At 42.7% G+C, this 72,089-nt stretch overlaps 1 protein-coding gene and 2 long non-coding RNA genes across 3 annotated transcripts; 1 reads left to right on the top strand and 2 right to left on the bottom strand.

Annotated features, from left to right (window-relative positions):
- The first annotated feature begins 9,897 nt into the window (after window positions 1-9,897).
- Window positions 9,898-12,868, top strand: LOC116197716. Its single transcript, XR_004155088.1, has 3 exons — window positions 9,898-10,048; window positions 11,298-11,400; window positions 12,557-12,868. It is a non-coding gene; the product is annotated as an uncharacterized LOC116197716 (long non-coding RNA).
- A 6,977-nt stretch (window positions 12,869-19,845) lies between these two features.
- LOC116192272 lies at window positions 19,846-21,364 on the bottom strand. The gene is made up of 3 exons (XR_004154035.1): window positions 20,523-21,364; window positions 20,331-20,420; window positions 19,846-20,020 (listed from the first exon to the last, which is right to left on the bottom strand). It is a non-coding gene; the product is annotated as an uncharacterized LOC116192272 (long non-coding RNA).
- A 13,552-nt stretch (window positions 21,365-34,916) lies between these two features.
- LOC116206004 lies at window positions 34,917-46,352 on the bottom strand. Its single transcript, XM_031538730.1, has 10 exons — window positions 46,239-46,352; window positions 45,805-45,855; window positions 42,238-42,590; window positions 41,464-41,982; window positions 39,955-41,152; window positions 39,480-39,833; window positions 39,019-39,334; window positions 35,730-38,383; window positions 35,482-35,648; window positions 34,917-35,344 (listed from the first exon to the last, which is right to left on the bottom strand). Exons 1-10 carry the CDS (start codon window positions 46,350-46,352, stop codon window positions 35,104-35,106), a joined length of 5,967 nt encoding a protein of 1,988 aa, XP_031394590.1. The 3' UTR covers window positions 34,917-35,103.
- Between the last annotated feature and the right edge of the window lie 25,737 nt (window positions 46,353-72,089).

The raw sequence follows: 72,089 nt of genomic DNA, 5'->3' as shown, positions 1-72,089 counted from the left end.
TGAGCCGCCTTGGTTGATAGCTAGTGTCGACCGATCCCCTGAATCCGCTAGGGTTGTGTGCAAACCCTAAAGGAATCGGAAGACCGGTCGGTCTGCCCGAAAGTGGTCTAGGAAGAACTCCCATATTCCGACTTGAGCCACCTCAAATTGGGTCTAGACTCGAGTCAGGACAAGAGGTCCTCCCCAGATACCCATGCTAACGGACCACGCATCTCGGTGTTTGTAAAAGATTGAGGGTTTGGAAAAGGCACAATTATTGGTTCCTGATTTATCGACTCAATTACAGATTATTTGCCGATTCGTGCAATTCATTTAAAAGTCGAGTGGACTAATTAGTCGAGTGGATCGTCCCAATTACTACATGTGTGGAATCAATTAAATTAAGTGAATCGCTGAATGTTTTTGTTTGAGGGTTTCGAGCCGTCAAGTTGGCCATTGACGGATTGTTCGATAAAAGCTTCAATTCCTGACCGTTCCGAAATTAAATCCGATTTTAAATTGACTTTGCGTGATTAATCAAGCATGAGGCTTTTTATTAAATTGACAATGAACACTTCAAATCACACAAATCATGGGCAATTTAATCCCTTAAAGCCGAATATGCATGGAATCCATTTCGTGTGAATTCATTCTTGTTTCATGCAACCAATTTTAATCCAGATTGAGGTGAGGGTGGGCGCGCCAGCTTCAATAGCAGGCTGTAGAGAATGGTCCAGACCGCCTAGAACAAATCGAAGATCAAAGAAGAAGAAGCAGAAGATTGATGGATGGAATCGTGAAGTGATACGGGTTGGTTGTTGTCTTGAAATTGCAGACTCTCGTGCAGGAAGCAGAACTGAAGAAGAGGGAAAAAAAAAAAGAAAGAAAAAGAAATCTGTAGAAGAAGAAGGTAGGAAGGGATGGGGGAAGGTGCCCATCTGCCACCTTCTCTCTTTGTTTTTGTTTTTTTAATATATTTGCTCGTATGGGCGTCTCTTGGGTGAAATTCGATTTCCCGAGATCCGTCAACAATATCAAAATGGATACTTCGAAATTGAGAAATTCGAAAAATAGTCTACACTATGGGAATTCTAATTTGCAACAACAGAGATCGAATCTCGATAAAATCGACATTGAACATCTGACACGTGTCGATCGTAATTGCTCGATTATTTTTGAAATTCAATCTTTTCAATTGTATATCCAAAAAATATTTCAGGACCATTGTTGTGTTTAAAAAAAATTCGAGAACCGACATTATGCATAAAAACATTTTTCAATCACGAGTTTCGTCTTGAATTTTGAAAAAAAAAATGGAATTGATGCACATATGACCTGAAATTTTCCTCTTTTCAACTGGACATCCGAAAAATAATCCGGGATCACCACTGCGTTCATAAAAATTCGAGAATCAATATACTTCAGAAAATATTTTTCGGCCTCGAGTTTTGTTCTAGATTTTGAAAATCAAACTTGATGCTCGTGAAAGCCGAAAACGTTCCGAAGAATATATTTTTTAAAAAATATAAAATTAAAGTTAAATTAAGGAAGTGTCCCGACTTCAAAAGCCGTGAATGTGCGTGCAATTATTCAAAAATGCTTCCCTTCGATGGATCACGAAAATGACAATTTTGCCCTTACCCTCGTGATCACGCTAGCTTGTTTGTTTCGAATTCTTATCGTGCTGTGATCTCCTTCCGGATTTCTCAAGTGCCAATAGACCAAAACGGGGTGCTGACACACACTACTACTTTCGGGATTTCTTACCTAAGATTCACACCCACTTTCACTACTTTCAGGGTCTCATACCCAACTCACCATTTACTATTTTCGAGATTTGACACCCATTTATTGTTTTTGAGTTCAATTCTCACTCTTCACAACTTCCATTTTCCACTCCTACCATATATTGCTCTTTTCCATTCTTCTCCACTTAGCTTTAGGGGCATCCCTGACCCGCAAGATATAGGTCCGTGCATTTGTACAGTCTTCCCCCACATATCCAAAGATGAGAAGAGAAAATGGCTAGTGGAGGTACCGTAATGGTTCCCGGGACCAAATCGGGGTTCTTCTCGTGGTCTTTGCCTGGATCCTCTACTTGAGCACGCAGCTGAAAAAAGATAAGCTTTCAGCACCCCGTTTCAGTCCACCGGCACCTGAAGAGAACAACAATAGTGATCTTGACCATAACCTAAGCTCCGATGGAAGATAGCCCGGCAAACTTTCTGGCGGGACTCGAGGAAAAATCAAGGACTCCCGAGGACATGTCTATGCAAACCTAGGGGTTATCAAGACTATGGAATAGGCTTCAAACTGTTCTCTGGAAATCATTCAGGCCTCCAGAGTAGGTCCACGGCCTGAAAAAGGACTCATTTCTTCGGGAATCTCTAACCAGAGACTTGTCCGGCGAAATGTCAGTAACCGAAATCAGGCCCGACCAATTCCAAGGACTTTAATGGCTAGGGAGGTTGTGCCTTATCACACTGCACAAGTTGTTCAGGTCTCCCGAGTGCCTTTCAAGCGGATTCAGTCCATTTGGCGAACTGTTAACGCCTAGAGTCTACACTAGCCTATCCTAGCAATCCCAAGGGCCAGGGAGATCATCTCAATTCGGACTGCACAAATCATCCAGGTTTCCCGAGTAGATCCAAAAGGGTCTCAAACGTCGCCCGAAAAATCATCGGGATCTGTTTTCAACGAATGGAGAACACAGTGGTCTGCGGGCACATCATGACACTTGGGAAACTGTGAGAAAACTTCGACTGTGGATTCCCGGGACGTCTCTAGTTCCCGATTTGTGGCAAAGGTCATGGAGTCAACTGTTGTGCCCAAGCAACAAAGTACCTTAACACGACCAGTACAGCACGCATACACACGAACGGGCAACAGAAACAGTTAACTTTGCTCCAATCACCCGAATCTAGCAAAACTGACTTCTGAGCCTCCGGGCCACTTAGTCATTCACTCAAGCAAAACATGACAATATTGCGCTCATCGGAGTCCTTTCTTCGCGTACATCGATAATGCGCCGTCCATTTGAGTCACAAAACTTGAAACGCAACCGACCTAGAACCTTTACTTCCCCGACCTTCCAAGACAACCCACAAGTCCCACTTGCTCCTCCTTTGGCCGGTCCCCTCTCACTCATTTTTTTATTTGCAAATCTCTCCCATACAAAATATTTTATTCAATCTAGCCCCATAGTTTATTATTTAATTACAAATCACATCCATCTAGTCAACAAGCTTCCACCTTTCATGGATCTAGGTCTCCCCCTCCCCGTAAGCTAATCCAACCGATCACCCCCTAATCATGCTTAATTTTCACTAATCTTGCTTAGTTTGGCTCATTATGGCATCTATATAACCTTAAGTTCAAGACTACTTAATCACTTTCACTCTTCCATTATCTCTCAAGCCTTTCTCACTCTAAAAACTCTCTCAACTCTCCATCAACTTCCTCAATTCGTCCAGCCCTTAGCAGCTCTGATTTTTTTGGGAAAAGCCACCCATTTTCCGGCGATCACCCTCGACTTATCCCGAGCCTCAAACAAACTACATAGCACCCTTGTTTTCGACCTCTCGAGTTCTTTGGTGGTGTTAGTTTCTCCATTTGAGGTCCCCTACTACGCATTTCAGCCAGCACCAGAATCGAGTCCTCTAGGTTCTCTAGGTTTCCCGGTGACGTTCCCAACTCCCACGACTTAGGCGAGTCGTGCCAACATCCTTGGACGAGCCACACACGACCCTCACTCTTCCCGACACAAGGAGATCATGTTCCAAGAGCTGTTCCACTAAGCAAACCACCTGAACCTTCTCCCTCTTCTCGGTTTCCTCACTATTTCACGATTTTCTTCTTTTTTTCCTCTAAGCGGGTCAGCTGCAGGATCAACCACCCTTGAGCCATCTACAACCACGTCCAAGCCTCCCTTAAGAGTCGTGACCCGCCGTGCCAGGCCGCTGATTCTATCCTTAGCCACCCTCTCTAGTCGATGCAACCTCTCAGGTCTTCTCCATTCCTCTCGGGTCTTCTAGTAGCTTGAGTGCCCAACAGCCTCTCTTGGGGTTATTCTTTGACTTTGAGTGAGTTCCTTCTCGCCCCGAGGCGTAGGTATAACCCTCTTTGACCTAGAGAAGTTAGGACTTTTAGTTTCTTAAGTTTTGTGGGGAGATAAGGCTGTCCCAGATCGATTTCATGCATGTTTTCGTTCAATATCTTGTTAGTTTGTTTATTTACTCTTATAATGATGTATTATTTGTTAGCAAGACAGGAAGTGGCTAAGATCGGGATTGCGAAGACTGCCATGGCTTGAGTGAGCTATTGGAGCTCACAGCTGCACCTCAAGAGGAGGTGGCCGAGAGCCCCTTTGGCTCTCTCGTGCCTATGGTGGCCACCTCCTCCCCGACTTTAGTCGTTTCCAATATTTTACGTTTTCTAGTTTCATGAGTCGGTGCCGTTTTATCGATTCCAACATCATGTTTTTATGCATGTTTGAGTGTTTGCATGTATTTCCCGAGAACATGACAGCACTGCTTTCGTATATGTTTGTTATTATCGTGTTTGATATTTGATACAAACGAGAAACGACCAAAATCTGGACGAGAAGACCACCAGGGACCCGAGCCGGGTTAAGACACCTCTTGGCCATTCGTCAAGGGAGTGGCTGAGAGCCCTTGACCCATCTCGGATCAATGGTGGCCTCCTTATGCTTATTTAAACTGTTTTCTCGGATTGTATGTAATTATGTTTCCCATGCCGACATTAATCCAACGATTAATCATACTTTAAACACGTTGATTCTAAGTAATTTGCATAGATTTGTGTATCAGCAACTATCTCGACCCCACGAGGGTCCAAGAGTATCTCGGCCATCATTGACCAGGTTCCTTTTGCCTTCGAGGACCCATCTCGGTCCCCGTGTCGCAGGTCTTTTTCGTTAATTAAAATGATAGGGGATTAAGATCCTATTCAAGCCATCAATTTATGATCTGTCTGACGGTCTAAAACCCACAACCTTAGGTTGTGTTTGGTTTTAGAATTGAGTTTTGATTTTAATTGGTTTGTAATGATAGTGTTGTTAAATTATGAGAAAATGTGTGAAAAAATAATGAATAGTTGAGATAAAGTAATGATTGTGTTGTTGAATTGTAAAAAAAAAGTAATCAATAGTTGAGAGAAGTTAGTATTAAAAATTGAATTGAATTATTAAAAAATTGAAGAAAAAGGGAAAAATATAATTGTGTTGTTGAATTGAAGATAAGTGGAGTTAGAGTGGAGTAAAGTTAGAAAATTTTCTAATACCAAACGGGCTAAAGCATTCGACAAAATCTAACTTTGATCTAGTAATTCCACGCACTGGGGAATCGGGACGAATCACTCGGCTAATTAGTCCACTTGGTTTTCTAATAAATTGCACGAATTGGCCAATAATCTGTAATTGCATCGATGGGTCATAAACTGTTGGTTATGCCCTTTAAAAACTCACAATTTTAAAACACTGAGATATGTGACACGCGTAGCATGGACATCTACTCATGTATCTTGACTCGAGCTTGGACCTAATTTGATGCGGCTCGAGTCGGGATGCACGATTCTTCCTAGACCACTTTCGGCGGAGCGACCCATTTTTCTACTCTTTTAGGGTCCTCAAGGCCCCCGATGGGTCCAAGAGATCAGTCGACACCGGTTACCGACTTTTGATAGTTCGTATCACGTAGTCTCGACCTTTTATACATGCACACACATTGCTTCGGTTCAAGGTCATTACCACCGATTCGTGATCTGTCGATTCCCTAGGCATTAGGATTATTGAAACATACTGGATAAGGAAAAAGGCAGGCGTCTGTCAAGATGCGATTGTCACTCTTTTACCCTTCCTTTCCTGTCTACATGTTTCTGTCACCCCAGCGTAGATTCGGGCGCTTAGGGAATTGGACAGCCTGCGAAAGGTTGTCCGGTCCCCCATGGGACAAAAGTAGATACCTTGGCACTCTCGTGACGTTTGGTGCTCCCATTTCCCCAAGTTCGTGCTTAGAATGGGTTAAAACGTGAAAAACAGATTAACTTTGCACTTGACATAATCAAACATGGGATAATGGTTAGGCAAAACATCAGGTTTCAGGTTTTAGGCGAAAACATACTTCTATCATAATCAGTTGAGCCCTCAGCGTCACGAAACAGAAGAACTTAAGAGCAACCCACACATTCGAGACTTGACTATAGGCATCGTGTATGTTAAGTCCTTTCAAGCAATACTGAATGCAACATACCCTCCTAGGGTCCATGACCAATTCGCATAGCGTACATCACCCCCCGCTTTGTCTGTTTAAGGTAGGAATTTGTTTGCCAATTAACCATGGTTCATAACTTGATAAATCTCGTAAATCAGGCAATAACATACGAATTGTCTGTTTTTATTTGTCTTATCTGTTTTCCCTATTTTCTTGCGAGTCAAGCCCGACTCTATAGGATACAACATGCACGGGGTCCAACAACCCAACTATCGATCACGGGGTCCAACGTCCCTGCACACAAATGGAGTGCGTGCGACCCACTTCGCCTTAATTTCTATTTCGGTCGTTCAAATCATACGATGAGATTGAGTGGAATATTGACCAAACGCAAGCTAATCGGGATCCTTTCATTGTAATTTGTATTTTATTCGAGAGTACATTTGTAAGGACATTTATTTGTACATTTAATCTTGTAATGATTCCGATCGGCGAGTGAATGGTTTGAGTGTCGAAATCGGTTGGATCGATTTACGTGGTCCTTGAGATGAGTGGGACCACACAAGTCACGGGACTTGTCTTCACGGTGAACCGACCATCTTGGTCTATTCAATTGAGACGTGAGGACAGTGGAACGATCCCTTGACTCGAGGATTCGCTCCTCTTTCGGTCCTTTAACCCGAATAGATGGTTTCCCTAAATTTACGGTGTCAAAACGGGTGATACGAGTGTATCTTAAACAAGCGGTAAACGAATAAAAAGGCAAACCCTAAGCAAAGTAGAGTATTGAAAGGGTTTGTGGGATATAGACCCGCAAGTAACAGAACTCCGAATTTGAAACTTTAGGTTCCACGGACCATATGTCTTAGCAACTAAGTGTACTCATATCCCTGGACTTGGGCAACTCATCGACCCTCGACCTCCGGGTCGTAAACAGGTATTGGCGACTCCTTCTCACTTGTGTCCATCACACGTCCTTCCCGAGAAGGTGGACACTTCCAAGCAGTGCGATCGGTCGCACGCTTGCGGGCCCCGACGAGACGAAATTCGGGTCCAAACGGTGTTTTTTGGACAATGGTGTGATTGTTCGTATTGATCGCAAATTGAACCCACACAAATTGGATGAATCACGTACATTTAACTTAAATCACCTAATTAATAATAATCGGGCCCGAACCCTTAGGTTGCAATTTGGAGGCATGACTTGAATGGGAATTGGATATTGGGCTTGAATAAACCCGAATTGACTCATTACGACCCTATTAGATATATTTGAGTCGGTTCGGTTCTATTTTAGTTCGACGACTTCTGGTACAAACTGGATAGGCCCATTGGCCTTCCATGGGCTATAAGCCCATGTGGGATCCATTAGGTTGATCCGAGCCGGTCCCTGACTTCCAACAAGTCCAAGTGGATATTCATTGCGATGTTTATGAGGTCTAAATTTAAAAGACAAGGTGAGGGAGGGAAACGGACTCATGTGCATTAGCCCCGGGATTCGACCTTTGGGAATGTAATTAATATTTTTGAGAGGTCATATATGAGGATTATTATTGTACATTAATTCAATCAATTGATATAAGGATCCCGAGTTTAATGCATATGACTCCTATGAGACCTGAATGTCAAGAAATGGAATGGATTATGGGCTCATGGGAAGGGTGGCCATAAGGGAAGAAATTGGGCCTTTACTAGGCCTAATGGACGGTCACATAGTGGACTGGGCCTCAAGCCCATTAGTCATGTGGGGCCACCTCTTCGTTGATCTCAAAGTCCAATTCATATGATCTGTCCAAATTTACGATTTTAAAACAAGCGAGTCGTGCGAGACCATTAGTCACTCGACAAATAATTAAAATACAGCAAGGCCTAAACAAGTAGAGTACCGAAATGGCACACGACTTGAAGATGGTGTGTAATAGAACCGCCGAACATGTTCTTTGGTTCATAGACTTTCACTTTAAATATATATGTGGTAAAGTTTGATATAAATCCTTTGTCTTTGGGCAACTCACTAGCCCGGGGTTTCAACGACTCCAAATAGGTAATGGCAACTCCGTTCACTCTAATTAATGCGGTTGGAGTATGACCCAAGTTCATTTCTATGTGCGGATCCAAAGTTTGCACATGTTTAGACCAGAAGATGCTCAAAAAAAATTTTTTTGGGTAAATGGTATAACTTCATTGATAACAAAAGGAATTTACATCAGAGATCAGTGCCAATTACCCCTGTACAGAGCAGTAAGCTAAAATACTCAAAATCACCCCCCCAAAATCAACTAAGGGCAGTATCAAAATGGCGAAACATATGCCCCACTAGAGTAGAGTGTACAATTTTGCATGAGAAGCGGGGAAGAACGGACAACTTCGCTTGCACATCCGAGAGGATCTTTCGAATTATGACTGCTGAAGACGAGACCTGCTTTTGGTAGGTCCTGGAATTCCTCTCCCTCCAAATGCAATAAATATAATGAGTCCAAAGTAGCTTTAGGCAAATAACGTCAAGCTTCTTTCCACGGAGAGAGGAGATCCAGCTAAGTTCCGTATTCCAATCAATATTGGGTCTGTTCAAGATGCTCAAAATTGAGGTTGAAGTGGAGCTGAAATTGAGATACAGAATTGCAAGTATTAGTGCCAATGTCTTCAGCTCACTACCTTTGCTTATATTACCCAAGTCTGTACCGACTATCCAGTCGTGAGGTGTACTCATTCCTTCTTCCTTTTTCGTGTTAATCGCATGACAATTGAATTCGTGTAGCAAATTACATATACAAGTCAAGACGCGCACAATGTTGTTTCGCGCGACTAGACATGCAAGGGGCATCATTTACACTTATTTTCCGTAATTCGTGAACATTGTCGAGTCATGATGTGTAATCCGTAATTTGAAAGATTTTCTCGAGTTTTAGGACATATTGGTTCGAGCAGTGGAAGCGGGCTGAGATCATTCTTGCTTTGGGTCGGATTTATTTGAGGCTAAAGTGGATGGAGAGCCCAAGAATCTATGAAGATTAACCCATTTATGAAGAGCTCAATGAAGAGTCAATGGGAGTCTATCAACACGAAGACATATACATATATGGCATATATATGGACGTCCATCTCATGGCTAGAGGCGGTGGAGGAAATATTTATGGCAACCAGTATTCTGGTGGCACAAGCACACTGTGCGGACTCGAATTTAGTCTTGTTAGAGCCTGCATCCATGCTCATGACCACACGGTTTGGGAATGTCCACCTTCCCGAAGGACGCATGACAGACACACGTGAGAAGAAGTAGCCATTACTTATTTACGACCCGAAGGTCAAGGGTCGTGAGTCGCTCGGGTAGGGGTATGAATACACCTAGTTTACTAAGGCATATGGTCTGCGGAACCGAGGGTTCCGAATTCAAGGATTCTGTTACATGCGGGCTTATATCCCGCACGCCCTATCGATACTCTGGTTTGTTTAGGGTTTGCTGTGAGACCCGGTATTTGCACACACACAAATATATATATATATATACATATGCTTATATATATATATATTATGTGGAAGTTGCTGGAGAGGAAAAAAAAAAAGGAATGGAGCCATGGGCTCCACGTCTCCCCAAGCTATTCCTCTCACCTTCCACCGCCTTATCATTCTTTCATTCATTTATTTATTTTTCTTTCTTTTCTCCTATGTTCTGTTTCGGGGGGGGGGGGGGGGGGGGGGGGGGGAAGGGAAGAAAAAGAAGAAACAGAGAGTGAGGAGAGGCAGATAGGGAGAGAGAGGGATCTGAGCAAACTCGAGGAAGACGACCGAGTCGAACCAATTTTGAAAGGGAAAATGACTAAACTTGGGATTCTTGATTAGTAAGTTGATTCTCCTAACCCTAGACACTCTTATTCATTGAGTTTAGGTGCGAATTCAGCCATTTTCTTCTTCGTTTCAGTTCGGTTTCGGGTTCTAACTATTGATATGGATTTTGCTAATTGATGTTTCGTGATTTATGATTTACTATTAAGCATCTCTAGAGTCGATTGGTCTTGTTTTTAAACCGATTAGGTTATGGATGTTGAGGGAGCAAAAAGATTAATAAAGTTAATGGGTTATACAGTTATATAAGAATTGAAATGTTCGGCTTATCTAATTGCTATTGAGTGTATAGACTTGACTGATTGGGTTCATATTTTGATTTTATGAGATTGTTTAAATGAAAGCGTGATAGGGTTCAATGTAGGATTGAGTTCATGTTTTCATCTTATGTATGATGATTCCAATTGACGTAATTGGTTGGGTAAAAGATAGATATGTCTATGGATTTAGCTATGATTAATTTGTCTTGAGCTGAAGGAATTAGAATAAATGAGATTATTATGCTTTGTAAGGGTCAATGGAGGAGTTTGAGTAGTATTATTGGTGTTAGTTTATGGCCAAAATATCCAATTGGGTCTTGAACCTTGCTATTGGGTGTAAGAATAAATTTTCTTGAGAATGTACTCTGATGATTCTAATTTATTCTTGTGTTGAGCTTCTTGTGTTTGATTCGATATATCTTGTTGTAAATTAATCGATAATGAATTGCCTAAAGTACTAAATTGGAAAATGAATTGGTTAATTAGCTAGAGTTAGAAGTAATAGTTGAATCAATATTTTCTTTTGAGTGGAAAGCTAGGAAGCAGGGGAAATGCTCGTATGGAGTTATTGTCGATATATCAACTGATTTGCAAATTTTTCACGTTCATTTGCTTAGACAAATTTTGGGTAGGAAGCTATATAATTGATGATTTGAGAAAGACCAGAAGCTAGCCACTGATTATCTTTCATTCTTTGATTGTTTTCATTTTTGCTTTTCTTTCAGATATATATGGGTTCATTCCCTTGATGGTATAACTTATTTTAGAGTCAGTACCTTCAAGCTATATTTCCACCTGTTCTCTTTTCAAATAATATTGTTGGTTTTGTTGGATTCCTATGTCTTGGTTACCATTTCAGCTTGGTAAATTTGTAAATTTGAATATAATAGATTATGGAATAGGACCGTTTATTTGTTAAAGGAAAGCTAGTTGCTGCCCAAGTTATCTTTTATTTGAATAACTTATTCATTACTTATGATAAAAGATTGAAGTTGGTTAATTCTCGAGATTCTCAAGGGCAAAAGTTGACGAGACTGAAAGCAAGCATTCTGAAGGCTCAATTCAGTGGACCATACGTTGGGTGTTCGGTGAGTACCTTATTCCATTGTGAAATGATTTATATATATATGTTAAGTGAATACTATATTCCTTTGTAAAATGATGTATAATAGTTATATAAATTATTCAACAAGAATGTTATGATAGTTAGATTAAGGAATCGGTCTTGCTATGTTGTGGGAAAGAATTTGAGAGAGATTGCCCTTTATGTTTCACTTTGACTTGAGATATGCAGTGTGATTGTATACGTTGATTGTGTATGAGATATGTACTGATAATGTGGTACTATTGTAATGTGATTGATATTGTGCTTGTGTATGATGATATATGAGGTGCGATGGCATGGTTGCATTTGTTTATGCTTGTGATTGTTGTTTGATTATAGCCATGGGACCGCTGATCCGACGGGATAAAAAAGGGACGCCTAGACCGCTGATCCGGCGGGATACAAAGATGGAAGTCTAGACCGCTGATCCGGCGGGATACAAAAAGGGACGCCTAGACCGCTGATCCGGCGGGATATAAAATGGACGCCTAGACCGCTGATCCGGCGGGATACAAAAGGGACGCCTAGACCGCTGAACCGGCGGGATATAAAATGGACGCCTAGACTCCTACTGCCGGAGGATAATGGGCAGCCCCCGCTTATGAGAAATGAAATGAGGAATTTGTGGATGAGTGCGGGGTCACGGTACCGTCATAACTCTGTTGCGAGGAAATGCAACCCTATGGCTATATTGATTGGTTGTGTTGTTTACTGTTTGTCTGGTATGATTGTTGGAGATGTGATGATTGTTGAAACTGTCTACGGATGTTCTGTGAAAGCCGTGTGGTTGCTAGAGTTCGATATGTCAAGTGGTTGTGTTGTGAAGTGGAATGCTAATGAATGGAAATTTGATATTTATGGGCTATTGGATATTAGCGAAATGGTTGGAAGAGTTGTGTGTATTTGTTGGTAGGATTTAAATTTAGTTACCCTATTGAATAAAATTATTTTTGTATAATATGTATAAAATATACCGTATATCTGTGCGAGGGAGCGAATAGTTGGATTAGATGTGATTGTACTGTTTATTTGAATATTCGGTTGTTAGCAGTTAAATATTTATTTAATAAATAGTTCATTTTGCTTTGGAATATAATACTCACTAAGATGCAGCTCACACCCTGCATATATTTTTCCAGATAAACTTCTAGCTGCGCGGAAGGACTACTTTTTGATATCGGGGATCAGCTCGGAGAATTAGGTAGGGACTTTAGTTATATGATAAGTATTCTTTTTGCATAGAACGTATTTGTATATGTTACGACCTGAAATTTTTGTATAGTTGGTTTAGTGATGTGGTTGAAGAGAAAATACTCTCTTTGAGATGCATATACATATTAGAGCTTGCTGGATTGGATATATATATTTAGGCCTTATGGAATGTAGGTTTAGATGTGAATAGTTTGTGTGATAATGGATATCGACCAAATTTAGGGGAAGTTCTGTCGAAATTTCGGGTCGTGACATTTGCCGTTTTTAATTTATTTGCCGCGTGAATTAAGTTTCGCTCGTCATGCTCGATTTGACGCCATAAATTCAATTAAGCAATCGACTCAAGTTAAGAGCCCCGAAAGAAGAACAAATCCTCGTGTTAGGGGATCGTTTCGCCGTCCTCGCGTTTTGGTTAACTAGGCCATGATGGCCACTTCGCCGCGTGGACCAGGCCCATGACTAATGTGGTCCCGCTCTTCACATGGACCCGTGCGCAGACTCAATTGATTCTAACTCTCGGACCTCGCGCTTACCGACCAAGATCGTTACATGAATGAATGTACAAATAAGTATCTCACAATGTACTCTCAAATAAATACAAATACAACAATTTGATACCCGTCGGTTTGCGTTCGGTCAATATTTTGATCGTGCTCACTGTGAGGTTGGAAAGATCGGAATTAAAATTAATGCGACACGGGCTCAAGAGAGCTGGAGGTCGGGTCCGACCGAACCCTTGGATCCCAAGAGGACCAAATGGTTCTCGAGATAGCCGTGGGACCGGTCAAGCTCCCGAGTGATTGTCTGACCTTTTTTCACGTGTCCCAATCCGAGTCGTCCTCTGCTTGAACCCTACTTGGATTAAAATAGTGAGTCGATGTCGGACCCCATACCACACTCGAATCGCTCGCACTCATTGTGTTGGGGGGGCATCGGACCCCATGGTCAATGATTGGGGCATTGGACCTCGTGCTCGATAATTGGGGCGTTAGACCCTGTATTATTCATATCATATAGCTTCGAGCCTGAACCGCCACAAAACAAATAAAAACAAACAAAAACAGAGGAAACAGACGAGTGGTCTAAATTAAGTGTCATGTTTATCTAATTATCATATTATGAGTCGGGGTCACTTAACAAACACATCTCTATCCTAAATATATGAAAACAGATATGACGTGTGCAGTGATTGGCTATGCGCCACCTTGAAAGGGCATGTAGCATTCGCCATTATTTGAAAAAAGGACCCGACATACATTATGTTTATTGTCAAGTCCTGAATATGTGGGTTTATTTTAAGTTCTTTTGTTTTGTGACACTAAGGGATTAACAGATTATGACAGGGTGGTGCTTTACCAAAATCCTAAAATCTAGGGTTTTACCCCACTCGTTTCCTTGTGTTTCATTATGTCGTGTGTGTGACTAGTCTGGTTTTGATGATGGATAAACCTGATCTAAACACAAACATAGGAAAAAGAGGAACGCGAAATACCACGGAGGTGCCAAGGTCTCTACTTATGTCCTATGAAGGACCAAACAACTTTCATGGGCCTTTCCCACTCGTGCCTGTGATCCACATTCCTAACCGCCCAAGTCTATGCTAGAATGACAGAAACATTTCAGTCGGGTAAAAAAGGCTATGTAGATAAGACCTGCACCTACACGGGCTGCCTGTCTTTACCCGTGGCTCGAGATGTTTCGATCACCCTAACCATAGGGTTGCCAATAAATCATGAAAGTCACGCCCTTGAGTCAAGAAAAATGTGTTTGTGTGAAGGTAAATCGAGACTGTGCGATACGGACCATTAAGGTCGGTAGCCGGTGTCAACCGATTCTTTGGACACGTCAAGGTCATGTGAACCTTGAAGGAGCCGGAGGACCGGTTGCACCGCCCGAAAGTGGTCTAAGGAGAATACCAACATTCCAACTCGAGCCGCTTCAAATCGGGCCTATACTCGAGTCAAGACACACAAGTCCTCCCTATATGTCCATGCTACGCGTACCGCGTGTCTCAGTATTTTATCAAAATGTGTGATTTGAAAAGTGCATGGCTACCGGTTCATAATCCGTCGGCGCGATTATAGATCATTGGCCCGTTCGTGCAATTTTATTAAAGAAACGAGTGAGTTAATTAGTCGAATGATTCGTCCCAATTACTACATTTGTATGGTTGGTTAAATTGAGTGAATTTTCTGAATGCTTTGAATTTGTGGGTTGTGGATCGTTGGATCGATCATGGATGGACCGCCCGAATGGAATCCTAATCCTTGATTATTTTAATTTTTTAAAACAACTCGCAACACGAGGACTATGACGGGTCCTCGTGAGCCAAGGAGATTCGGCCAAAGGTGGCCGAGAGCCCCTTGGGCCCTCGTGGGCCCGCGACGGTCTTCATGACTGAGTCCATGCATATTTTGTATTTAACGCGTTAAATAGAGTGATTAACCGTCAAATTAAGGTTGGCATGGGAAGCAAGATTACATAAAAAACGGGAAATGGGATCTAATCAAGGGGGAGACCACCACATGATCCGAGGTAAGTCATGAGGCTCTCGGCCACCTCTCCAAGGGAGATATGGCCGAGGGGCCTCATGGCTCTACTCGGGCTGAGAACGGTCTCCTTGTCCCAATTCGAACCGTTTCCTGTATGTATCACCCATCAAATACGATAATAAGCAAACATATATGAGGCCGATACCGCCATGATAGCAAGAAATACATGCAACAACACAAAAAATGCATAAATCATGATATTAAACAGAATCGATAAAACGGCATTGACACGGGAAACAATGAAACGTAAAACATAGGAGACCATTGAAATCGGAGAGGAGGAGCCTACCAAGGGCCCAAGAGAGTCCAGGGGAGCTCTCAGCCTCGTCCAAGAGGAAGTGGCCGAGAGGCCCCCATGGGCCGCCATGAGTCGAGCTAGCCTCCTTAGCTTTGATTCTAAACCTCTCTCGTCATGCTAACACATAATACATCATTAAACAGTCATGCAAGTAAACTTACGACATTTTAAACAAGAGCATACATTAAGTCGGTCGAGGACCACCTTATCTCCCTACAAAGTTCGGAAACTAAAAGTCCTAACTTCTCTAAATTTTTAGAGAGGTTATACCATCTCCGAGGAAGGGTGAAACAAATTGAAAATAGGTTAAAAGCATGCTAGATAGTTCAGCATAGAATCTTACAGGGGGTTGAGGTAGAAAGGGACTTTCAGGTTCCCCGGGCAGCTGGTGTGGATGCGGCTGGAGAAGCTATTCCGGGAAGCTCTCGTGCTGCAAAATAGAGTAAAAGAGAGGGAGAAAGGAAGAGAGAGGAGTGCTAGAGGATTGAAACCGTTCACCACAAAAGCAAGCAAAAAAGCAGAGCCGAGATGGAGTCTTTAGACTCTTCGAGTTGTTGGTGAGCTGCGGCTGTTCAGGGGACTCCGGGGGGTTCCCGACCTATAAAAAAAGGTAAAAGAAAGATGAAAAAAGTAGAGGGAAGGCGTTATCCCTTGTTAGAGTCAGGTGACCCGAGAAGTGCAAGAAGAGGAGCCACGGGTAAGGGAGCTGAAAGGGTGAAGGGAGGAGGCTCCTGTGTGCGTGCTTGGTGGCTTAGGACAGGCGAGAAACCCTTGAATACTAGCTGAGGTGGCGCTCGAGCTACTGGTCCCTGTGCTAACCTTAAAAGAAAGAAAAGGAAAACCGAGAAAATGAGAAACCCCGAGAGGAGAGGAAGCTCGGGAGGTGGTTGTGCTCGGTGGAACAGCTCTTAGATTCCTTGCCACGGGGAAGAGAGAGAGCCGTGTGTGGTCCGTCCAAGGATGTTGGCACGACTCGCCTTAGTCGTGGAGGAAGAAAACTCGTTGGAAAAATAGAAAACTCGAGGGGGCGCTACTGTGTTGTAGCTATACAAGCTATAGGAAGCTTCAAATGGAAAAATGGATGTTGCCAATGGACTCGAGAGGTCAAATATGTGTGGGATAAGTATTTGTTTGATGTTCGGGTCGGGTCGAGAAGCGATTGTTGGGAAACCGGGATGGTTTGCTGGTAAACGAAAGTCAAGGCACCTTGCTGCTATTGCCGAACGAATTTGGAGGAAGACAAGAGAGCTTGAGAGGATTTTAGAGAGCTAAGGACTTAGAGAGAGAGGGAGTTGTGTATAGTGATTAACTTGTCTTGCAATTAGGCATATATAGGTGTGTAAATGATGCAAGCTAATGAAGATTAGAGAGGATTAGGGTGACTGGCCGAAGTTTTAATGGGGAGTGGGGGGAGTAGATCAACATTTAATGGGAAAGAAGAGAAGAGATGGATGTGAAGGTCCTTGTGTGGTCTTGATATGGGGCAAGCTCCCTTAAATTGGGAAAAAGCAAAGAGAGGTTGGCCGGCCATGGGTTGGAGTCGAGGAAGCTTGGGTCTTGATCGGTTGCGCATTCGAGTTTTGTGTCCCGAATGGATAGCGCATTATTGATGTTGGCAAGGAAGGGATTCCAACGAGCCTAATATCGACATATTTCGCTCAGACTGACAACTTGAGGGCTCGGAGGCTCGGGAGTCATTTCTTGCTCGATTCGAGTAATATGAGCAAAGTTAACCATTTCTGTCGACCTTTTGTGTGTCTGCGTTCTGCACTTGTCGTTTTGATATGTTTTATCTTTGGGGCGAAATAGTTAACTCCATGGCCTCCGCTAAATAAGGCAAAGCGGAGACGTCCCGGGAATCTGCAGTTGGACTTCTCTGATTGTTTCCTGAGGGTCTCGAGGTGCCCAAAGATCGATGTGTTCTCTGTTAGTCGAAAACGAATCCCGAAGGCTTGCTGGACGGCGTTTGAGACCCTTTTAGTGCTACTCAGGAAACCTGAATGATTTATGCAGTTAGATCTGAAATGATCTCTTTGGCCCTTGGGGTCATTAGGACTGGCATGGCTTGATCTCGGGTGTTAACGTTTCGCCTAATAGGCCACCAGGTCGAGGACTTAGCTAAAAGGGACACTTTCTTGACTCAAGATTAACTTGTGAAGCTAAGACGATTTTCAGATAACGGTCTGAAACATGCTTCAGAGTTGTGAGAACCCATGAGGATGGCTAGAACTATCCTCAAACGTTCATGATTCACCTAACGAATTGGTGACTCGGGAGCCTAGTTGGAAGGGCCATCTACGGGTACTCAGGAGTGCCCCGACTCAAGCAAGTGACTTGCGAAATGCGCTCGAAGGTGTTTTTCATCAGTTTGGCATCATGAAGAATTTTTAGAGCCCCATATTAAATACCTTTTGATGGCCCGGTGAGCCAACTATGAACAGTGTTGTCAGAGTCGGTTTCTACTGGCCCGAGATCAGGCGTTGTCTGAACTCTCTTGTTGCTCTTTAAGATATTTAGGGAAAACCTGAGGTGTTCTCTACCATCATGCCCCAAGGTCATTTGGATGACCCCGTTGACCTAGCTATGAAATGTAACTCGGGGTTTGCTAGGTCATTTTTTATTAGAGTTCCGGGAGTTATTGTCAGGAGCCCTGTTGATGTCCTCCCCTAGAGCCAGTGGACCAAAATGGGATGCTGACACAAGGGATTTTACTCCTCCGATTTTAAGAAGTCGAATAAGTTGGATATTCCTCCTATTGTATTTGATTTATTATCTTTTGGTAATTTGGGTAGTCTAGATGGGTATTTCCTATATGATTTTATCTCGATATCTTGTAATCCATTTAGAGATATTTTTTAGGATTTCATGTACTATAAATACGTGAATCGAAGTTCGTTGTAAGGGTCCCAACCAACACATCAAATACATACCTTTTATGTATCTTTTCTTTTCCTGCACTTTACTTTTACCTATCTTTACCTTACCTTGCACCTTTACCTTTCCTTGCACCTTTACATTCCCGAACTTTTATCTGTCCTTTCTTTTCCTTTTCCGCATCTATTCCACTTTTCGGAGTTAAACCACCCAATTGACCTTACGGGGTTATTCGGTGCCGATTTACTCAGCCTCTACCTATCTTGGCTTCCAAACCGAGGTAGTATTCCAGAGTCTAGGTTCCAACCTAGATTCGCTCCTTTCGGCCATTCAAGATCGGGACCCGCTCTCAACACGCCTTATTAGCCGTGGCTTGTTACTCTTAATCGAGGAAGCACGAAGTAATAGTGGAGAATCCATGGCGGTTAAATTCTCAATCCGTGAGATTGTTTGAGGCGCACTTCACTTCCTTAAAATCCAGCCGCCGTTCAATCCCTCGAACTCTCGAAGTTGCAGTATAACGCTTTGAATCGGTGGGACCGATTAGTGTCGCGTCGGTGTCTATTTTTTTGAGACAGCACCCTGGCACGTCTAGTTTTCTAGTTATCTATCCATCGGCAATTTTCGACGTGAAAAACACCTTATTAATCCACACACGAACCTCTCACCAAATCATAGAATGGAACCCCTCCTTATGGATTCTGACGCAGACCCGAAATGATTCCATATGGTCACATTTGCGTCCGTTTTGCCAACGATGATATGTGGTGGGGCCAGGCGGTCGGTGTACGTGTTCTGCCAGGCCAACCCGTGGTTCCGGATCACTTCGAGGAACGTCCCCAGCTTCTGAAAAAGAGATCCTCGGAGAGTGTTTCTCCTCTCTCTGTATATATACAGTACAAAGTCGTTGGCAGGTAGGCTCCGATTGGGGGAAGATTAATACAACATGAATATAACACTTGAAATTCCGCCTATTTGGGGAAGATTAATACAACAAGAATATTACACTTGAAATTCCTCGTTCCCTCAAAACCCTCAACACATTGCACATACCTCCTAATTTAGATCCAATTTAGCCAATAAACTGATAAGATAATGTGATCTTACCGAAAAAATATAAATATCTATTAGTTTTTCTAAAAATATTTCATCAAAACCTGTCAAAAATTAGGGATGTACACTGCAAAGCATCTTGGAGGATTTGCTAGCGGAAGTAATAATGTCTAGTCTTGATGGATCTCAATCGGCTTAACATACATAGCTGCTTTGGATGCACAGTGACATCTTATTGTCACAGAAAACAATCTCTCATTCTGTAGAATTTACAAATCAGGATGAACTTCTCATCTCTGCCCAACTTCCTCTTGAAACAAAACTTCCAAATGATCCAATAGAAATCGAACTCACGACCACTAGGGTACGCGAATTTTCAAGAGATCAAGATCCGAGAATGAACCCCCCCCCCCCCCCCCCCCCCCCCCCCCCCCCCCAACCTACTTCGATTGCCATAGGCCATTCCGGACATCCCTTGAAATGGGAGGCTGGGTAGCTCGTAAGTTTCCACCAAGCTCGATGGGTACAAGTGGGATAAGAGAATGCATAACATCGGTTATTAGTGGGCGGTAGCTCGGTTCAGGTTGCAAGCATAATGCTGCCACCGCAGCAACCTAAAAAGAGGTTTATCACAATTATACTATCATCAATCACACAATGAGATTGAAAGTAGTATTTTCAGAAGACACCGATACGCAGTTATTCCTTGACTGCAAGACCAAAAAGATCCAAACCAAAAGAATTGAGGGAAAACTCGGACTGCATTACTTTCAGTGGTCTGGCAAAGTATAGGATTATCTTTTCATATTATTACCAATTTAGCAGAATCTTTTTAAAGACAAGGGACCACTTACTACTTGGAATCTGTAATTTTCTTCTAAAACAGAACAGAAAGTCAAGGCAGAAAATTCGAAATGAGAGAACCTGATATAAGTGTTTGAAATCCATGGCATCTTTAATTGTGGGGTCTACTATGTTTGGAAGCTTTGATCTTTCAGTAAGGTGTGGCATGGTCTGCAGCATCAAGAAGACAGCTCTTAGACAATATTCGATTTGTATCGAATAAAACCGTAACGAAAAGGCAGAAGATTAAGAGTGATCCTGAGAATGGCATACCCAGGTGACAATAGATAGGCACTGAGCTGGTGCCAATTTCTCGACCGGCTTCCTTCCCAAGAAAAGTTCCAGCAGCACAACCCCAAACGCATGAATCGCTCTTGTCAGTCAATTTACCTGAAGAAAGAAATACCGATAATGAAAAAAAAAATCTCTTCAATAATGGTAGCAACTCTTCTCAGTAAGCCAACAGATCGTGATGGAGCACACTCATAAGAACTAAGAAGTTTCCAGCTTGCTTCGATGTACTTCTGCAATCCTAAAGACTACTGGTTCTAGTCTCGGGCAGCTACATTCCAAACTACCGGCATTTTAAGGGTTAATCGGATTCCCCAACTCCAGACTGAGACATCAACTAAATTACTAGGCTGGATCATATTGTGTTCAATCAAGGCCACCTTTTGGCAAACAGAAGCAACAGATGTTTCAACTGATCGATTCCAGATAACCTGGGAGCTGATGGTATGGAGGAAGAAGGAGGAGGAGGAGGCATGGGCGGTGAGTTACTGACAGCAGAAATCAAGATGGGTGCTTCAAGAATCAATAACAAGGAGGAGAGTGGAAACGCGAAGAAGAAGAAGAAGAAGAAGAAGAAGAAGAAGAAGAAGAAGAAGAAGAAGAAGATCCATATGTGTTGTTTTCTTGCTAAGAACACATGACATGAAGATAGAGAAATTGTGTTGTTTCTGTTTGCGGGTTGGTTCTAGCAGGGGACACCACACTCACCACCCTCCCTCTAGTTCAAAATAGAACAGGGCGGAAGAAAGCTCCATAGACTCTGAAGAGAGAGAGTGTGTGTGGTTTTATTCACATTTCACAGTCTCACTCTGGCGGTGGCATCTCTCTCTTGCTTTCTCTTTCCATTTTTTAAATCTCTCTCTCTCTCTCTCTCTCTCTCTCTCTGACCACTTTGCTTAAATAGCTTTTTCTACAAATAAATAAATACAAAATATCAATATATATTAATATATAGATAAATAAATTTACAAAAAAAAAACAAAGGGACAGAAGGGGAGAGTCAGGAAAAGCAGCTTATTCAGTTGGGGAGTTTTTACCCAAACTAAACTTCTTTTTAAAACTATTTTTCACAATAGACTTCTCCAAAATTATTTTTCAAAATAGATTTATATTTTTCTTTCGATTAGTCTTCTAGTCCTACAACTTTTGATTTGTTTTATCTAGATCCCCTTAAAAAAATCTGTTTTATTATTATGATCCTTCCTCATATAAACTTTTTCGGTAATTATTTCTCAAATAAAATATTTTTAGTAAATTTCTCTCATCAATTTAAATTTATATTTATATAAGAAATTTCTGAAGATTGCTCATGAAATTTTTAAGAATTATGTTAATTCGAGTATGTGAGCTAGAAAATATATTTGATTAATATTAATATTGGAGAAATTCTAGTTATAATTGTTTAAAATACTATTGAGAATTTTACGTAGAAAATCTAATATTTTAGAAATAATTTTAAACTTTGGGAATAAAACAATAGGGAATAGTTTAAGTTAGTACATACAATGCATGCCTTATGACATATTTATTGTAAATTTGGTGTTTTTTCACTATGTATAACGATTATATGAAGATTATACATCTTAATTATGATAATTTTGTATATTGTTATGACTGTTTTTAAGGGGAAGAATTTTAATTTCCTTGAGCATATTCTAGATTTATTATATTCATACTTCCTATCAACTAATTTGCAGTTGTCAATATATATTCTCGTAAATCTAGAAAAAAAAAGAAATATATATGTTCTCGTAATTCTTTTTATTCTACATAAAGACATTCTGACTACCTAGTTTCCTATACTTTTAATTTAACAAAACTCTAACAAAATTCTAACGTTGATTTTGTAGTTTCATCCATAAACCTTAAAGATTGATTTACGGAAAATTTATATTAAGATATGTTTAAAACAAATTTGTGGATAATTCATTCATGATGATAACTAAATTAGGCTTTTTGTAAATGGATTTAAAAGAAACAAATTAATAAGTTATAGGGACTAGAAAGATAATAAAGAAACTGACATAAATCTATTTTGAAAAATAGTTTTTGAGGAAGTCTATTATGAGAATTATTTTTAAAAAGAAGTATAGTATGGGCAAAAATCTTCAGAAGAGAGGGCAAGCCTACAAACAACTATGTGGCAGTTATGAACATTGAACCCATGTAGATTGATAATTTTCTAGGAAGGAGAATCAGGGTCAAAGTAAATGGATTTTCTTCTTTGGAAACTCTAACAAGACATCAATATTAGAATGACACATTTAGTATTTTAAATTCAAATATTTAGTATTTTTCGGCTTGGGTACTCAGTACTTTTATTATTTATGATAAATGACTGCACAAACTATAAAAATTTTCAATTGAATTAATAAGGAAAAATGTTATTTTTGGTCCTCAACCTTGCATCGCTTTTTAGTTTTCATCCTAAACCTTTACTTTTGTCAAAATTCGCACTTAACATTGCACCGTTTGTTTACGTTGATCCTCCATTATTAACTTTTCTGTCAAAAAGATATTGTCAAATAATAATTTTTTAAAAAAATTGAAAACAAAAAAAAACATAAAAAGGGGAAGTCGAACAGAAAGGAACGGAGAAGGGGGAGAGAGGATGGCCAGATCTTCGCCGGCGAGGCCCCCTCCCCAAGAATTGAGGGATCCCAGTCGAAACTAGAACCCCATGATTCTTGGGGGAAGGGACCCCTCCGATAGCCACCCTTCCCTCGGCAAGGTCGCCGGTGGCCTCTGGGTTCACTGGCGACCTCTTTATGGGAAGGGTAGCTGCTAGTGGAGCCCCCTCCCCTGAGAATCAAGGTTGCTAGTGACCCCAAAACCCACTGGCGACCTTGCCACGGGAGGGGTGGCCGCCGGCAAGGCTTCGACCGCCCCCTCCCCCTTCTCCTTTCCTTAAAGTTCGATTTTCCTTCACTTTTTTTTAAAAAAATTATTAGTCTTTTAAATATATTAAATAAAATTATAATTTTTAAATCTTTTTTGATGGAAAATTATTTTTTTAACTGAAAAGTAGATGGTAAGACTGGAAGAAACAAAACGAACTACGTTAAACACGAATTTTAACAAAAATAAAGGTTTAGGACGAAAACGAAAAAGAGATGTAAGGTTGATGACAAAAAATGACTTTTTTCTCAATTAATAAATACTTGAACTGAAAGTAGAAGTAAAAGATATTTATACTAATCACGAGACTAAAAGTATTACACATTTGAATTGAAATATTAAATGTTTGAAATGAAAGTATTAAAGGCATTACTATAATTTGCTGTCATATTAGATTTTTTTTTTGTCTGATTCTTGCTATGGCTAATCATCATCTCAAGGAAAATTCTAGGGACTGTTTTGCTAGGGGAAGTTGGGATATTCTCAGTATTCTCCAAACTTTCCCTTGTTATCAAAAACGGGTTGGATACTGAACCAGTGAAGATATGAATTCATGAGTTCACGTATTTAATAAAGAATTTGATGGATCAGATCACATGTTTAATTAAAATTAAATAAATAATTATATTATTAAGAAAGGGATAAAATGTAATGATAAATAGAGTTAATTACCTATAAGAGCACAATTTTTGCTCAAATTTCTAATCCTAACACAAATTTTAAAAATTACACATAAATGTACAAACTGCTATTTTAATTGCGCGTCTAACACAACAAGATTTCTTCCATTAATTTTGGCGAAACTCACCAACGTGGCATTTAATGGTGCCACGTTGCACATAGAAGATGACCATGTAGGCTTGATTAAATTTTTTAATAAATTTCATAAAATATTTTAAAAATTAATATAAAGAATTCATAACATAAGAGAGGGTTGCTAGTAAGTTCACCGCTGTCGACGCTATGCTACCATAAGAAGAAAAATAAAATATAGAAAGAGAGGGACTCAGCGGTGGTGGGACCCTTGGCATTGATCGGAATCGAAAGACCCCAAGATTTGAAATTCTTTCGATTCCGATCAGCGAGCCCTTGACGGCCGTTGACCTTTACCCCTCCAGCACGCCGGCAGCTCTGGTGAGGTACCATTGCCGCCTCTCCAACCCCACTTTGAATTTTAATTTTTTGGGTAAATATAAATGTCACTCCCTAAGCTATTTTTTATTAATAGATGTCATCCTCCGAACTTTCGAAAGTGAAGTTTTACATTCCGAAAATTGAATGGAGATGTTACTCCCCAAATTTCATCAAGAGATGTCTTAGTGAATGACCCAACATGCATTCCTTTTATTTCCCCCTTTTAAAGTTGAAAGAAAAATTAGATAACGCAATTTCAAATATACAATTGTTAAATATGCTCTTAATGTCGTGATTTAAGATTTAACATGTAATAAGAGTACATCCCTGAAAAGAATAAATATTAAATACTTTTTTATCGGAAAAACGAATATAAACATAATCACTTTCAATATAACGAAGTTGCGGTGTTTGATCGCAGGTTTTTTACCTTTTTTGGAATCTATGATTGCCATACATATTGCTCTTGTAAATGTTGCATCTATTTATTCACCGATATCGCTATTTTTTCAACCCGATTTTTTTTCCTTGACAAAATTAATAATTCCTACTAGGCCTTATTACATTTTCTATCTCATTTGTTTTTTTTCAAGTGTAATTCATGGAATAAAATTAATAGACACTAAAAGTTGGGATATTCATTGGTTAAAAATTTACCGTGAAAATTATCTCCTATTTTCTTTTCTCTTATTTCTTACCTGGGCATATCAATGATATACTTATATAATCTCTTTTATTATAATCTTAAGTAGCAAGAATATGTTTTTTTTTAACCTTTTAATCTTCATTCTGTATATAATTTTATTTTTAGTTATAAATCGATGATACTTTTTTCAGTGAAACAATTGTAGATCTTTATAATAAGAGTGGATGAACAATAAATAGGTTCTTTACATTTAAAAATAATCAATAACACTAAGATGACTTTTGGATTTAATATTCTGGGTTCAACTTGGTTCATTAGCATTAACTTATTTAAAATGCGTTTTTTCCTTTTAGATGCCCGTGATATGGGAAAGAAGCAAAAGTTGGGAAGGGCATTTCGGTATTTTAAGGAGACATCTCTTTACTTTTGAATCTACTGGGAGTAACATTTTTCATTCATGTTAATTCGGGGAAAAATTTGGGGAGTGATTGTAACAGGTGAGGAAAGCTTAGGGAGTGCATATGATATTTACTTTTTTTTTTATTCTTTTCCAAATTTTTATATATTTCTAGTATAAAATTTTAACCAGCCCACTTGATCAACTTCCATGTGCCATGTTGGCAAACTCTGTCAAATGACATTGTGTTAAACGCGCAACTAAAATTGTAGTTGTACAACTTTTAAAACCTCGTATTAAAATTTCAACTAGACTTGAGACCCCAGCATTGCGTGAGCGCTTGTAATATTATTTTGTTAATTTATCATAAATAAATAACTAAATCTTTTTGTTTCTATGATTTATTATGTTTATGGTTTATATGTAATATTATATATTAGTAGATGTAATATTGATTGAGAGTATAGATTTATTATTATTATGTTGTTACTCTTTTTTAATTGAAGTTTTTATAGTTATTTGAAATATATTTATTAGATTGTTTTATTTATTTTTCATAGAAATTTATTCATAAATAGTATACGGTATAATGCTAAATTTAATACAACTTTCCACATGAATAGTTATATTTAATAATACATATTTCGCTTATTGATATTGGAAAGATATGATAATTCGTACATTTTGTAGTAACGGGAGCTACAAATTTGCAACTCTAAGTTTTAAAAGTTCAATAATATATTGGACACATGATATGTGTGCCACTTTGCTAGGGGCCCGAAAGGGCGAGTCCCTAATCCAATCCCCTCTCTTGGTGATCACCCAGCCCCTCAGGGTTGGTTTTTTTTTTAATGTAATTAATTTATTTAATTTTAATTTCTCATTTTTCTTTTAATTTTTAAATGATTTTAATTTGCAACCAATAACAAATTACCACGTGGGCAAAATTAACGGCGTCAATTTCACATTAGCAACTCCATAATGCCCCTTCATGGAACGGACCAAAATTATCTAGTGGACCAAATATATAGGATTTATTATGCTTTTTTTGAAATTTATAAGAGCGAAATTGATTGAGACCAAAATTATAGTACCAAAAATGTCTGTTTTTCAAAAATAAAATAATAATAATAATAAGAAAAGTTGAATGTCAAGTTTTGAACACAAGATAATGTGCACAATTAAACATATCTTTACCGCTACAATACCAATAAATCTACGCTCACCTCTCACTTTCATTAAGTTTTTTTATGAATTAGTTTCGGTACATTATTAAATTAAAGAAGGTCACTGAAGAGACACTCAACCAGGAGTTGAGGAATTACTTGAAAATCCTATATGGCAGACTCAAATTACACGAACGGAGATTTCTCGTCGCACGGGATTGAGAAACCTACTTTAAATACCTATGATAATAATAGATTCTGCGAAAAAGTTGATATTTTTTAATAATAAATCCTATTTGTTGCAATAAATATGATGCAGTCCTGGTTTTACCCTTGAATCCATGATCTTGAAATTTGGAATGTCAACTGAGCTACCAACTTATTAGGGTGTAAAGGATTAACTCCAACCCCGTATCAGTGCTTTCTAAGCCATCCATCTCGAAAGTAATAGTCTTATGTCGGCCTATGCCTTTTAGCTTGCCATTGTATAGTATGTAGTTAACCTTTACAAGCAAGACTCTCTATGGCTTTGTTCGGATTAGTGAGTTAACTTTTCGAAAAGCATACATTACAGGAGAAATGACTCACCTGGAATGCACATGTTTTACCACTAGCTTAATGAAAGTGCCAAGACAAGAATCTCAACACAGTGTTGAACTTTGTTCCATAATATGGTCTAACATATATATATATTAGTTGATCATGTATCATGCGTTATCCTATTAATTGGCCCGATTAAGTGATCGATCAAGTTTTTTAAATTATGGGGCTATGGACATCTTAGTAGAGTGTGGGATTTAATGCGCAGATACCGTAAGTGTTTTCTAGTCCCATGACGAGCGGAATTAGGTATTACACTAATCTCATGCTTAAATGCAATTGAGGGGGTTATAGTTTCCGGGTTGCACGTCACACGTAATACACGCGTTAAGTCGCGGAATTAGGTATTACACTAATCTCATGCTTAAATGCAATTGAGGGGTTACAGTTTCCGGATAGCACGTCACACCTAATACACGCGTTAAGTCTCAAATTCGATCCTTAGAGACTTAAAGGACACTTTGTCCTTCATTCAATTTCCCTCCTTAATGGAAATTGTCTCTCACAAAAAGAGACTGAAGACACTTTATCCTTCATATAATTTCCCTTCTTAATGGAAATTCTCTCTCACAAAAACCACTGTGCTTAAGACGAAGCCAGAGAGAAAAGAGAAATAGAAAAAGGTGGTGTCGATTGTGTAGACTCGGAATCAGGTACGCATTTAAATTGATTGTATTCTCGACCCGATGACATCGGCATGTAATATTGTTGTTCTTTCAATTGGTATCAGCGCCAATTACATGTCGAATCATTGGGTCGATTAAGGAAATACAGTTTAGATTTCGAATTTTGGTTTGGTGATGAATGCGTTCAGATGATTGCCATTTCAGTTCGCTTATTGCATGTGGTGATGAAACTGTGGAATCGTATGGGTTGATTGAGGTTGACGAGGAACTAATCTTTGCAAGTCCAGTTTGATATTTTCGCACTTTGGTTTTCTGTTCTCCTTTGTCTCTGTGTGCTGGGTTTTCATGGGTCGGATTAAGGTTGAGTGACCGAATCTCTCCTTTCCTAAGGCTTACGAAAGAAAGAAGAGTAACTGAACTGACTGAGTCCGCTACCCACTTCTACTAAGGCTCGGCTTAATGGGGGCAACAACCAGAATGAAATATTATTTAATCGTGGAAATGCCATGCTTTAACTCTCATAGCAAAGCAAGAAGCTATGCTTATTATTATACGTCATTCTAAAGATGGGGGAGCTGAAGAGTCAAAAGAATGAGGAGAAAAGAAAATGGGTAAAAACTTTGGGAATATGATGGAGATGCTATCCCAGGCTTCTGCTATTTCTATTCGTACTTTCTCGTCAGCCCTCTGGGCAGACGAGCGGCAGCCTGCATGCACGCACGCTCCTCGGCACGGGTCATCGATTGCAGTTGCCTGAGAGTCGAAATCGACCTCTTGACTTGCAGTCGCTCCCGGTGACTCGGATCCGTCCTCCCCTCGAGTTTTCCCCTCCAGTCCTAGCCCGCAATGGTCACGGTAAGTGGTGGCACAGTCGTTACGCCGCATAAGGCAGCCGTGACCGGCGCCAAAGGCGGGGGGAGAATGGATTTCGGGGAGGAGGAGGCCGGATTTTACAGTCGGCTGGAGAAGAGAGGAGCCGAGGGGAAAGGACAGGAGTCGGTGAAGAAGGTGATGTCCGGCCCGACCCTGATTATTTTTGCCCGATCCAGCTAGGCCCGACCCGTATTACTTCCCTGGGCGAAATTGGGCTCAAGCCCATTCAGTTGAACTCGGCCCAGTTTTGAATGCATGGCCCAATTCAAATAGCCCATTCCGTTCAAAATTTGACCAAACCGGTCAAAGTTTGACTTGGTCTAACCGGTTCAGTCAATCTTTGACCAGTCTGACCGGTTAGATCAATTCAGTCCGGTTCTTGATCAACTTTGACCGGTTCAGTTCAGATTTTGATCGGTTCACTTCAGATTTGACCGGTTCGAGCAAATTCTATCCGGTTCAGGGTCAATGTCCACCGGTTCAGTTTAATTAACACCGATTTAGGCTCAATTTTGGATGGCTGAGTCTACTTAAGTTTGGTTTAAGCCCAATCAAGTCTGATTCGATGATATTCAGTGTGGTTCGGTCTTCTTTTGACCGGTTCAAGCTTATTCGACCCTTGTTTGATCTAAATATGATTCTCGAGTTAAATAATAGCTCATCTTTATATGTCTAATATTCTGAAATGGATTGATTGAAATAATATCTCGCCAAAATGAGCTCTTTTGTGTAGGTTAATCCGATTTTGTGATATATAAGATGTTGCGTGTTTGGAATTTCATGCAAATATTGATCGTGGCCCAAAGGAAGGTCATTAGTTGGCCAGATTTCATGCATGCTTGCGGTAGTAAATATGAGACCATTGTAAGGTTTCCATGTGAGCATTGAGTCAGCTCAAAGGAAGGCTTATTGTTTGACAGGATTGATTGTCTATATTTGTTTAATTCAATAAGAGTACTACTTACAAGTTAATATTATCTATCCAAAGACAAGATAGTAATTTTGTGCTAGGTATCTTGTGATGGAACCTGCTATTATTTACTTACATGCTTGTGGTTTTATTAATTTAGTGAGCTAATTATATTTTTCTCTATTTGTTCTCGATTCAGTGAATACCACTTTTCCATCCGTTAATGCCGCGCTCAATTCCATTCTTGTGCTGACTAGCACAAACTTTAAGACCTTGAAAGAGAACATTCATATAGTTCTTGGCTGCATGGATCTCGACTTGGCGCTTCAGATGGAGTAACTTCTCGCTCTTACAGCCTCAAGTCCCCTTGAGGAGAAAAGGGAAATTGAGCAACAGGATCGCTCCAATCGTCTGAGTGTGATGATCATGAAGCATGCACTTCCAGAAAGCTTTAGGGGCGCCATGTTCGATGAGATGAACGCCAAATCATTCCTCAATGCCATAGAGAAGCGGTTTGAGAAGAATGAAAAAGCCGACATGGGCATGCTTTTAGCGAGTTCAGTCTCGATGAGGTATACAGGCTTAGGAAATATAAGAGAGTACATCATGGAAATGTCCAATCTTGCCTCGAAATTAAAGGCACTTAAGCTGAATCTCTTCTATGATCTACTCGTGCATTTGGTCTTAATCTCTCTCCCTGCACAATTTAGCCAGTTTAAAGTTAGATACAACTGTCAAAAGGAGAAATGAACTCTCAATGAGCTCATTTCTCATTGTGTGCAAGAAGAGGAGAGGTTGAATTAGGAAAGGACCGAAAGTGCTCATTTGGCATCGTCCTCAAAGGACAAGGGCAAGAAAAGGAAAAATGTTAAGTAGGCTGCTGGTGTCCCATAACATCAGAAGAAGCAAAAGTAACGGGTTAAGGATAAGGATGAGGCTTCTGCCTCTACCTCTACATGTTACTTTTGCAAGCGTAGTGGACACCAGAAGAAGGGTTGTGCCAAGTACCACGCCTGGCGCATGAAGAAAGGTACACTTCTCACTTTGATTTATACTGAGGTTAATTTAGCTTATGTACGCAGACACACTTGGTGAGTAGATTCATGTGTCACTACTCACATAAGTGTGTCTATACAGGGTTGCATGTACTGCCAAAAGCAAATTGATGTTGAAAGATTCATTTTTATGGGCGATGACGACTCAGTTGAAATAGAGGCTATAGGAACTTTTAGGTTGTTGGTAAGGACCAGTTGATTTTCGGACCTCAAGGAGACTTTTGTTGTGACGTCTTTTAGATGAATTCTATTTTTGTAATGGACAAGTCAGGTTACTTTTGTTATTTTCGAAATAGTAAATTCAATCTGTTTCTTAGTTTATATCTCATTGGTACTAGTTCTTTATCACGTAGTGACAACCTATATTTGCTTGATACAATAGCCTTATTTAATGAAATCTTGCATACGAGTTCACAAGGTACAAAGCGTAAATTGATTGATCAAAATTCCGTCGTATTATGGCACAAGCCCTTAGGTCACATATCCAAACAATGGATAGAAAGGCTTGTGTCTGATGGAGGTATTGATATCTCTGATTTAGCAGACTTTGAAGTCTGTATTGAGTGTATAAAGGGAAAATAGACAAACATAAGGGGATCAGGTGCCAATTGAAGTTCGGACGTCTTAAAACTAATTCATATAGATATTTGTGGACCTTTCCGTACGGCCTCTTGGAATGGTCAACAATATTTCATTTCGTTCATAGATGACTGCTCTCGATTTGGTTACTTGTATCTGATTAGTGAGAAGTCTCATGTGTTGGATGTGTTCAAATCATATAAGGCCGAAGTTGAAAATCAACTTGGCAAAAGGATTAAAGCCGTTAGATCTGACCGTGGTGGTCAATACTATGGTAGATATGACGGATCAGGTGAACAACGCATAGGACCTTTTGCTAAATTCCTAGAGCAATAAAATATTGTCCCACAGTACACCATGCCAGGCAGTCTCGGCATGAAGGGTGTAGCTGAGAGACAAAACTGAATACTTAAGGATGTGGTGAGGAGTATGATTACTCATTCTACCTTATTAGAATCCCTCTGGGGAGAGGCAATAAAGATCGCAGCCTACATACTCAATAGAGTGCCCACTAAAGCAACACCGAAAACCTCTTATGAACATTGGACAGGCAAGAAGCCCAGTTTAAAACATCTATACATTTGGGATTGTCCAGGTGAGGCTAAAAGGAAATTGGACTCTAGAACGGTCGGCTACTATTTTATCAGTTACTCTGAGAGACTCAGGGGCTATAAATTTTATGATCCCACTACCAGCTCATTCTTTGAGACTGGTAAAGCTCAAATTTTTGAGGATGTTGAATTTTGGATTTTTTTGGGGGGGGGGGGGGGGGGGGGGGGGGGGGACAGGGGGGAGGGGGAGAGAAGGGTTAAGGACGTTGTCTTTGAAGAGGAATTGATTTCCTTCCCTACTTGTTTCTGATATTGATCGGACAACAAAGCCAGAACAACGAGACAACATTGAGGTTCTCCTTATCCAACCTCAAGAGGTTACTCCAGAAGGACAAATTCAACAACTTCAACTACAGGTGTCATTAAGGAGATCCACTAGAGAGAGGAGAAGTGCAATTTCAAATGATTATATTGCATTTCTCCTAGAGCATGCGGCTGACATTGGAATAATGGAAGATGACTCAATCAACTTCCGTCAAGCCATGCAAAGCTCTAACTCTCAAAAGTGGATTGATGCTATGAATGAAGAGATGAAGTCTATGGCAAACAATGATGTTTGGGATCTAATACCATTGCCTGAAGGTGTGAAACCCAATGGTTGTAAATGGATATTTAAGATCAAAAGGGATTCAAAGGGCAATGTGGATAGATATAAGGCTCGTCTTGTTGTAAAAGGATTCACTCAAAAGGAAGGCATCAACTATAAAAGAGACTTTCTCTCCGGTTTCTTCAAAAGACTCTTTTAGGACTATAATGGCACTTGTGGCTCATTTGACCTTGAGCTTCACCAGACGGATGTAAAGACAACGTTTCTCAATGGTGACATTGATGAGACAATCTATATGGCGCAACCTGAAAATTTTGTGCTAGTAGTCCCAAAAAAGACGGTTTGCAAACTAAAGAAATCCATCTACGGGCCAAAACAGGCACCATGTCAATGGTATCAAAAGTTCCATCAAGTGATTGTTTCGTTTGGCTTTGAGACAAATGCGGTTGACAAGTGCATATACCATAAGTTCAGTAGGAGCAAGTACATTTTCTTGGTCTTTTATGTCGATGATCTGTTGCTTGCGTGCAACGATAAAGGCTTATTGCACAAAACTAAGAGATTTCTATTGAAGAGATTCGAAATGAAAGATCTTGGGGATGCCTCTTTTATAGTAAGGATTCAAATACATCGAGATCGCTCTCGAGGTATTCTTGGATTGTCAGAAAAGAGCTATATCGAAAAGATTCTCGAAAGATTTGGCATGAAAGACTACAAGCCAATAGACACCTGTGTTAATAAAGCAGACAAGTTCAATCTCAATTAGTGCCCTAAGAATGAGTTAGAATGGAATGAGATGCATTAGATTTCTTATGCGTATGCAGTAAGGAGTCTGATGTATGTGCAAGTGTGTACGCATCTTAATATTGCGTACATAGTTGGAATGTTGGGGAGGTACCTGAGTGATCCCGGTATGGATCATTGAAAGCAGCCAAACGGGTTATGTAGTACCTGCAGAGAACAAAACATTTTATGCTCACTTATAGGAAATCAGATCAGCTGGAGATCATCAGGTATTCTGATTCTGATTTTGTCGGATGCTAAGATAGTCGAAGATCCATGTCTAGCTATGTTTATTTGCTGGTTGAAGGAGCCATCTCTTGAAAAAGCGTCAAGTAGACAATTACAACCACTTCTACTATGGAGGCATAATTCATAGCCTGCTATGAGGTATCCAACCATGGAATATGGCTGTGAAATTTCGTCACTGGGCTGCAAATTGTAGACAACATCGAAAGACCATTGAAGTTATTTTGTAACAATAATTCATGAGTCTTATATTCCAACAACAACAGGAGCTCGTCGAAGTCTAAGCATATAGACATTAAGTTCCTAGTTGTTATAGAAAGGATTCAAAGTGATCAGTTATTTATCGAGCACATCAGTACAACCTCCGTGATTGCGGATCCACTTACTAAAAGTTTACCACCCTTGGTCTTTCATTAGCATGTTGCTTATATGGGTATTGTGTCATTTGAGGATAGTGTAGTTTAGTGGGAGGTTGTACTACAGGTGTTGCTTTTGTTGTACTAGTACATTGTGGATATTTCCTACAGTATATAGTTTGTGATTCAGTTCCCTCTGAATTAAGTTTTTTTTTTCCCTCTTATCTCGCTAAGGAATACATTTGGACCAATTGGAAATAGGCATGTTCGGATCACATTGCATGTAATTTCCATGTTGTGCAACCATACTCTATGTCGTTGAATGTATTGATACTTGTGATCATTGATGGGTCTAGTCACGATATGAGTGACGAAGATCGCTTTGGTCCTGTGTTGATATGTTTGATGGACCATATTGTTTGAGATGTTTGGTGTGGATAGCAATTATGAGCACATAAAGTAAGTTTGTGATACATAACCTTTCGGAGATATATATGTTTGCCTAGGTGGGAGATTGTTGAACTTTGTTCGATAATATGGTCCCAGCATATATATATTAGTTGGTCATGTATCACGTTCTATCCTATTAATTGGCCCAATTAAGTGATCGATCAAGTTTTAAAATTATGGGGCTATAGACATATTCTTGGAGTATGAGATTTAATGTGCAAATACGTGTTTTCTAATTCCATGATGGGCGGAATTATGTATTACACTAATCTCGAACGCTTAAACGCAATTTAATGGTTATGATCTCCAAGTCGCACGTTACATGTAATACACGTGTTAAATCTCAAATCCCATCGTTAGAGACTTAAGACACCTTATCCTTCATCCAATTTCCCTCCTTAATGGAAATTGTCTCTTAACAAAAACCATTGTGCTCAGTACAGCCAGAGAGAAGGGAAATAGGAAAGGTGGTGTCGATCTCGTAGACTCGGAAGCCCAATAACCCAACATTCAACTTCGATTGCCAAACAATGGAATCAAGTACTGCATTTAAATTGATTGTGTTCTTGACCAGATGACATCGGCATGTAATATTCTCGTTCTTTCACACAGTACGCGGATTCACATATATACAATCAACAAAAGGGCACGTGGAGGTATTTGCTGAAACCTGAGGCCATTCCTAGTTACTTCCGACCTCTTTTACTCTTCTTTTTCTTCGCTTTCGATTTGTTGTTTCCCTGATTTTTGTTTTCAGCTCCCTGGCTTGTAGCAGTCGAAGCATGTGAATCCTCAGGGTTAACCTCGGCATCACTACTTCTCTCTCGGAACATATGATACAAGAAATGCTCCAACATGGGCCTTCGCAATTGCAACCTCCTGGATATCTCCACAATCCCAGAAATCTTATCTTCAAGCTTCCGATCACTGAGACAAAGGCGAGAAATACATGCTTCATGTCGAGAAAATAAATGTTTAAAAAGAGATAGTGAAGTGAAATCATTCTTAGGCTCACGAGGCTTTTCATGATCTTGTTGTACGTAGTAGGACTCGAGCACACTCACCTGAAACTTAAGGCAGCATGGAGCTGTCTAAGATCATCGAGCATCCCCAAAAGGTTCTGCCTAAATGTGTTTGGTAAGGCTTCTTCCCCCAAAAAATTTCCCTTAGCTTCCCAGATGTGTTCATTAAGAGCAAGATGAAATGCAGACAAACACTCATCGAAGTCAACCTGCAAATTATAACAATCAAGGAATTACTACAGTGTTTCTGTAAAATGTCGAAACAGAATGTAACAAATCCGGGATACTACCTTAAGTGCCTTTGCGGAGGAGACAATCCCTGGCTGATCTTCAACCTTGCCAACAGATTCAAGCATATCTACGACCTTCCACAGCTCCATCACAGTTTTGATATTTTCACTGGGGCTTTCTCCGATTGAAGATGTTTCCGCAACAATATCAGATGAAACCCCCATCACCGAATTTTCGCCAAGATCATTGCTGCTCAAGGGGCGAACATTGGAGGAGGAATTCTCAGCTCCATCCTTTAAAGCGTCTCCCTGATGTTTCCGGGCCTTGGCAATGTCAGGAAAGAGAAACCTCAGTACATCCTCGCTTGTCCTATATTTAGAAATTTCAACATACAAAGCACCTCCTGGTACTAGATTTGAAAAATCTCTCCCCCAACTTATGACTACGAGAGGATTATGGACCCTTCTAAATGCTTCTGCTATTGCAGGAACAGTAACCTCGAGCACATTCCCATGCTTGAATGCTCTCCAAAGGGGATTGAAAAATTCGCGAGGAAGGTAATCTGATATATAACTTGTGCTAAGCAACTCACGGAGCAAATCCCAACACACAGAAAAATTTATGTGCAGAAGTGACAGCAACATAAACAGCTTTAAGACCAAAAGTCGATGGTATTGTTCCCACTTAGTCACTCCTGAGTTTACTATCCATTTCACGGTGTCGGAGATATTACGTAGAAGAAGTTGAACCGCATAAGGAATAAACTCAAGAATGAGCTTGAAAGGTTCTACTGGGTGTGGAACTGAATTAGGAGGCACCATTCTGTCCCCTTCATGGAACATGAGCCATTCGACAAAACCTGACTCAGTAGTAAACATATACGGGCGAAAACTGGATGAGAGAATAAGAAGCCACTCGAGAAGGTATAAGAAGCAGGAAGGCGAGATGTAGTCGACTTCTTTTCTCCAATTAGCGTTGAAAGTTTCTGCTAGGGCTACGTGAAATTTCTGGACGGCAGAAACTTCTAAGAAAACGTTGCGAGAACTTCCCCGTCCTTCCTCTCGATGGAGACAATCAAAGAGTATTTTCCAAGGAGTATTCTTCTGAAAGCACTCTAAGACTTTCAAATATGAAGGACTATCGAGCTTACCCGACCCAAGAATGATCATTGTGATACGGCCGATCTGCCCGTAAGAGAGCTTCTTCTTTGGGTCAAGAAGTTGAAATGCCTGTCTTAGCAAACGAGAAGAAGCCTTGCTTCCTCTAAGAGAGACTTTGTTTGCTCTCAAGGAACTCCTCCAATCTAGAGGAAAGACACAGGATAAGTACCTCGATGTCGAATCTTGGATGAAATTCCACAATACCTGCTTGTCAGATTGATGACAAATCAAAGATTTCGACGTTAAGAGGAACTCTGCTACTTCGTAGATATGTATTAGTATCCTGCACTGAGAAAACTCAGGTTTTGAAATCCCAACTGATGACCTTAACTTGTAAAGGGCATCAAGACAGTGCAACACTTCGATGCTTACAGAAACTAGCTCCGAGCCCCAGTACTTTTTAGCAGCAATGACAAAATGTCGAAGCTCCAATGGGACCAACTTCCCATTTCTCCTAAAGGACCCGTCCCCAATGTCTCTTGCCCACTCAACTTCAGGATTGAGGAGAAGACAAATCGGTTCTGCTTTGGAATTGTAGAGCTTTAAGACACCTAGGTAATTCAAACAGAACTCCACATAAGACCTGTACTCATTTGCTTCCTGCTTCTCAAGACACTGGACGTTATCAATAATGCAAATGATCTCATCCCTCCAGAGACTCCAAAAGTAGAACATTGCTTCCACAGAAACGCGATTCCACAAAATTTGTTTCTCTGAGTAATCCTTAAAATCAGGAACCAAATTGTCTTCACAACAAAACAGAGAGACATCTGATTTTAAATGCACGTCCAGAATCTTCCAAGAGCACAATATTTCGCCGGTGATGTTCTTGTTTCTGCTGGAACCACTCAACAGGTCCCCCAATTCAGGCAAACTAATAACTTCGTCAAGCAAGATTGTCGACTGAATCTGTGCATAATGGTAGAAGGGCTCAGACACAAGAATCGCATAAGATTTAGCTATCCTGAGGAGGTGCTCTTTGCCTTCAAACTTCTTCAGGGGCCATCCCCTGCTTCCCGGTGTCCCCCAGAGAGAAGAGTACAATACGTACCAAAGGATAGACATAGCTGCCTCCTTAAAGTGTCCACCTTTACCGAGCAAGCGTGCCTCAAGAAGGATGTCACCTTTTAGCTTTGCCACATTAGCTGCCTCTAAGAAGTTTCCAAACTCTTCCTCCATAGACAGAAGCTCCTCAAGGCAGTTCAAACTCCTCAGAAAGCTCCGCATTGCCTCCACAAATGGAAAAACCTTAACGAATCTCATCATCATTTTGAAGTCCTTCTGTTCATAATAGTGATGTGCACAAGTCTCCAGGAAGTCCTGCTCGATTTTAACAATATCCGGTTTAGATGTTTTGGCTCCTTCTTTCCAGCTTTGTATATACGACAAGCCCAACTCGAAGAGATTTCCTTGAGCACAAGCAGACAAGCACTGGGAGAAAAAGTTTCCCTTTGAGTACACATCTGCTGCCTGACTGCAGCAGCCAGCAAGGAGGAAACATTCTCCGGCTCTTTCCAGACTGGATTCTCCACACTTCTCTAAGTAAATCCTTCCTGCAGGGTCGACAGTTAGTGTCAAATTTTGACCAACCAAGCAGTGGAAAGGAAATGAAATCTAATCTAATGATCTATTCAAACAGCTGCAAGCAATAGTTATATAGAGAGGGTAGTTAGTTGAGGATTCAATAGAAAAGTTTCTTGTTACCAATTCGAGGCAGAAGCTCTTCGCACAGCCATCAATCCAAACAATTTAATCCCTAATCATATTCGCAGGTCTCAGGCAGCTTCATACGCAGGATAAGTACAATAAAGACTGTAATACAAACAAGAAGGAGGGTACCAAGCCGAAAGCTGCTCAGTTAAAATTTCCTATTGGTGACCCTTTGCTCTAGATCTGAATTATGTTGGAACTAGGCTGGAGCCCATGCATTGCTTGGAACAAAGTGAAGATATAAAGCTTTTTAAAAGTAATCAAGTTCACTCAATATGCTAAATTATCCATAGAGAAAACAAACATAAAAGTAGATAACCTAATCTAGGTAGAAAACAAAAAATCTACTTTCATTCAGACAGTAAGTTCGAGCAACAGAATATACTATGAGTTGGACCAACAGAATATACTAAAATATAAATATAAGTACATATATAGATATACAAGACAAGAAACTAGGAACATTGCATCATCTTACCTGCCCTTTCATACTCTTTCAATTCGTAGAAACACTCAGCGGCAAATTCCGCCATTCCTATAGACTCGAAAAGTGTCCCTGCTCTCTCGTAATCCTTCAGAGCAAGGAAACACTGGGCAGCACGTTCATTCTTTCCAATGGACTCATACATCTCCCCCGCCTGTCTCCGGAAGTGAGAAGCCTCCTCGGGATTTGAGATGCTCATTTGATCTGCTGCAGCATTTAGCCCTGCGGCCTTTGCAAATTTCTCTCCCAGTGCAAATTGCGCTCGTTCGAAGCACATTGCTGCCATCTCATAGTTGTTCTCATCCAAGAGCTGAACAAAGGCAGGAAAAAAAGGTCACTTTCATATTTTGTTCCCATTTGATAAAAACTTTGCTTCAATCATGAAGGAAGAAAAGATGAAGGAAGAAAAGCAAGTGGAGATCTCAATAATGATGATAATTATAGAGAGACGGCACCTTCCAACCCTGTGACTTCCATTGCTCAGGAGTGCTTGCAACCTTCATCTCTTCTGCAAGAGAATTGTCTAACTTCCTCACTTGGATGAGGCAGAGCTTTCTCCAGTAATCAAACATGGGTTTCGAAAATTCCATGTTGCTCTCAACGATCCACAGCCTTTGCCTTGTTCGAGTGATGGCAACGTATAATTGTTTGAGTTCAGAGCACAAGATATTGTGCTTTGCTAAGTCGAAGTTCGGGAATCCTCTGGGAAAGCTGTTATCTAGTAAATTTTGTTCCTTCAAGTACTCGTATATGACCCTCCATTGATTCTTCATTGGCGACGAACCAAAAAAGTTGTACAAGAGCACGTCCTATAGTAAAAATTCAAGAAGGTTCAAGTAAATATCATCAATCCTTTTTAAAATAAATTATTGTACAAATAGCAATAATCAGGAGAGAAGGGAACATAAAAACAAGCCATAAATCCCAAACCTGAAACTCTAAGCCTTTGCACTCCACCACAGTTAAAATGAGGGCTTGCTTCCCCACATAGTTCAACACTTCATGTCGAGCACAATCATCCCGAACTAATATGACTTGCTCCGCTCCAAAACCGACTACATTCACTCCCACACTAAGGCTATTTCCAAAGATTGATATGATTGCATTCTCTTCATTTCCCGATTCGAGGAAAATTGGGGCTTCCCCACATATCCGACTTACTTCAGGGCTGAGAATGTCAATCAATAATGGAAAATAATGACTGAGAAGGTTGATGACACTCTGTGCTAGCTTGAGAATGGCTGCATGGGTCCGAAAATTCTGAGACAGGTGAAAAACCTTGGAGATTCTGCCTCTATGCAAATTTTGCCGAACCTCATCTCCCAATCCATGCAAGAATTCCTTGTAGAACAAGAATCTGATATCCTCGAATCTGAAATCTATTCCCCTTGCAATAGTTTGAGCAGTGTCACCAGAGAAAACAAAGCCCTCCTCGACATTACTTGAAACATACTTAAATAGTGCAATCTGTCCCATAGTAAGATCTTGAACTTCATCTATATAAACAAATTCCATCCTATCACCCTTCCATTTTTCATGTCGGAGACGAGAGTGGAGATCATTGACAAGATCAGAGAGATCAAACTCACCATTCATTGCTTTCATCTTCTCATAGTCCTGGAAAATATCATACACTTTCTCACGTTCATCAGCTGTTAGAGTCGAGGCACGACCTTCCGAAAGTAAAACATAGTCCTCCCGACTGATCCTGCCATTAGGAGAATCTGCAACTCGTATACCACCTTTGATATGAGATATAATCTCAGTAAATACTCTTGAAGGGTCGAGCTTCCTCATGAGTGTCTCATTGAAATGGGGCAAATATGTTGCACAGAACTTCTCAAAATTTACCTCCTTTGCTCTCACATAAGTTTGCAAGGCAAGAGATCTTACAGGCCCGACTTTGCCCCTGCAAATTTCCCTTAAATCGGGGAACCTCTCAAAGTACGAAACACCAATGGTTCCATTAAGCATCATCAGAAACTTTTGGAAAGTAATGATGAGCGGATACGACTTGGGAGGTATATCAAAAAAAGAGTCTGGAATGTCCTTGAACTGGTCTGTGCTGTCTATAAAATCAATATCACCTGAAGGGCTTTCAGGCAAAATATTCTTTCCATATGCAAAGCTGCATAGATAGAAAAGCAGCAATTGAAAATGAGGAAAAATGCATTGCAAACATAAGTGTCATAAGTAGATTGCAATCAAGAGAAGGTATTGGCGTAGATGGACTATAATACTTGCTTGCTGCAACGTACGTAATACTTGCTTGCTGCAACCCAATTCTTTTTATATAAACCTGACACTTTCAATGGGTGCTTTATCAAATTGAGATATTTATTAAATGTTCAGTTTTCTCAGCTTCCTCACTTCATGTTTTATATATTGCCAACTCACAGTATACTAGCCAAACTAAAAGCACCACTCTACTTTACCTACCTCTTCAATTGAGAGATGTGTCGTCTGACAGCAAAACAGAGTTTGGGACTGACGGTAACAAAAAGCTGATGCAACACATCTGTGTTAGGATCTTCATCCCTCACCTCAGTGTTTGCTCTGTCGCTGAAACCTCCATCGCCGTCTCTATCTAAAGCCATCTGGTAAAGCTGCTCTTTCTTAAACAACTTCATTGTTAGAATAGTGGTCTTCCCGGTGCCAGAACGTCCAAGTATGAAAGTGCTTCGGGGGGAGTTGATGATCTCCCTTTCTTCATTTGTCACTTCAAATGGGAGTTCCACTTCTTTCCCATCTTTGTTGGATAGCAAGTGGTTCACAATGTCTGAGGACAGTGGGTAAAACTTCATCAGGAGTAAACTGTCATTCACCTTTGAATTCTCTGTATATGAGCAAGAATCCGAGAGATTGTCCAAATCATGACCTTCCTGTTTTTCAGTAGAAGAATTTCTGTTGCGAAGAAAATTGAAAGGTGCTTGCCAAGACTTTGGAACTTCCAGGTCCCTGTGATGGGAAAGTAAAGTCAGGTGGCATGAATGCTGAAATTAAGAAAAGAATGCCGTTTCGAATAAGACTATGAAAACTTGTCTATGTTTTACTGGAAGTATAGAAGAGAAAGGAACTTAAGCACAATTTTATACTTCAGTAAACCTTTGTGCCAGTGAAACCAAGCTTATGTCAATTTCAACTAAACTTGTGGAATTCAAAATGCTGATTTATCATTTATGATCCAATAAAGTGGAAAATATTGCTGATTACCCATCAAGAGATTTCTCCTTGCAACGATCGATATACTCATTGCAGTACGTTTCATAAATGCCATCAAGGCGTTTGACCATCTTCGGGATATCTTCTAACGGCAATACGTCCCAAACCTTCAAGACTTGAACATAATTGAAGTCCTTTTCTATGTCAACCGTGCACAGAACATAGAGACTCTCAACTTTAAATTGTTTCACAATCTGTAGGGAGTTCATGCAGATCTTGTTCACGTCTCTCCTCTTAGGTCTCCATCCATTAGAGAGCTTCAACAGAAGGTTTATCACCAACAGCTTCATCTGGCGTGAAATCAACTTTCGGAAAGACTGACGAAAGTTCTCGCTGAAAATGACCTGAAAATGCAACAAAAAGAACATCATTAAATTTTTCTCATTCAACCAGTAGCTGAACACATCAGAACTGGATAAGACCGGGCAGTAAAACAACCATTAAGAATAAGAACCAGCTGAACTACACGGTCTAGTCTAGTTCAATGTCCAATCCAGTTCGATGTAGCATGGATATCCGGGGAAAACTCGCGTGTCTTAACTCAGTGTTCGCCTGATTTCAGGCAACTTGGGTCGAGATATGGGAGTTCTCTTTGGACCACTTCCGGGCAGATCGATCGGTCTTTCGGTTCCTTTAAGGTTTACACATAACCTTGGAGGACCCAAGGGACCGGTTGGCACTAGCTACAGGCCGAGGTGGCTCGTATTGCAAAATGGCCATAACCTTGGGTCTTTAGGCGAAAATATAATCGTGTCATAATCAGTTAAAATTGTAGCGTCACCATGACATAACAATTTAAAATAAACCCATACATCCTTAGCTGAATTAGCACCGCACGCAAACATGTTTCTTTGTCTGTTTAGGCCAGGAAGTTGAGGTGTCGAATAACTCTAGTCCATAATCGGCTAATCACGTAAACACGATGTTTAAAACACAACTTGTCTGCATTAGTCTGTTTTTGTCTGTTTCTATTTGTATTTCTCTGATTTTGTTTGTTTATCGCGGGTCGAACCTGATCCTTTAGGTTACGGTTCACATGGGGTCCAACGCCCTAACAATCGATCACGGGGTCCAACGCCCCCATACCCCGAGTGCGTATCTTAATTTCATTTATGATTTTCCCAAACCTCACGGTGAGCACGAGTGGAACAATGCCCAAACGCTAACCGATCGGAATCTAGTAGTTGTAATTTGTGTTTTTACTTATTTGAGATAATAGTGTAATGATTTATTTTGTACATTTATTCATGTAAAAATCCCGGTCGGAGAATGAACGGTCCGAGTGTTGAATCGGCCGAGTTGGTCGACCTACCTAAGGACGAGTAAACCCAATGAGTAAACCCAACGCTTCGCGGTTTCGGTTCGCGTGGGATGTCGACCATCACAGTTTGATGAACCGTTATGCGAGGATAGTGAACTGATTCCTCGATGTACGGGCTTACTCATTTCTCAAGTTCTTAGTCCGAATCGATTATTTTCTTCGAATTACGGTGTCAAAACGAGCTAGATAAACAAAACTTAAATCAAGTGGGAAATAAGAAAAAACAGCAAGCCCTAAACAAACTAGAGTACCAAGCCGTGTTCGTAAACAGGTAGTGGCGACTTCTTCTCACGCGTGTTCATCATGCGTCTTCACGGGAAAGTGGATACTCCTAAGCCGTGCGATAGCGCACGCATGCGGGGCCCGAAGAGATGCAAATTCGGATCTGCACAGCTTGGCGACTCCACTGAGGACACTTAGAGGGTTCGAGCTCGATTCCGCTTGTCTGTTTGCTTGTTTATTTATTTACTGCTTTCATTTATTTACTGCTCATTTACTTCCAGTACCTTTATTTTCCGCACCATGCATCGCATATTATCCTAGTTTTAGGCCCCTATGGGTCGTATCCCACGACCGGTACTAGGAGCATAGGTTAGATAAGTGTTCCGAGTAAGGGAATGACATTCGGCTGGGTCGACGACACAACCCTCAAAGATCTCCGCTCGATTTCAAGGTATTCACGTCCTTGAATCGGGGACCCCCATCCTTAGATAGCACGGTCCCTATAGATCCAAACTCTGCATCGTGTTATGCCTTAATGCCAGCCTCCAACCCGGCTTCAGCAATATTCCTTGGAGTCGGACTGCACGCCACTTGAATCTTTTTCCGTTTCGAGAGACATGTACATGTATATTGTAATTTTGAATTAAGCCGTGGGCATTTACATTTCCGCACACAAGCATCATGTATTCTTCAAAATTAGAGTGTCGTTTGCATTGACGAGTCCTAAGTCGATTTTTCGTCATCTTAGTAAGGGATGTCACGCTCACCCTCGTACCCGCGCCTCAATCGCGTCATGCTAGCGTTAGACGACACCTGCATCTGAACCAATTGGCATGCAGACAATCACGACCGCGTCACCGCCTTCCTCGGAGACGTCCCTCTACTGGCCATTGACTGGACAAACTGAAACTTCCTGAAAATCGTGACATTCTGAGATCCAGTCCACGCAGTCCTTGACATCGAAGGCACCGAACCCACGCCAACCATTGAATAATATCAGACCCTCATCCATTGACACATGAGAGTCCTACTGAGCGACAAACAGAGGTTGGCACACCTACCAGACATCCTCCTTTTCGAGTCGGTCACTCCGGTCGGCTTACCAGCACTAGGGTCGAGAGAAACCTTCTGCATCGAGAGATAGTCGAGAATGACGAGGAACTCACTGACCAGCGTCAACTTCGAAGAAACTTGCACGAGCCCATACCAAGTTGTAGAGGCGCAACCAAGAGCTGTCTTGAACGAAAGCTGCTTTGGAGAGGTCTAGGAAGAAGACTTGCGGAGGTTCACATACATCATAGGATAGATACCTCCACGAGGTCTCAGCCTAGAACCGGTGCTTCCCAAAGCAGCGTAGGCTCGCGCCCTGAGTGCGTTGGAAAATCAACTTAGGACTTCAATTTCAAAACCGGCATTGTACTTTGAAACTTCCTAGTCAATGTGAATGACCGCATTAGTATTTTCAAAATTCATGCATTGCATGTATTCTCTTTATTTATTATTTTGCAGTTACCACGCATTCCCGCATGATAGGCGAGTCGTGTCAAATTTCGCCGGTAGACAATTTGCAGTCTTCACCATTCCTCTACGCCTCCACGTGTCCTGAAAAGTTTCTTGGCATTTCCCATGCACGTCTCTAAGTGTAACAGAGCGCGTCACTAGACGTCGTGCGAGCACATCTCTCCTTGCCTGTACCGCATCCTCAGCATACGTCTCTCGGTGCGCTCGCACGACGCCTATCAGGCCAGCTTACTCCCCATCGCTCTTGCATTAAAACTGCAGACAGTTCTTCTTGCTCTTTCATTGTTTTTCTTTTCCCATTGCAAGAAGTACCCAACAAGAAGGCAGCCTGAATATCGAACGTCTAGGATCAGGACAGCAAAACCTTCTCGGCTAGCCCCCGAAATTTCGATAATGAGGCCCGACCCTCCCTCCACAAAGATCGCACGCAACTGCTTCGACAAACGGAACATAGCCCAACCCACCCTCCACAGAAGCGACTAGCACAAACACACCTCAGACCGAGGAATGAAGCCCGCCCACTCTCCGCTGTTGCTGCCAACTTGCTGCCAGGGCAACGCAAACACACTCTTTCATAAACTCTCATTTTATCTTGTTTCATTTCATTGCATTCTCAAATAGGCTCCCGCCAAAATAAACCCTTCGAAGAGGGACATTAAGACAATCCCAATGACGCCCTATTGGTTTTGTTGGGCCTGTTCGACTCGCTCGTCACTGTGGGACCCGGCTCCTCGAGCCTTCCCTAGGACGGTTGCGTTTACTTACCTGCGCCTGGGGAAAGTACACCTATGCAGCCCCCAGTCACGGTCTAATTGCTTTAGGGTGGTAATGACCGAGCTCCCGGAATTGATTGTCCCTCACGCGCGACACCCCATGGGTCGCGCGCTGGACGAGGGGATTTCCCATGGGTCCATTCTATATTTCTTACCGCATATTTCACCACATAATCGCCTAATGCATCATCTTCTTTATCATCCTTCACAGGGATGCGCCGGTCACAGATGAAGAGTGGTGCACGGGTCACGCCTCTTCGAGAACTCATCTCAGGCCTCCGTCCTTATACTTCGATGGGAAGGAGCTCGACGCGAGGTACCCCCTACGAAGCCGAAGATGAAGGCAGTATAGCAAACAATGTAGCACTAACGCAGCAGTCTCCCTCAAAGGTGAATGATGCCTCGGGGCAAATCAGACATTCACCTCAATAAAGGCCCACTAATGGCCATCAGGTGATGATGAGCCATCGGGGTCACACACGTCCATCGACTTTAACAGTCCGCGTCTCAAGAAGATACCCGTTACGGGAGCGGCAAGGCGCAGTTGGGTACGAAGGTCGTGCAAGACACCCGCCACCGGTGACAGTTGCATACACCGGGGCATCCCCGTCCATTACTATTGCCGGGGTAACCGTGGTCATCCAATCCCTAGGGCATAATTTTGTATTTTTCTCTTTTTAGACAATAGAGGAAAATCACTTGTGAAGTTTGCAAGAGAGAAGAAACAACTGATTCGACTTCCGAATGTACAAGAACTAGAATTCCAAAAAAGCTGGCCCTCATAATGTAGGGCTAGGACAACATAACGCAATAAGTCTCCATGAGGCAAAGCGCATCAAAGCAACATCGACAACCTCAAGAAGGAAAAAATGAGAAGAAGCGGGAAAATCCCGCCAATCAAGGAAAACAAAGTAGCGCCATGACTCATCAAGCACACCGGCGGCGCCAATAAAAAATCAAGAAACCCCGTAAAAAGGGGGCGACAAACGCAATTCCTCGATGGAGACAGCACGGTTCTAATTTGGAAGTCGGATTCCGCAAACCCTTCGTCCTTTGCGAACTCGAGAGAAAAAGAATCGAGCTCGCTACGTCGAAAACCCCTTTGGGGCGACCTAGGAAAAAACTAGGGCATAAGAGAGGCACGATTGAAAATCCCGAGGTGGGTGGTCATGGCAAAATGAGAGCTAATCCCCTTTAGGTTGAGAGGTGATGCTGAAATCCCGAGGTGGGCGACCGTAGCAAAAGGAGAGCAAAATAAGAGATAAATAAATCAAAATGTCACCCTAGGCCGCCACACATTGTGCGGACTAGGGTTTCCCCATGGGAAACGATCAGTTTGTCTACTCCAACACGATCCTCAATCGGCTCTCTTACACTATTCAACTGTCCAAAGCAAAGTCTCCCTCACATACAGTAGGCAACCAAGCATACCATCCAAGCAGTTTGAAATAGCCTACGTAACAAAAAGACATAGGAGAAAATGGGTACATTTCATTGCAGGTATGAACCCGTGTATTCTTTTAGTTTGGGGTAGCGCGCTCCCTAAGCTTTCTCTTTTCTCTTTGTTATTGCATAACTCCAAATGGGTCACAACCATCCTCCAATCGGCTACTATAGAGCTCAAAATCCCAAACATTCATCTCCAGAGTCCAGTCATAACAATCTGGAAATGATTAGAATGAGATCTGACCAAATTTAGACAGAAATCTCCTAGCGAGTTACGAACGCAGTTGCCCTCTGGAACCTCGATGAGAAGGGTTTAAAGCGGGCAAGCATGTCGAACAACCGATAGAGTTGCTAGGGCATCATTGAGGACGTCTCGATATGATCGTACACGGCCAACGGGAGCTCTTGGGAGGCCTCGTACCAAGGCCTTTGAAAATGGGACTCTACTCGCACGATCAAAAAAAACTCTTCACGGGTCGCTCATGCTACCCGAGAATGAATGACCTTGCGCCGCATGACGTTATTTTCACAGCTTTTGTGCCTATACATCGTAATAACTCACCAATCATTTATTGATGATATTAGGACCACAAGTACCTCGTCTCAGGCAAGCACCAGCGAGAACTATGGCAAGCACAAGCAACCGCTATAACAACGAGGCCGGTTTCCGACAAATCTTAAACTAACTGCCCTAGCGGCAAGGCCAACTCCTGGCAGAACAACAAGCAACCGTCCTAGTGGCGAGACCGGGGCATACCCAGCAAGCAATCGCCTTAGCGGCGAGACCGGTTTCCAGCAAGAGCAACGGGCAATCGATCCAGTGGCAAGGTCGGCTTCCGATAGATCAATACACAAACGCCCCAGCATTGTGGCCGGCCTCTAGCAAAGCAATACCAACAAGCAAGTCGCGCAGCTATTTCAACAGCAACGTCGGCTTTTGGCAAGCCAAAACCTCTAGGACAGCATCTGCCCAGTGCACTCACCATGCATACCGTAGCTTACCCAACTAACGGTGGGTTACGTCCACCTCCGAGGGGAATCCACCGTGATTATCATTCCCCTGCAACGAAGCAAGTCACAGTTTGAGAGCCAAGCCAATCCACAGCAGCATCACTTTACGGCCACGGTCAGAAGCAGTCGGGGCATTCTTGATGAACCCTCAAGATTAGCTGGGGCATCCCTACCAAGCTAACGACCGGCCCTAGCCTCATGCAGAATAGGCAGCGGACAACAATCTCTCTCCAGGGTAACCTCGACACGGTCGAACAACTGCACTGCAATCAAGAAATGAGCGGCATAACATTCCGTCCTAGCATTATCTGCAGCATACACAAGCCCAGCGCCAAGCGAACTGTAGCCATTTCTCTAGCGCCCCACGCAATCCCTCCACATTCACACTTTACTTTATGCAACCTGCTTTTCAATTATGCACTTGCTTTTCCATTATGCAATCGCTTTTCAATTATGCAATGCACTTTCAATTATGCAACTGCTTTTCAATTATGCACATGCTTTTCAATTATACACATGCTTTTCAATAATGCAATGCGCTTTTCAATTATGCAATTGCTTTTCAATTATGCAACCGCTTTTCAATTATGCACTGCTTTTCCATTATTCACCCGCTTTTCAATTATGCACCCGCTTTTCGATTATGCATTGCTTTTCAATTATGCACCGCTTTTCAATTATGCACCGGCTTTTTCAATTATGCACCTATTTTTCATTTATAAAATGCACTTTCAATTATTGAAGAATTACTTCGAACTCTAAGAACCCCTTTTGCCCAGAAGGGAAGGATTTAGAAAGCCATGAAGAGAGTATTTCAGAAAGAGTAGTTTATTGTCCGATATGATCTGAAAGATACAAAGAGAGAGCTCGCAATTTATAGGCGAGGCTCATTACATACAAACAAACTAGGAAAGTACGGGAAAATTCCTGAGTGCAAGAAATTTCCTATAATCACGAACTATAATCACGGACTAAATAATTATGTCGACACAAAAAGACAAAAAGATACAGTAACTGCTACAGTGACTTTTCTACAGTAACTGTCGGCAGAATATTATATCATATTATGCCGAAGTAGTTAGGTCATCTCCGCTTTCGTATGAGACGTTGCTGCTGCTGTAATCACTGCCCAATACTCTCTTGTTGACCATCTTTCTCTGCTTGTCATTAATCTTGTTCAGAGCCCAATTTATATCATCAATAGTCAAGTCATCATCCCACCATTCACGAACATGTGATTGTGTCGATAGGACAGGTTGAGGCCAACTATCAGGATCCTGCAAGTTAGCGGTTCCGCTTGGACCTGCTTGGTCACTGGCTTGGGCTGCCTGTTGGGCAGAAGGGCTGGACTATGCCTGAATGATGAAACTTTCTGGGTCAATGTCTAGTTGCATAAGGGCGTCAGGATCAGGAGAATATGGGTCTTGAGAGTCAGGAGGAGGAAGAGGATCAAGGGATTGCTGTTCTTGAGAGATAGTAGGGGGAGGAGGATTCTCTTCATTATATTCCTTCAGGGCCTGCTCAAGAGTAGGCCAAGTGCCCTAATAATCCTCTTGATAGTCCCATTCCATAGGAATGTGGCCTGGTGGTCATATAATCTGTGGACGACCCCATTCTTTTCACAGATAATCCTTTGGAATTCTCTGTATTCATTATCATTGTCAAGGATATCTGTGAGCAGAGTCTTCCAGACCTCTGAAGAGTAGGTCCGTTGGAACTCTGAAGGCTCTCCTTGGGTTTGAGCCTGGGCTCGAGTGCTTCTTCTCCATGGAGGGCCAACATACCACATTTGCTGGAACAGGATAATGACATGTCTGTCCCCTTGTGGATGTGGTCGCACCTTTCTTGCTTCTTCAGTGAAAAGCTCTTCCCATTGCTGAAGAGGCCTGAACCATTCTAGGAATTGGATAAAATGAGTGTCCGAATTCCTAACTCAGTCGGGTAGCTGATCATTTCTTATACCGCAGCATGGCACCTAAAGAACTTGAGCATCTATACTAATTGGATGCTAATAGTATAGTAATGGCATGCATACCAGTAGAATCACATCATCTCTTCAGGGTTTGGCGCGAGTGCGAAGTATCTGAATGGATGGATGTACGGAGAGTGAGGATGCATCCCATAAGGTAGGAGAGCGAGTCCTCCATGATATCGGAATATCCTCCATTGATAATGCCAGAGGAGGTTGCATGCCTCTATCTGAAACCGTTTATTCCGTACTAAGTTATGAACTTCAGGGGGTATGTCTCCCCTTATTCTTCCCGGATTTCTCTAGTGAGGACCTGCGGCTTGATTTTGAGCATGCAGGGTTGTGAACTGCAACCTTGAGAACATACAGATTGCAAGCAAGACCTGCAGAGTCTACCGAGTCAGTGCTTGTTCCTCCCTTGACAAGAAGTCCGCTAGCGTGTTGTGTTTCCCCTTAATGTGTTTGACTTCAAAGTCAAACTTGGAGAACCATTCTGCCCACCTGAGTAGTTGAGGGTGAGGTAGTTGCTTCTACTTGAACGGCAACATCTTGGGGAAGCTAGACATATCCATTTCCACCAGGAATTTGTATCCCACCAGGTGGAACTCAAATTTCTTTATCCCATTCATAACCGCCATGATCTCCTTGAAAGTGGAGTGATAGTGTTGTTTTGACGACTTGAACCTTCCACCCCTGTAGCCACAGATATGGCGCTTGCCATCCAGTTCTTCAAGTAGGACCGCTCCCCAGTATCTGTCACTTGCATCTGTCTGGAGTATCCTCTTTCCCGTAGAGGGAATCTAGAGTATGGGAAGGGATTGCAGTTGAGCTTTAAGCTCCTTAATAGCCTTTGTCTGATTAGGACCCCGTGTAGGGGCGTCCTTTTTCAACATCTTTTCCAGTGGGCGGGTGAGCTTGGCTATCTTTGGAAGAAAATATCTGAGGTAGTTAACTGTGCCAAGAAACTGTTGGACCTGCTTCTTGGTAAGCGACTCCTCAGGGTATTTGGGTACCTCCTAAGCCACATGTGGCTCTGGTTGGTACTGGTCATTGGCAAACTGCATGCCAAGAAAATTGATCTCTCGTTGGCCAATTACCATTTTCTTCTTAGAGAGCATGATTCCACAATCTTGAACAATCTCTGAGAATCGTCGAAGCAAAAGGATATGGGCTTCTTCTGATAGGTTGAACAGAAGGATGTCATCAATGTAAATAAGGGCTTGGTCCATAATAGGAGCAAAGACCCAGCACATACCTTTCTAAAAAAGCGACGGAGCTGTCTTGAGCCCAAAAGGCATGACCTTCCACTAATAATGGGATTTGGGATATAGAACCCAGTTTTGGGCCTGTCTTCTGGATGGATCCCGAGTTGCCAAAAGCCTACCTTCAAATCAAACTTCGAAAACACCTTAGTCTTTGAAAGGCTAGAAAAGAGGGCCGGTTTGTTCGGTAGTGGAAACTTGTCATCTAGTAGAAAGTGGTTGAGGGGCTGGTAGTTGATGACCAGCCGCAGCTTTCCTCTGATTTGCTCGGACCACTTATTGACATAAAAGGTCTCACAAGCCCATGGTGCATCAGAGGGCTCTATGAGATCTTGCGGAAGTAGTTTAGTACATTCAACGGTAGCAAGTTTTTGGTGCTCATGATTCATTCCTGAGTGTCTGGCTTTAGTAGGATTGATGTCTTCGTTCTTCTTGAATGGTAGTTTGACAAAGAACTGCACATTTTTCCATAATTGGTGAGGACATTTCTCGAGGAACTCCGAATGAGAGTTCGCACAAGAATGCTGCTTGAGTTCCTGTACCAGTTCACTAAGGATCTGCTTGACTTCATCTTCCTGCGCCATGAAGAGTCGGGGAGTCTGCACATATGGTTGAAAGTAGTGCTTAAAACGGACTTCTTTTGGCATCATCCTGAGCTTATTGAACTTTGTAATCACATCCCAGCCTACAAAGATGTCCTTCCTGGGCAAGGCCGAACCCAGCACCCTGGTAATTAGATAACATCCAGGGAAGAACAGGATCTTGAGAGGTCGGCTGATGAGGTGAGTGAAGAATACCTCACTGGAGGCAGTGCTAAAATGCTTAGTATGCGGCTTCCAACACTCTTTGAGTAGTACCTTCGGGTTCATGATCGTCTGGGTAGTTCCAGTGTCAAGGAACGCAATAACCTTGATAGGTTTCGCGTATTTGGAGATGTAGAATGAGATTGGAAAATGAGGAACTGAATTCACCAAATTAATCCTTTCAGTTTCCTCTGCTGCCATGTAACAAGTGTCTGAGTCAGACCCTGAAAATCCAGAGTCCGAGTCAGTTAGAACTTCTAGGGTTGCTATAGATGATGGTCCAGCTTCTTCATCCAGAGAGAAAAAGGATTCGACATCATCTTTCTCCAGTGAGATCCATGTGGCATTTTCTTGCTGCAGGACTAGTCTTGCACCTTGCTTCTTGGCCTTTGGACAGTTCTTGGCGAAGTGGCCTGGTCAATTGCAAATATAGCACCTAGAGGATTTGACTTCTTTCCGAACCTGCGCTTCTTCCTCAGGTACTTCCATTTCTTTCCAAAATATCTTCTAGATTTTGCTTTCGACATTTTTCACTTATTATAGTGCTTCTTCTTCTTAGTTGGACAGCTACAGTCTTTGTCCTTTCTTGAGCACTTGATATACAACTCAGGCCGTTTGCAGGCCTTCTCCATTGACTTGTCTCCCTTTAAGACTTCTTTGAAAGCTTGTTTCTTCATGCAGGCATCTTCGAGGGCCACGTGAATCTCCTGCTGGATTTCTCAAACAGTGCAGTCAATAACTCTTTTGCCTCTAGCCTGTAGTAACCTTTCCATTGCTCCTGGCAGTGATACAGGAATAGAGGAGAGGAAAACTTGCTTCAGGGAGATGTCCGCTCCGAGCTCATAAAATAGTCGTACCATGTGCTTGAAGTGTAGGTCCAGATGCTTTCTTTTGTAGGAACAACACTTCCTTTCAAAGAACTTTTTTCGTTTGAGTTCTCTGAGATCACCAAGATGTCCCACAAAATAAACATGCAGGATATGGACTACTTCAGTAAGGCTACTTACGATGAACTGAACCTGTTCTTGGTCTGTCAGTCCAGTCCACCAATTCCGTAAGGTCTCGGTAAACCGAGATACGAAATCTGACATGAGCTTATTTTTGTCGTGAATTGTGAGTGCTCTAGTAGTGAGATAGGCCAAGAACTCCTGGAGCCTGTCTGGCCATTTAGAGTAAGGAATATCGTATAAAGTAAAGACGAGGTTCCCCTTAGTTGGTGCTGCTGGTGCTGCCGCTTGTGGTGGATCCACCATTTCAGATCTGGCGTCGTCCGAATCAACTCCATCTCCCCTTCCCATCATCTTTACTTGGAGATAGGAGTCTTCTGTTTCCCATGAGTCTTTTGACTCATCGGGAGAGGCTTCTGATTCTTCCTCTGATACCGAGTCAGATGTTTCTTCCTGAACCACCACCACCATCTGACTTTCTTCGCATTGCTCCTTAAGAAAGGAGCTCAGAAGATTTTCCTTAGGGAAAACCATAAAGGCTCCCTGAGGATCTTCTTCTTCATCACCTTCCTTCTTCTTCTCTTTTTCTTCTTTTGGAGGCTTAGAGGCAAATGGAATTAATCATGGAGGGGTTTCATACACCTCCTTCCTTTTCTCTTGGTGCTTTCGTGCTGCCTCTGTAACCCGTCTTGCCCTTTCTCTTATTTCCACAAGTGTAGCCTTTTTAGGCTGCTGTTCTTCCTGAGAAGGAGAGAGCAGTGAGAGCCTTGCAGGCTTGCTTTTTTTCTCCAAGTGGTCTCTCCAAAAAGTTGAAGGGGCTTGTGGTCGGGGAGGTTGGCGGTGATGGTGCTGGAGTCCCAGAGAGAGTCGCAATTTGGTTTTTGAGTTTGCGAATCTCTTGCTCTTTTATATCCAGATCAATCTGGAAGTATGAGACAGTAGGAGTGTTCTGGATCTCCTTAAGTCTCTTCGGAAGAGTTCGGAGGAGTGACTGGGTCTCTTGATGGTGCCTGTCAACCTTGCCGTCAGGCTGGCTGACTTTTGCCGTAAGTGAGTCCACCTTAGTCCCAATGGACGAGAGAACACGGTTTTGTGAGACCGTATTTTCAGACTGCCAATTAAGGACAACCTCCCTAGAAGTGACAAATCTGGGTCTCCCTTGCTCATCTCGTGAAGTTGGGTTTGGGACTTTAAAGGCATGAGTATGCCCCCCTTCACCATCAGTAAACTATGCCAGTTGAGGGAACTGTTCATCATAGTTTGGCGAGGATGGACGGAACATGTAGGCGGGAGCTGCTTGTGGAATAGCAGCCAATTCGCCTTTCTGCTCCATCTTGTGGACAAGCCTATCAGAAATAGAGGCTGACACCATATTTGTAAGATAGTCTCGAATTTCTTCGGGATTTTCCCATTTCTGCTTTCTAACCCATTTAAGGATGAGTTTATAACAGGGTAGCACCTTCTTCTTCTTTAGAACGGTCGATAAACCAACATATGCACCTAGATCTGGGTCTGGCCTGGGATCTACTTTCTTCTGGGCCTCCTTAGAACAAAGAGGGCCTTTTCGTTTTTTCCTGTAGCAAACATCACAGTCGCAGACTGCATCACAGTAACAGTGTTTTCCTCCAGGTTCACGGAAGAAATACACTGGCATCCCATTACTCTTAAAAGAGTGAATAGGAGGCATCTGTTTCTGCACCTTCGGGTTATCCCGTACTCCTTCTTCTGCGGGCTGCATCATCATCATCATCTGGAACATGGGAGGAGCGGACGGCTCTAGGTTCTCAACAGGACGGTGGTCAAACGAGATCACGACCTTTCCGTCTGGTCTTTTTCCATACTTGGGCTCAGAGGACTGGATCGGCTGAGCGTTTTGATGGAGACGCTTATAGTTGGAGACCCAGGTCTCTAGGAACAGCTTCACAAGGTCTCCTTTGGAGATCTGTCTGGGAACATGGGCGCAATTGGGTGCGTTCATGGATTCCACAGAAATGATGAGGGCCTCCTCGGACCTTTGGAGTGAAAGATCCAAAGCATGGTTTTAAACTCGGTAGGCCATCTGGTAGTGAAGAGTGGCTGCCACGGAGTCTTAAACCTGTGGAGCTCCAGTGATTTGGAGCTGGACCTTGAGGGTTGTCAAAAGCCGTGGATCTGAAAGAGCCATGTTGAAGTTAGGAAAAAGGGTGACAAAGACTGTCCTCGCATTAAGGGTAGTCTCTATCGTCCCTATAAAGGCATGTTGGTACTCCATAAATCGGGTGTCCAACAAAGCCATGCGAACCACGACGGGCAAGCCCTTCCTGCCATGATAACTAAGGGCAAGTCGGATTGCACCGAAGTGAAGATGAGTGTACCCCTGAGAGATCCATTGTCCTAGAAACTCTAGAGGGATCTGAATAGTCACGAACTGTTCATTAACTGCTGCCTTTTGATTACGCAACTGTTTTTCATCATGCAAGCACTTTTTCCTTATGGAAGCACATTCACTTCATGTAAGCACTCTTATTCATGTCAGGCACTACATCCCGACACATCCAAAGAGGGGAAGAGCGAATGGTCATTGGGGGGGCGCCGAGGCGATCGTTGGGACCAAATAGGGTTCTTCTCAAAATCTTTGGCTGCATCCTCTACTTGAGCACACAGCAAAAGAGGGACAAGCTGTCAGCATTCCGTTTTGGTTCGTTGGCTCTAGAGGAGAAAAATCGTCATTTTGTCACTCATACGAGGGAAATATTTTCGGCTAATTACTTGAGCATTCACGACTTTTGAAAAAGGGGACATTTTCCTAATTTTACGCCAATTTTACACTTTTTCGAAAAAATACTCTACGGGACGTTTTCGGATTTCATGTGCATCAATTTAAATTGTTAGAATCTAGGACAAAACTCAAGGCCGAAAAATATTTTTCTGCACAACATTGATCCTTGAATTTTTCTGTATGCCATGGTGGTCCCGTATCATTTTTTGGGAATCCAATCAAAAAGATGAGAATTTTAAGCCATACGTGTATTAATTCCAATTTTTCAAAATTCGGGGTGATGCTTGCATAATATCAATCCTCAAATTTTTCTGAGCACGACGATGGTCTTGAAATGTTTTTTGGACATCGGATTGAAAATATTGAATTTTGGAAATAATTGAGCAATTACGATTGACCCGCGTTAGAGGTTCGATATCGATTTTTATCGAGATTCGATCTCCGTCAATACAAATTGGAGTTCTCATAGAACTAACTATTTTATGAATTTCTCAATTTCGAAGTTCTCATTCCGAAAAATGTCGACAGATCTTGAGAAATTGAATTTTGATTGGAAGGGCGCCCGTATGAGTAATCTTTGAATTTTTTCGAATCAGCCCGGTTCTTTTGAAATTGTTCCAATCCGGTCCTCGATCGAATTTGTCAAATGTGTATTGTAATTATGAGTGATATACGATTGCGTGCAACCCTACTTTGTCTGTTTGGCTTTAATCAGTTGATAAATATAGGTCAAACACGTTAATTTTAAACAATATGTATGGGGTCGCGTATCGACGATTGTCCTGGGCCCGCGAGGATCCAAGACTACATCGGCCATCATCGATTGAATATTCTTGGTCTTCGGGGACTCGTCTTGGTCTTCGTGTCGCAAGTCGATTCACAAACCCATAGTACCCGGGGCATAGGACAATAATCACTAAAAGAATTTCACATACGGGAAAAGAGACGTATAACCAGGCTAAATACATCACTCGACCTTAAGCAAATGGCATAAATTGACAAATAACTAATAATCGCGTCGATAATTTAAGAACGGGTGATCTCGCCTTTTTTCTAAACAATTTTCACAAAATTAACGAGGCTCGTGGTCCGATGTAGCATGGATATCCGTGAAAAACTCGCGTGTCTTAACTCAGTGTTCGTATGATTTCAGGCAACTTGGGTCGAGATATGGGAGTTCTCTCTGGACCACTTCTGGGCAGATCGACCGGTCTTTCGGTTCCTTTAAGGTTTACACATAACCTTGGAGGACCCAAGGGACCGATTGGCACCGGCTATAGGCCGAGGTGGCCTGTATTGCGTAATCTTGTTTTTCTCAAAATCCGTTACAACACAAGGGCAATATCATATGTTTTTAACTTACCGACAACCCTAGAGTTAGGATAATTGAAATACCTCGAGCCGTGGACAAAGACGGGCAGCCTGTTCAGGTGCAGGTTCATCTGCATTGCCCGCTTTACCCAACCGAAGTGTTTCCATTATCCTAGCGTAGTTCCGGGTACTTAGAGCGGGTTTATCTATAACAAAACGCGAAATTTGACTAATTATCCATCCGACATAATCAAACATGAGTAGTTAGGCAAAAGGGGATAGATTTTGGGTCTTTACGCGAAAATATATTTGTGTCATAATCGGTTAAAGCTGTAGCGTCACCATGACAGAACAATTTAAAATAAACCTATACATCCTTAGCTGAATTAGCACTGCACGCAAACATGTTTCTTTGTCTGTTTAGGCCAGGAAGTTGAGGTGTCGAATAACTCTAGTCCATAATCGACTAATCACGTAAACACGAGGTTTAAAACACAACTTGTTTGTATTAGTCTGCTTTTGTCTGTTTCTATCTGTATTTCTCTGATTTTGTTTGTTTATCGCGGGTCGAGCCCGATCCTTTAGGTTACGGTTCACATGGGGTCCAACGCCCTAACCATCGATCACGAGGTCCAACGCCTCCATACCCCGAGTGCGTATCTTAATTTCATTTATGATTTTCCCAAACCTCACGGTGAGCACGAGTGGAATAATGCCCAAACGCTAACCGACCGGGATCCAGTTGTCGTAATTTGTATTTTTACTTATTTGAGATAACAGTGTAATGATTTATTTTGTACATTTATTCATGTAAAAATCCCGATCGGAGAGTGAACGGTCCGAGTATTGAATCGGCCGAGTCGGTCGACCTACCTAAGGACGAGGAAACCCAACGCTTCGCGGTTTCGGTTCGCGTGGGATGTCGACCATCACAATTCGATGAACCGTTATGCGAGGATAGTGAACTGATTCCTCGATGTACGGGCCTACTCCTTTCTCAAGTTCTTAGTCGGAATCGATTTTTCTTTGAATTACGGTGTCAAAACGAGCGAGATAAACGAAACTTAAATCAAGTGGGAAATAAGAAAAAACAGTAAGCCCTAAACAAACTAGAGTACCAATAGGGCGTGCGGGGATATAGGCCCACACGTAACAGAACCCCTGAATTCGGAACTTCAGGTTCCGCAAGAACATATGCCTTAGAAGTTAGGTGTACCTGTATCCTTAGACCCGGGCAACTCATCGGCCCTCGACTATCGGGTCGTAAACAGGTAGTGGCGACTTCTTCTCACGCGTGTTCGTCACGCGTCTCCACGGGAAGGTGGATACTCCCAAGCCGTGCGATAGCGCACGCATGCGGGGCCCGACAAGATGCAAATTCGGGTCCACACAGCTTGGCGACTCCACTGGGGACACTTAGAAGGTTCGAGCTCGATTCCGCTTGTCTGTTTGCTTATTTATTTATTTACTGCTCATTTACTTCTCGTACCTTTATTTTCCGCACCATGCATCGCATATTATCCTAGTTTTAGGCCCCTATGGGTCGTGTCCCACGACTGGTACCAGGAGCATAGGTTAGATAGAGGTTCCGAGTAAGGGTATGACGCTCGGCTGGGCCGACGACACAACCCTCAAAGATCCCCGCCCGATTTCAAGGTATTCACGTCCTTGAATCGGGGACCCCCATCCTTAGGTAGCACGGTCCCTGTAGATCCAAACTCTACATCGTGTTATGCCTTAATGCCAGCCTCCAACCCGGCTTCAGCAATATTCCTTGGAGTCGGATTGCGCGCCACTTGAATCTTTTTCCATTTCGAGAGACATGTACATGTATATTGTAATTTTGAATTAAGCCGTGGGCATTTACATTTCCACACACATGCATCATGTATTCCTCAAAATTAGAGTGTCGTTCGCATTGATGAGTCCTAAGTCGATTTTTCGTCATCTTGGTAAGGGATGTCACGCTCAGCCTCTTACACGCGCCTCAATCACGCCATGCCAGCGTTAGACGACACCTGCATCTGAACCAGTCGGCATGCAGACAATCACGATCGCGTCACCGCCTTCCTCGGAGACATCCCTATACTAGCCATTGACTGGACAAACTGAAACTTCTTGGAAATCGTGACATTCTGGAATCCAGTCCACGCAGTCCTTGACGTCGAAGGCACCGAACCCACGCCAACCATTGAATAATATTAGACCCTCATCCATCGACACATGAGAGTCCTACTGAGCGACAAACAGAGGTTGGCACACCTACCATAACATCCTCCTTTTCGAGTCGATCACTCTGGTCGGCTTACCAGCACTAGGGTCGAGAGAAACCTTCCGCATCGGGAGATAGTTGAGAATGACGAGGAACTCATCGATCAGTGTCAACTTCGAGGAAACTTGCACGAGCCCATACCAAGCTGCAGAGGCGCGCCCAAGAGCTGTCTTGAACGAAAGCTGCTTTGGAGAGGTCTAGGAAGAAGACTTGCGGAGGTTCACATACATCATAGGATAGATGCCTCCACGAGGTCTCAGCCTAGAACCGGTGCTTCCCAAAGCAGCGTAGGCTCGCGCCCTGAGTGCGGTGGAAAATCAACTTAGGACTTCAATTTCAAAACCGGCATTGTACTTTGAAACTTCCTGGTCAATGTGAATGACCGCATTAGTATTTTCAAAACTCATGCATTGCATGTATTCTCTTTATTTATTATTTTGCAGCTACCATGCATTCCCGCATGATAGGCGAGTCGTGTCAAACTTCGCCGGTAGATAATCTGCAGTCTTCACCATTCCTCTACGCCTCCACGTGTCTCGACAAGTTTCCTGGCATTTCCCATGCACGTCCCTAAGTGTAACAGAGCGCGTCACTAGGCGTTGTGCGAGCACATCTCTCCTTGCTTGTACTGCATCCTCAGCATACGTCCCTCGGTGCGCTTGCACGACGTCTATCAGGCCAGTTTGCTCCCCATCGCCCTTGCATTAAAACTGCAGACGGTTCTTTTTACTCTTTCATTGTTTTTCTTTTCCCATTGCAAGAAGTACCCAACAAGAAGGCAGCCTGAATATCGAACGTCTAGGATCAGGACAGCAAAACCTTCTCGGCTAACCCCCGAAATTTCGATAATGAGGCCCGACCCTCCCTCGGCAAAGATAGCACGCAACTGCTTCGACAAATGGAGCATAGCCTAACCCACCCGCCACGGAAGCGACTAGCACAAACACACCTCAGACTGAGGAATGGAGCCCGCCCACTCTCCGCTGTTGCATCCAACTTGCTGCTAGGGCAACGCAGACAGCCTCTTTCATAAACTCTCATTTTGTCTTGTTTCATTTCATTGCATTCTCAAATAGGCTCCCGGCCAAAATAAACCCATCGAAGAGGGACATTAAGACAATCTCAATGACGCCCTATTGGTTCTGTTGGGCTTTTTCGACTCGTTTGTCACTGTGGGACCCGGCTCCTCGAGCCTTCCCAACGATGATTGCGTTTACCTACCTGCGCCCGGGGAAAGTACACCTATGTAGCCCCCAGTCACGGTCTAATTACTCTAGGGTGGTAATGACCGGGCTCCCGGAATTGATTGTCCCCCACGCGCGACACCTCATGGGTTGCGCGCTGGACGATGGGATTTCCCATGGGTCCATTCTATATTTCTTACCGCATATTGCATCACATAATCGCCTAATGCATCATCTCCTTTGTCATCCTTCACAGGGATGCGCCGGTCACATGCAAAGAGTGGTGCACAGGTCACGCCTCTTCGAGAACTCATCTCGGGCCTCCTTCCTTATACTTCGATGGGAAGGAGCTCGACGCGAGGTACCCCTTACGAAGCCGAAGACGAAGGCAGTATAGCAAACAATGTAGCACTAACGCAGCAATCTCCCTCAAAGGTGAATGATGCCTCGGGGCAAATCAGACATTCACCTCAACAAAGGCCCACCAATGGCCATCAGGTGATGATGAGCCATCAGGGTCTCAGGCGTTCATCGACTTTAACAATGCGCGTCTCTAGAAGATACCTGTTACAGGAGCGGCAAGACGCAGTTGGGTACGGAGGTCATGCAAGACACCCACCACCGATGACAGTTGCATACACCGGGGCATCCCCGTCCATTACTATTGCCAGGGTAACCGTGGTCATCCAATCCCTAGGGCATAATTTTGTATTTTTCTCTTTATAGACAATAGAGGAAAATCACTTGTAAAGTTTGCAAGGGAGAAGAAATATCTGATTCGACTTCCGAATGTACAAGAACTAGAATTCCAAAAAAGCTGGCCCTCACAATATAGGGCTAGGACAACATAACGCAATAAGTCTCCATGAGGCAAAGCGCATCAAAGCAAATTTGACATAGCAAAGTCGAGGAAATTCAAGCAAATTCATGGGGCACAAGCAAAACCCCAACCTCAAGAAGGAAAAAATGAGAAGAAGCGGGAAAATCTCGCCAATCAAGGAAAACAAGGCAGCGCCATGACTCATCAAGCACACCGGCAGCGCCAATCAAAAATCAAGAAACCCCGTAAAAAAGGGGCGACAAACGCAATTCCTCGATGGAGACAGCACGGTTCTGATTTGGAAGTTGGATTCCGCAAACCCTTCGTCCTTTGCGAACTCGAGAGAAAAAGAATCGAGCTCGCTACGTCTAAAACCCCTTCGGGGCGACCTAGGAAAAAACTAGGGCATAAGAGAGGCACGATAAAAAATCTCGAGGTGAGTGGTCGTGACAAAAGGAGGGCTAATCCCCTTTAGGTTGAGAGGTGCGGCTGAAATCCCGAGGTGGGCGACCGTAGCAAAAGGAGAGCAAAATGAGAGATAAATAAATCAAAGTGTCACCCTAGGCCACCACACATTGTGCGGACTAGGGTTTCCCAATGGGAAACGATCAGTTTGTCTACTCCAACACGATCCTCGATCGGTTCTCTTACACTATTCAACTGTCCAAAGCAAAGTCCCCCTCACATACAGTAGGCAACCAAGCATACCATCCAAGCAGTTTGAAATAGCCTACGCAACTGAAGGACATAGGAGAAAAGGGGTACATTTCACTGCAGGCATGAACCCGTGTATCCTTTTAGCTTGGGGCAGCGTGCTCTCTAAACTTTCTCTTTTCTCTTTGTTATTGCATAACTCCAAATGGGTCACAGCCATCCTCCAATCGGCTACTACAAAGCTAAAAATCCCAGACATTCATCTCCGGGGTCTAGTCATAACAATCTGGAAATGATTAGAATGAGGTCTGACCAAATTTAGACAGAAATCTCCCAGCGAGTTACAAGCGCAGTTGCCCTCCGGAACCTCAATGGGAAGGGTCCAAAGCGGACAGGCATGTCGAACAACCGATAGAGTTGCTAGGGCATCATTGAGGACGTCTCGATATGATCGTACACGGCCGGCGGGAGTTCTTGGGAGGCCTCGTACCAAGGCCTTTGAAAATGGGACTTTACTCGTACGATCAAAACAAAACTCTTCACGGGTCGCTCATGCTACTCGAGAATGAATGACCTCGCGCCGCATGACATTATTTTCACAGCCTTTGTGCCTACACAACGTAGTAACTCACCAATCATTTACTGATGATATTAGGACCACAAGTACCTCGTCTCAGGCAAGCACCAACGAGAACTACGGCAAGCACGAGCAACCGCCATAACAGCGAGGCCGGTTTCCGACAAATCTTAAACTAACTGCCCTAGCAGCAAGGCCAACTCCTGGCAGAACAACAAGCAACCGTCCTAGTGGCGAGACCGGGGCATACCCATCAAGCAATCGCCTTAGCGGCGAGACCAGTTTCCAGCAAGAGCAACAGGCAATCGATCCAGTGGCAAGGTCGGCTTTCGGCAGATCAATATGCAGACGCCCCAACATTGTGGCCGGCCTCTAGCAAAGCGATACCAACAAGCAAGTCGCGCAACTGTTTCAACAGCAACACTGGCTTTTGGCAAGCCAAAACCTCTAGGACAGCATCTGCCCAGTGCACTCACCACGCATACCGCAGCTTACCCAACTAACGGCGGGTTACGTCCACCTCCGTGGGTAATCCACCGTGATTATCATTCCCCTGCAACGAGGCAAGTCACAGTTTGAGAGCCAAGCCAATCCACAGCAGCATCACTTTACGGCCACGGTCAAAAGCAATCGAGGCATTCCTGATGAACCCTCAAGATTAGCTGGGGCATCCCCACCAAGCTAACGACCGGCCCTAGCCTCATGCAGAATAGGCAGCGGACAACAATCTCTCTCCAGGGTAACCTCGACACGGTCGAACAACTGCACTGAAATCAAGAAATGAGCGGCAAAAACATTTTGTCCTAGCATTATCTGCAGCATACACAAGCCCAGCGCCAAGCGAACTGTAGCCATTTCTCTAGCGCCTCACACAATCCCTCCACATTCGCACTTTACTTTATGCACTGCTTTTCAATTATGCAACCTGCTTTTCAATTATGCAGTTGCTTTTTCCATTATGCAATGCACTTTCAATTATGCAATCGCTTTTCAATTATGCAATCGCTTTTTAATTATGCAACTGCTTTTCGATTATGCAATGCACTTTCAATTATGCAACTGCTTTTCAATTATGCAATGCACTTTCAATTATGCATCTACTTTTCCATTATGCACCCGCTTTTCAATTATGCACTGCTTTTCGATTATGCACCCGCTTTTCAATTATGCACTGCTTTTCAATTATGCACCCGCTTGTCCATTATGCACCCGCTTTTCAATTCTGCACCCGCTTTTCGATTATGCATTGCTTTTCAATTATGCACCGCTTTTCAATTATGCACCGGCTTTTTCAATTATGCACATACTTTTCATTTATGCAATGCACTTTCAATTATTGAAGAATTACTTCGAACTCTAAGAACCCCTTTTGCCTGGAAGGGAAGGATTTAGAAAGCCATGAAGAGAGTCTTTCAGAAAGAGTAGTTTATTGCCCGATCTGATCTGAAAGATACAAAGAGAGAGCTCGCAATTTATAGGCGAGGCTCATTACATACAAACAAACTAGGAAAGCACAGGAAAATTCCTGAGTGCAGGAAATTTCCTATAATCACGGACTATAATCACGGATTAAAAAATTATGCCGACACAAAAAGACAAAAAGATACAGTAATTGCTACCGTGACTTTTCTACAGTAACTGTCGACATAATATTATATCATATTATGCCGAAGTAATTGGGTCATCTCTGCTTTCGTATGAGCCGTTGCTGCTGTTGTAATCACTGCCCATTAGTCTTTTGTTGACCATCTTTCTCTGCTTGTCATTAATCTTGTTCAGAGCCAATTTATATCATCAATGGTCAAGTCATCATCCCACCATTCACGAACATGTGATTGTGTCGGTAGGACAGGTTGAGGCCAACAATCAGGATCTTGCAGGTTAGCGGTTCCGCTTGGACCTGCTTGGTCACTGGCCTGGGCTGCCTGCTGGGTAGGAGGGCTGGACTATGCCTGAATCATGAAACTATATGGGCCAATGTCTAGTTGCATAAGGGCATCAGGATCAGGAGAATACGGGTCTTGAGAGTCAGGAGGAGGAAGAAGATCAAGGGATTGCTGTTCTTGAGAGATAGTAGGGGGATGAGGATTCGCTTCATTATATTCCTTCAGGGCCTGCTCAAGAATAGGCCAAGTGCGCTGATAATCCTCTTGATAGTCCCATTCCATAGTAATGTGGCCTGGTGGCCATATAATCTGTGGGACTACCCCATTCTTTTCATAGATAATCCTTTGGAATTCTCCGTATTCATCATCATTGTCAAGGATATCTGTGAGCAGAGTCTTCCAGACCTCTGAAGAGTAGGTCCGTTAGAACTCTGAAGGCTCTCCTTGGGCTCGAGCTTGGGCTCGTGTGCTTCTTCTCCTTGGAGGGCCAACATACCACATTTGCTGGAACAGGATAATGACATGTCTGTCCCCATGTGGATGTGGTCGTACCTTTCTTGCTTCTTCAATGAAAAGCTCTTCCCATTGCTGAAGAGGCCTGAACCATTCTAGGAATTGGATAAAATGAGTGTCTGAATTCCTAGCTTCAGTCGGGTAGCTGATCATTTCTTGTACTGCAGCATGGCACCTAAAGAACTTGAGCATCTATACTAATTGGATGCCAATAGTATAACAATGGCATGCATACCAGTAAAATCACTTCATCTCTTCAGGGTTTGGCGCGAGTGCGAAGTATCTGAATGGATGGACGTACGGAGAGTGAGGATGCATCCCGTAAGGTAGGAGAGCGAGTCCTCCATGATATCGGAATATCCTCCATTGATAATGCCAGAGGAAGTTGCGTGCCTCTGTCTGAAACCGTTTATCCCATACTGAGTTATGAACTTCAGGGGGTATGTCTCCCCTTATTCTTCCCGGATTCCTCTAGTGAGCACCTTCGGCTTGATTTTGAGCATGCAGGGTTGTGAACTGCAACCTTGAGAACATGCAGATTGCGGGCAAGACCTGCAGAGTCTACCGAGTCAGTGCTTGTTCCTTCCTTGACAAGAAGTCCGCTAGCGTGTTGTGTTTCCCCTTAATGTGTTTGACTTCAAAGTCAAACTTAGAGAACTATTCTGCCCACCTGAGTAGTTGAGGGTGAGGTAGTTGCTTCTACTTGAACTGCAACATCTTGGAGAAGCTAGACATATCCATTTCCACCAGGAATTTATATCCCACCGGGTGGAACTCAAATTTCTTTATTCCATTCATAACCGCCATGATCTCCTTGAAAGTGGAGTGATAGTGTTATTCCGACTGCTTGAACCTTCCACCCCTATAGCCACAGATATGGCGCTTGCCATCCAGTTCGTCAAGTAGGACCGCTCCCCAGTATCTGTCACTTGCATCTGTCTGGAGTATCCTCTTTCCCTAGAGGGAATCTGGAGTGGAGGAAGGGATTGCAGTTGAGCTTTAAGCTCCTTAATAGCTTTGTCTGATTAGGACCCCGTGTAGGGGCGTCCTTTTTCAGCATCTTTTCCAGTGGGCGGGTGAGCTTGGTTATCTTTGGAAGAAAATCTCTGAGGTAGTTAACTGTGCCAAGAAACTGTTGGACCTGCTTCTTGGTAAGTGACTCGTCAGGGTATTTGAGTAGCTCCTGAGCCACATGTGGCTCTGGTTGGTACTGGCCATTGGCAAGTTCCATGCCAAGAAAATTGATCTCTCATTGGCCAATTACCATCTTCTTCTTAGAGAGCATGATTCCACAGTCTTGAACAATATTTGAGAATTGTCGGAGCAAAAGGATATCGGCTTCTTCTGATAGGCTGAACAAAAGGATGTCATCAATGTATACAAGGGCTTGGTCCATAATAGGACCCGGCACATAGTTTTCTAAAATAGCGACAGAGCTGTCTTTAGCCCAAAAGACATGACCTTCCACTGATAATGGACATTTGGGATACATAACCCAGTTTTGGGTCTATCTTCTGAATGGATCCCGAATTGCCAAAAGACTGCCTTCAAATCAAACTTCGAAAACACCTTAGCCTTTGAAAGGCTAGAGAAGAGGGCCTGTTTGTTCGGTAGTGGAAACTTGTCATCCTGTAGAAAGTGGTTGAGGGGCTGGTAGTTGATGACCAGCCGCAGCTTCCTCTGATTTGCTTGGACCGCTTATTGACATAAAAGGCCTTACAAGCCATGGTGCATCAGAGGGCTCTATGAGATCTTGCTGAAGTAGTTCAGTACATTCAGCGGTAGCAAGTTTCTGGTGCTCATGATTCATTCCTGAGTGACTGGCTTTAGTAGGATTGATGTCTTTGTTCTTCTTGAATGGCAGTTTGACAAAGAACTACTCATTTTTCCATAATTGGTGAGGACATTTCTCTTGGAACTTTGAATGAGAGTTCGCACAAGAATTCTGCTTGAGTTCCAGTGCCAGTTCACTAAGGATCTACTTGACTTCATCGTCCTGGGCCATGAAGAGTCGGGGAGTCTGCACATATGGTTGAAAGTAGTGCTTAAAACGGACTCCTTCTGGCATCATCCTGGGCTTATTGACCTTTGTAATCACATCCCAGCCTACAAAGATGTCCTTCCTGGGCAGGGCTGAACCCAACACCCTGGTAATAAGAACATCCAGGAAAGAACTGGATCTTGAGAGGTCGACTGATGAGGTGAATGGAGAACACCTCACTGCGGCTTCCAACACTCTTTGAGTAGTACCTTCGGGTTCATGATCGTCTGGGCAGCTCTAGTGTCAAGGAACGCAATAACCTTGATAGGTTTCGTATATTTGGAGATGTAGACTGACACTGGAAAATGAGGAACTGAATTCACCAAATTAATCCTTTCAGTTTCCTCTACTGCCATATAACAAGTGTTTGAGTCAGACCCTGAAAATCTAGAGTCCGAGTCAGTTAGAACTTCTTGGGCTGCTATAGAAGATGGTCTAGCTTCTTCATTCAGAGAGAAAAGGGATTCAACATCATCTTTCTCCAGTGAGATCCATGTGGCATTTTCTAGCTGCTGGACTAGTCTTACACCTTGCTTCTAGGCCTTTGGACAGATCTTGGCGAAGTGGCCTGGTCGATTGCAAATATAGCACCTAGAGAATTTGTACTTCTTCTCGAACCTGCGCTTCTTCCTCAGGTACTTCCATTTCTTTCCATAATATCTTCTAGACTTTACTTTGCAGGCCTTCTCCATTGACTTGTCTCCCTTTAAGACTTCTTTGATGGCTTGTTTCTTCATGCAGGCATCTTCGAGGGCCACGTGAATCTCCTACTGGATTTCTCAAACAGTGCAGTCAATAACTCTTTTACCTCTAGCCTGTAGTAACCTTTCGCGCTGCTCTTGCCAGTGATGCAGGAATAGAGGAAAGGAAAACTTGCTTCAGGGAGATGTTCGCTCCGAGCTCACCATGTGCTTGAAGTGTAGGTCTAGTTGCTTTCTTTTGTAGGAACAACACTTCCTTTCAAAAAACTCTTTTCGTTTGAGTTCTCTGAGATTTCCAAGATGTCCCACAAAATAAACATGTAGGATATGGACTACTTCGGTAGGGCTACTTACGATGAACTAAACTTGTTCTTGATCTGTCAGTCCAGTCTACCAATTCTATAAGGTCCCAGTAAACCGAGATACGAATCTGACATGAGCTCATTGTTGTCGTGAACTGTGAGTGCTCTATAAGTGAGTGAGATAGGCCAAGAACCCCTGGAGCCTGTCTGGCCATTTTGAGTAGGAAATATCGTCTAAAGTAAAGACGAGGTTCCTCTTAGTTGGTGCTGCTGATGATGCTGCCGCTTTGTGGTGAATCCGCCATTTCAGATCTGGCGTCGTTCGAATCAACTCCATCTCCCTTTCCCATCATCTTTACCCGGGGATAGGAGTCTTCTGTCTCCCATGAGTCTTCTAACTTGTCGGGAGAGGCTTCTGATTCTTCCTCTGATACTGAGTCAGATGTTTCATTTTTAAACCACCATCTACTTTCTTCGCATTGCTCCTTAAGAAACGAGCTCAGAGGATTTTCCTTAGGGAAAACCATAAAGGCTCCCTGAGGATCTTCTTCTTCATCACTTTCATTCTTCTTCTCTTTTTCTTCTTTTGGAGGCTTAGAAACAAATGGAATTAATCCTGGAGGGGTTTCATACACCTCCTTCTTTTTCTCTTGGTGCTTTCGTGCTGCCTCTGTAACCTATCTTGCCCTTTCCCTTATTTCCACAAGTGTAGCCTTTTTAGGCTGTTGTTCTTTCTGAGAAGGAGAGGCAGTCAGAGCCTTGCAGGCTTGCTTTTTTTCTCCAAGTGGTCTCTCCAAAAAGTTTGAAGAGGCTTGTGGTCGGGGAGGTTGGCGATGATGGTGCTGGAGTCCCGAGAGAGTCACAATTTGGTTTTTGAGTTTGCGAATCTCTTGTTCTTTTATATCCGGATCAATCTGGAAGTATGAGACAGCAGGAGTGTTCTGGATCTCCCTAAGTCTCTTCGGAAGAGTTCGGAGGAGTGACGGGGTCTCTTGATGGTGCCTGTCAACCTTGCCGTCAGGCTGGCTGACTTTTGCCGTAAGTGAGTCCACCTTAGTCCCAATGGACGAGAGAACACGGTTTTGTGAGACTGTTTTTTCAGACTGCCAATTAAGGACAGTCTCCCTAGAAATGACAAATCTCTGGGTCTCCCTTGCTCATCTCGTGAAGTTGGGTTGGGGACTTTAAAGGCATGAGTATGCCGCCCTTCACCATCAGTAAACTGTGCCAGTTGAGGGAACTGTTCATCACATATTTGGCGAGGATGGACGGAACATACAGGCGGGAGCTGCTTGTGGAATAGCAGCCAGTTCGCCTTTCTGTCCATCTGTGGACAAGCCTCTCAGAAATATAGACTGACACCATATCTTTAAGATAGTCCCGAATTTTCTTCGGGATTTTCCATTTCTGCTTTCTAACCCATTTAAAGGATGGGTTTATAACAGGGTAGCACCTTCTTCTTCTTTAGAACGGTCGATATAAAAACATCTGCACCTAGATCTGGGTCTTGCCTGGGATCTGCTTTCTTCTGGGCCTTATTAGAACAAGGAGGGCCTTTTCGTTTTTCCTATAGCAAACATCACAGTCGCAGACTGCATCACTAACAGTGTTTTCCTTCAGGTTTACGGAAGAAATACATTGGCATCCCATTACTCTTAAAAGAGTGAATAGGAGGCATCTGTTTCTGCACCTTTGGGTTATCCCGTACTCCTTCTTCTGCGGGCGCTGCATCATATCATCGTCTGGAACATGGGAGAGGAGCGGACGACTCTGGTTTCTCAACCGAACGGTGGTCAAACCCGAGATCACGACCTTTTCGTCTGGTCTTTTTCCAAACTTGGGCTCGGAGAACTGGATCGCTGACGGATGAGACGTTGAGTGGACGCTTATAGTTGGTGACCCCAGGTCTCTAGGAGCAACTTCACAAGGTCCTCCTCTGGAGATCTGTCTGGGAACATGGGCACAATTGGGTGCGTTCATGGAATCCACAGAAATGATGAGGGGCCCCCCGGACCTTGGGAGTGAAAGATCCAAAGCATGGTTTTAAACTCGGTAGGCATCTGGTAGTGAAGAGTGGCTGCCACGGAGTCTTGAACCTGTGGAGCTCCAGTGATCTGGAGCTGGACCTTGAGGGCTGTCAAAAGCCGTGGATCTGAAAGAGCCATGTTGAAGTTAGGAAAAAGGGTGACAAAGACTGTCCTCCTCGTTAAGAGTAGTCTCTAGTCTCTATCGTCCCTATAAAGGCATGTTTGTACTCCATAAACAGGTGTCCAACAAAGCCATGCGTGCCACGACGGGCAAGCCCTTCCCGCCATGATAACTAAGGGCAAGTCGGATTGCACCGAAGTGAAGATGAGTGTGCCCTTGAGAGATCCACTGTCTTAGAAACTCTAGAGGATCTGGATAGTCACGAACTGTTCAGCTTCCGAGGCCTGATTAGAATGGCCTGGTCAAGACTGGTCAAACCTTGTAGACTAGACATATTCCTTGACCCGATGAGGAGACTGTCGATGAGCTGTTTGATAGATTTGATGGGAGAGCAAGGAAGGTTGTTTAGAGAAGGCAGTATAAGGGTTTATGAGAGGAAGGTCAGTAGAGGAAATCTTATTGTCCTCACTGAGGTATGAAACCTCATAGAGGGCTTCAAGTTTACTTCCAAAAGACTTCCGGGAGGAGTCTCAACGGAAAGGCTAACATCAGTAATTGAGGAGTGCTTTCAGAAGAGGAAGTCATGGTGTTTGTAAACTCCAGGCTTGGGGGGGAGAATTCTTTAGTAAATCAACAAAACCAGGCTCTCATACCAATTTCTAGTGAGGCTAGGGAAGTGTAATAGGATTAACGATATAAGCCTTGACTGCTTTTCAATTATGCAACTGCTGTTCAATTATGCGACATGCTTTTCCATTATGCAATGCCACTTTTAATTATGCAACTGCTTGTTAATTGTGCAACCTGCTTTTCATTATTCAATGCACTTTCAATCGTGCAACATGCTTTTCAATTATGCAGCACTTTCAATTATGCAACCGTTTTTCCATTATGCAATGCAACTTTCAATTATACACATGCATTTCAATTATGTAAGCACTTTTCTTTATACAACCGTTTTTTCAATCATGCACGCACTTTCATTAACCTGGCGCCTTTTGATTACTCAACTGTTTTTCATCATGCAAGCACTTTTTCCATATCGACACATTTACTTTCATGCAAGCACTCTTATTCATGTTCAGGCACTACATCCCGACACATCCAAAGAGGGGAAGAGCGACCTGTCATTGAAGGGGTGCCAAGGCGGTCGCCGAGACCAAACAGGGTTCTTATCAAAGTCTTGGCTGCATCCTCTACTCGAGCACACAGCAAAAGAGGAATAAACTGTCAGCACCCCGTTTTGGTCCGTTGGCTCCAGAAGGCAAAATCGTCATTTGTCACTCATATGAGGGAAATATTTTCGGCTAATACTTGAGCATTCACGACTTTTGAAAAAAGGGACTTTTCCTTTTCTAATTTACGCTTTTTTGTAAAAAACTCTACGAGACGTCTTCGGAT

This window comes from Punica granatum, chromosome 1, assembly GCF_007655135.1.
Source record: "Punica granatum isolate Tunisia-2019 chromosome 1, ASM765513v2, whole genome shotgun sequence".
Taxonomy (NCBI): Eukaryota; Viridiplantae; Streptophyta; class Magnoliopsida; order Myrtales; family Lythraceae; genus Punica; species Punica granatum.
The sequence above is the reverse complement of the archived record's forward strand: the minus strand, read 5'-3'. Positions and strand labels throughout refer to the sequence as shown.

Excerpts from the sequence above, each read along its gene's own strand:
- LOC116206004 (XM_031538730.1), bottom strand. The coding sequence starts at position 46,352 with ATGAGTTCTCGAAGAGGCGTGACCCGTGCACCACTCTTCATCTGTGAC. Across the intron at positions 41,983-42,237 it reads AAGGAGAAATCTCTTGATGG|GGACCTGGAAGTTCCAAAGT; the intron begins GTAATCAGCAAT and ends TTCCCATCACAG. Across the intron at positions 41,153-41,463 it reads CACATCTCTCAATTGAAGAG|CTTTGCATATGGAAAGAATA; the intron begins GTAGGTAAAGTA and ends CTATCTATGCAG.